This window comes from Salvelinus fontinalis, chromosome 10 (assembly GCF_029448725.1).
Source record: "Salvelinus fontinalis isolate EN_2023a chromosome 10, ASM2944872v1, whole genome shotgun sequence".
Taxonomy (NCBI): Eukaryota; Metazoa; Chordata; class Actinopteri; order Salmoniformes; family Salmonidae; genus Salvelinus; species Salvelinus fontinalis.
The window spans coordinates 1,801,868-1,873,956 of NC_074674.1; the positions used below are offsets into that span (position 1 = coordinate 1,801,868).

General features: G+C 42.6%; 2 protein-coding genes across 3 annotated transcripts; both read left to right on the forward strand.

Annotated features, from left to right (window-relative positions):
- Positions 1-1,404: 1,404 nt before the first annotated feature.
- LOC129863345 (zinc finger protein 382-like) lies at positions 1,405-12,135 on the forward strand. 2 transcript variants are annotated; one of them, XM_055935259.1, is made up of 3 exons: positions 1,405-1,557; positions 7,137-7,226; positions 9,675-12,135. In XM_055935259.1, the coding sequence occupies exons 2-3, from the start codon at positions 7,187-7,189 to the stop codon at positions 11,960-11,962; spliced, it is 2,328 nt and encodes a 775-aa protein (XP_055791234.1). In that variant the 5' UTR covers positions 1,405-1,557; positions 7,137-7,186; the 3' UTR covers positions 11,963-12,135. The 2 variants fall into 2 exon arrangements, with proteins under 2 accessions (XP_055791234.1, XP_055791235.1); XM_055935260.1 differs by lacking the exon at positions 7,137-7,226.
- A 14,153-nt stretch (positions 12,136-26,288) lies between these two features.
- LOC129863347 (zinc finger protein 697-like) lies at positions 26,289-33,054 on the forward strand. Its single transcript, XM_055935262.1, has 2 exons — positions 26,289-27,470; positions 28,773-33,054. The coding sequence occupies exons 1-2, from the start codon at positions 26,756-26,758 to the stop codon at positions 29,744-29,746; spliced, it is 1,689 nt and encodes a 562-aa protein (XP_055791237.1). The 5' UTR covers positions 26,289-26,755; the 3' UTR covers positions 29,747-33,054.
- Positions 33,055-72,089: the final 39,035 nt, after the last annotated feature.

The following is a 72,089-nucleotide window of genomic DNA, read 5'->3' on the forward strand; positions in this document are numbered from 1 at the left end:
TATTACTTTGTAGCGTGTATTACTTTGTAGTGTTTATTAACTGCACAGCGCAAACGGAGAGGAAATCTGAGACAATAGGCATCATTGTGAGTGCGGCTGAGCGTTTTGGGGTATTCATTTTTCTTTTTCTGCGGAGGTAAACAAGCAATCATGTCGATGAACGCCCCGTCCTCACAGGCTCCTGAGGGATGTGATTTGAATGTGACTGAAGGAGTGGGATGGTTGTTTGATTTATTTGTGTATTTACTTTAGCCCCCTCTTCCCATAATGGAATATATTTGTATTTTTGTTTTGTTTCAATACCCCGTACAGTAGGTAGCAGCAATACACCAATATGTGTAGTCTGACATAACGCTTTAAAGAAGAAAAATAATGGAGGAAGAGGGAGGGGTCAAACTATCCACTTTGAAAAGTGATTCTCAGAACATGGGAGTTTCTATAACTGGGGTAGCAGTAGATTTTAAAGTTGACCAGCTGAGGGCAAAGCTTCCCGCTGTATGTGATGCTCGTCGTTTGATGTGACGCAGACAGGGTGAGTGGGAAAACAGAAGAGTCATTGTCTGTTCTTTTGAGTTTTGAAGTTGAGTCTTTGCCTGACAAAGTGAAGTTAGGATATACAAGTTATCCTGTACGAGCGTATGTGCCGAATACATTAAGATGTTACAGGTGACAAGCTTATGAGCATGTTGCAGCAGTGTGTAGGAGGGAGGGTCCAAGGTGTGAGAAATGTGCAGAAGGGCATGAGACAAAGGAATGTGTAGTATTGGAGAGAGTAGTGGAATGTGTTAATTGTAGGGGTGCCCATGGAGCTGGGGATCAGAAATGCGAGAGGCAAGTTGAGGTTTCCAGGGTTAGAGTAGTGCAGAAGTTGTCATATGCTGAGGCAGTGAAGAATGTAGAAGAAGGTGGGTTAAGGGGGAGGAGTGGTGAGTGTAGGAGAGATATACCCATACAGAGGGATAGGCCAAAAAGTGATATAAGTTTCAGTAAAATGGGATTTTTAGCAATGGTTATTTATTGTACTGCAGGGATGGATCAGAAGTCTCAGAAAATTGAGGTTGTGGTGGCAGCTTCAGAGAGGTATTTGGGTGTGCGAGACTTGACAGCAGAAGAGTTACTGGGTGTGTTAAGTGGTGTTGTCCCATCCTATCCTTTCAGGATGATTGCATGAGGTAGGAATAAATACATGTAATTAGGGAAGTAAGGTGGTGTTCATTTTATTTTAGATCATTTTGAAATTAGTGAATGTAGTGTTAGATGGCAGGGTATGTATTTAGTACATGTTTATTTAATTGTTTTATATATATTATTATTTTAAAGCAAAGTATAAGGGAGTTGTACTCCAGTCTAGTAGGTGGCGGTAATGCAACAAATTGGATGCCAATCGCCGTTAAACCTCATAGAAGTAGAAGAATGGGAGTGTCTCGAGGGGCTGCTGTTGTCTAGGATATTGGGAGCGCAGTCCCATCGAAACTTTGAAGACAATATGTTGGGTGCTGTTTTGTAGTGCATGCTTCATCGAAGAGAAGTAGCAAATCGCGGTTTAACAATTGATCCGTAAGTAGAATTTGTCATACGTGTCGCTATATTTTTGTTGTTGTACGCATTCTGAGCCTCAAGGCAAATGAAATGACCCGTATGGATGCATATATTTAATTCCATATGGCGCGTGCCCATGGCTCCTGGTTGCCTAAAATCAGGAGTCGGTTTAAGGCTAGATTAATTTTAGCACCACTGAAATTAGCCTTAACGGAAAGGTTTTAATGTTTTTGTGCATCCATTCATTCCCTGTGTCATTTCACGTTTCATATTTTTGCGATATTCCTACCTCGAGAAATTTGTCTATCAGATGTGTTCCTATTTGTCTGCCTCTAGTCCAGGATGCATTGCATGGTGCAGTTCCCAGAGATAGTCTAGAAAGCACAGAATGTCGACCAATCGGGTCCACGTTGTCATTCTTCGTCATGCGGCTGCTAAAATAATCCAGTCTCATAATCTGTGTATATGTCGAGAAACGAGTTTATTTTCCTCGAAAGTACTCAATGGCCCGATTCTAAAGCTATACGATACTACAGAGAGCAAGTTAATTATCTCGGGGAAAATTGTAATGTTGACGAAATCCGTGCTAGTGTTGTTTTTTTTAGCTAGCGCCCAATAAACTCCCATTCACTCCTTGGAGAGCGCGCCATGTCCCAGAATTGCACAGCATGCGTTCCATAGACGAACCAAAGGCAACGTTTCCCATGTATAACAAAAGAATATCTGCCGTTGCGAATGTTAGACTCCACTCTGTACGGCTGGTTGAACATGGTGAGAGAGCTGTGAAATCGCCTATACAAACTGCACTAACTAGCTACGTTAATGCTTATATTGTCTTCGGAATTATTTCGTGTAGCTACACTAGCTAGCCAGCTCAGAGAGCATTGCATTGTGGTTTTTGTAGTCGACTTGAGCTGCAACAGATTTCCAAAAATATTTTCCATTTTACCTTGTAACGTCAGAATGAATTTTTTTTTTTACCAAAAAAATATTGTTCTCACATAGTTATTTAACACTACAGTTGAATATGGAAGTTTACATACACTTAGGTTGGAGTCATTAAACTTGTTTTCCAACCACTCCACAAATTTCTTGTTAACAAACTATAGTTTTGGCAAGTCGTTTAGGACATCTACTTTGTGCATGACACAATTCATTTTTCCAATAATTGTTTACAGATAGGTTATTTCACTTATAGTTCACTGTTTCACAATTCCAGTGGGTCAGAAGTTTACATACACTAAGTTGACTGTGCCTTTAAACAGCTTGGAAAAATCCAGAAAATGATGTCCGCTTCATATAGGCTAATTGACATAATTTGAGTCAATTGGAGGTGTACCTGTGGATGTATTTCAAGGCTTACCTTCAAACTCAGTGCCTCTTTGCTTGACATCATGGGAAAATTAAAAGAAATCAGCCAAGACCTCAGAAAAAATATTGTAGACATCTAAAAGTCTGGTACATCATTGGGAGAAATTTCCAAACGCCTGAAGGTACCACGTTCATCTGTACAAACAATAGTACACAAGTATAAACACCATGGGACCACGCAGCCGTCATACCGCTCAGGAAGGAGACGCATTCTGTCTCCTAGAGATGAATGTACTTTGGTGCGAAAAGTGAAAATCAATCCATCCCAGAACAACAGCAAAGGCCCTTGTGAAATGCTGGAGGAAACGGGTACAAAAGTATCTATATCCACAGTAAAACGAATCCTATATTGACATAACCTGAAAGGCAGCTCAGCAAGGAAGAAGCTACTGCTCCAAAACCTCCATAAAAAAGCAAGACTACGGTTTGCAACTGGACATGGGGACAAAGATCAAAAATATAACTGTTTGGCCATAATGCCCATTGTTATGTTTAGAGGGGGAAAAAGCAGATGCGTGCAAGCAGAAGAACACCATCCCAACCGTGAAGCACAGGGGTGGCAGCATCATGTTGTGGGAGTGCCTTGCTGCAGGAGGACTGGTGCACTTCACAAAATAGATGCCATCATGAGGGAGGAAAATTGTGGATATATTGAAGCAACATCTCAAGACATCAGTCAGGAATTTTAAGCTTGGTCGCAAATGGGTCTTCCAAATGGACAGTGACCCCAAGCATACTTCAAAAGTTGTGACAAAATGGCTTAAGGACAACAAAGTCAAGGTATTGGAGAGGCCATCACAAAGCCCTGACTGCAATCCCATAGAAAATGTGTGGGCAGAACTGAAAAAGTGTGTGCGAGCAAGGAAACCTACAAACCTGACTCAGTTATACCAGCTCTTGTCAGGAGGAATGGGCCAAAATTCACCCAACTTATTGTGGGAAGCTTGTGGAAGGCTACCCAAAACGTTTGACCCAAGTTAAACAATTTAAAGGCAATGCTACCAAATACTAATTGAGTGTATGTAAGCTTCTGACCCACAGGGAATGTGAGAAAAGCTGAAATAAATCATTCTGACATTTCACATTCTTAATAAAGTGGTGATCCTAACTGACCTAAAACAGGGATTTTTTTTACTAGGATTAAAAGTCAAGAATTGTGAAACCAGAGTTTAAATGTATTTGGCTAAGGTGTATGTAAACTTCTGACTTCAACTGTAAATTAAAGGAGTGAGTGGTTTTGGGTTGATTTTTCCATTTTAAGATGCTTTTGGGAGACTGGGTTGTTTACACAAGCAGCCCAATTCAGATATTTTGCTAGCTAACAGATTGTAACGGGCTAATCTAAAGTGATGCTCCAGACCAATAATGGACTAAAGGAGCCTAACTTTACTCCTTATAGTCCAAGGACCTTACATGTTCTGTTTAGAGGTGAATTGGCTCTAGAAACATAAAGCCCTGTTCTTTCATATCACATTAAAATAATTTCACAAATTAGAGGTTGACCGATTAATTAGGGCCGATTTCAAGTTTTCATAACAATCGGAAATCAGTGTTTTTGGACACTGATTTGGCCGTTTTTATTTAAAAAATGTACACCTTTATTTAACTATGCAAGTCAGTTAACCTCTCTAGGGTACGTGAGAAGGTAGCGTCCCACCTCTTCAACAGCCAGTGAAACTGCAGGGCGCCAAATTCAAAACAACAGAAATCCCATAATTTTAAATTCCTCAAACATACATGTATTTTACACCATTTTAAAGATACACTTGTAAATCCAGCCACAGTGTCCGATTTCAAAAAGGCTTTACGACGAAAGCAAACCAAACGATTATGTTAGGTGAGTGTCTATTCACAGAATAACACAGCCATTTTTCCAGCGAAAAAGAGGAGTCACAAAAAGCAGAAATAGAGAGAAAATTAATCACTAATCTTTGATCTTCATCAGATGACACTGATAGGACTTCATGTTACACAATACATGTATGTTTTGTTCGGTGAAGTTCATATTTATATCCAAAAATCTGAGTTTACATTGGCGCGTTATGTTCAGAAGTTCCAAAACATCCTTTGATTTTGCAGAGAGCCGCATCAATTTACAGGAATACTCATAATAAACATTGCTAAAAGATACAACTGTTATGCATGGAATTTTAGATGCACTTCTCCTTAATGCAACCGCTGTGTCAGATTTCAAAAAACCTTTACGGAAAAAGCAAACCATGCAAAATTGAGTAGGCGCTCAGAGCCCAATCAAGACACAAATATATCCGCCATATTGTGCAGTCAACATAAGTCAGAAATAACATTATAAACATTCACTTACCTTTGATCTTCATCAGAATGCACTCCCAGGAATCCCAGTTCCACAATAAATGTTTGTTTTGTTTGACAATGTCCATCATTTATGTCCAAATTCCTCCTTGTTGTTCTAGCGTTCAGGACACTTTCCAAACTCACGACGCGCGGGCAAGTCCAGCGGAAAGTACGAAAGAAAAGTCAAAGTTATATTACAGTCCGTTAACTTCTTGACGCACGGATCCCATTAGCGGACTCATTTTCGTAAACAACCGCTGAATTGCAGTGCGCCAAATTAAAAAATATATATTTATAATCATGAAATCACAAGTTGAAGTATACCAAAACCCAGCTTAGCTTGTTGTTAATCCACCTATTGTGTCAGATTTTGAAAATATGCTTTACAGCGAATGGTTGATATTACTAGTTTATCTAGCGTGTCCTGCGTTGCATATAATCGATGCGGTGCGTATCATTGCTCCAATGTGTACCTAACCATAAACATAAATGCCTTTCTTAAAATCAATACACAGAAGTGTATATATTTTTAAACCTGCATATTTAGCTAAAATAAATCCAGGTTAGCAGGCAATTTTAAACAGGTGAAATTGTGTCACTTTTCTTGCGTTCATTGCGCGCAGAGTCAGGGTATATGCAACAGTTTGGGCTGCCTAATTTGCCAGAATTATAACATAACATTGAAGGTTGTGCAATGTAACAGGAATATTTAGATTTATGGATGCCACCCGTTAGATAAAATACGGAACAGTTCCGTATTTCACTTAAAGATTAAACGTCTTGTTTTCGAGATGATAGTTTCCGGATTCGACCATATTAATGACCTAAGGCTCCTATTTCTGTGTGTTTTATTATGTTATAACTAAGTCTATGATTTGATAGAGCAGTCTGACTGAGTGGTGGTAGGCAGCAGCAGGCTCGTAAGCATTCATTCAAACAGCACTTTCGTGTGTTTGCTATCAACTCCCGAGATTAGGCTGGTGTAACCGATGTGAAATGGCTAGCTAGTTAGCGGGGTACGCGCTATTAGCGTTTCAAACGTCACTCGCTCTGAGACTTGGAGTAGTTATTCCCCTTGCTCTGCATGGGTAACGCTGCTTCGAGGGTAGCTGTTGTCGTTGTGTTCCTGGTTCGAGCCCAGGTAGGAGCGAGGAGAAGGATGGAAGCTATACTGTTACACTGGCAATACTAAAGTGCCTATAAGAACATCCAATAGTCAAATGTTAATGAAATACAAATGGTATAGAGAAAAATAGGCCTATAATAAATACAACCTAAAATGTCTTACCTGGGAATATTGAAGACTCATGTTAAAAGGAACCACCAGCTTTCATATGTTCTCATGTTCTGAGCAAGGAACTTAAACGTTAGCTTTTTTACATGGCACATATTGCACTTTTACTTTCTTCTCCAACATTTGCATTATTTAAACCAAATTGAACATGTTTCATTATTTATTTGAGGCTAAATTGATTTTATTGGTGTATTATATTAAGTTAAAATAAGTGTTCATTCAGTATTGTTGTACTTGTCATTATTACAAATGTTAAAAAATCGGCCGATTGATCGGTAGGGGCTTTTTTGGTCCTCCAATAATCGGTATCGGCGTTGAAAAATCGTAGTCGGTCGACCTCTATCACAAATGCAAAATATACACTTGAGGACAGCTCATAATTATGTCTGGACAGCTAAAGTAATGTCTAGAATGGAGCAAATGGAATGGCAAACACACAGAAACCATGTGTTTTATACCATTCTGCTCCAGCAATTACGATAAGCACATCCTCCCCAATTAAGTTGCCACCAACCTCCTACTCTGTACACTGACACTGTTTTAACTGATTAACACTGGCACCCTACAGTATTTTTCAGTAACAACGTGTTTGTGGCGTCCATCTTCCGTTTACCCACAGGTGTTTGGAGACGCAGATAGCTCATTAGCACAGATAGTCAACGCTGTAACATGGAAAGATGGCCATGTGGGAAGCCTAACCCTATAAAAGGTGTAGTAATTTAACCTTTTGTTTTTTGAAAATGATTTCTCGCTGATGTATGTTTACAAATCCATACAAAAAGTGATGTGTTTTAACGTATAGAGCACGCGTTGGTGGCTCTTTAAAAAACTCCCCCTGCCAGAAGATACCATGTCAATAGGCGGTAAAGGAAGTTTGCGTCTATGATTTTGACCAACCTTAACTTGTCGACACTTGCCAAATTCCAGACTTGAAAGACAACCAATGTCTTCTAAACATCCATGTTTAGTTGCAGAGGGTTTGTTTGAATTTAGAAAATGCTTTGTTATTAAATGTTTTGATCCATAAAGAAATCCAACAACACTCCATGTGTTTGGATGCTCAAATCATTTTTTTTTCTTAAATGACCTGCCATGACAACCACCTAAAACTTTAAAGGAAAAGTGACAGGAAATGAGCATTGCGTGTTACTTCAGAGGCTACATTTCACTTTCATTTTTCCTTTATTTAACTAGGCAAGTCAGTTAAGAATAAATTCTTATTTTCAATGACTGCCTAGGAACAGTGGGTTAACTGCCTTGTTCAGGGGCAGAATGACAGATTTTTACCTTGCCAGCTTGGGGATTCGATCTTGCAACCTTTCGGTTACAAGTCCAACGCTCTAACCACTAGGCTACCTGCCGCCTCATTCATACATCAGTATGAATGGGCAAATCTGATATGGTCACATGTAAGACTGATTTGAACAGAAAAAAAACATCTGAATTGGGTTCTTTGGGTGGTACCACTGTGATAAACTTTCTGGGTAAAAAGTCTGAATACAAAAAAAAAAATTGGGAGTGTGGATCAGAAAGCCAGTCAGTATCTGGAGTGACCACCATTCGCGTCATGCAGCGCGAAACATCTTGGCATAGAGTTGATCAGGCTGTTGATTGTGGCCTGTGGAATGTTGTCCCACTCCTCTTCAATAGCTGTTTGAAGTTGCTGGATATTGGCAAGAACTGGAACACGCTGTCATACTAGTCAATCAAGAGCATCCCAAACATGCTCAATGGATAACATGTCTGCTGAGTATGCAGGCCATAGATGAACAGGGGCATTTTCAGCTTCCAAGAATTGTGTACAGATCCTTTCCACATGGGACAGTAAATTTTCATGCTGAAACATGAGGTGATGGCGGCGGATGAATGGCACGACAATGGGCCTCAGGATCTCGTCACGGCATCTCTGCATGCAAATTGCCATCGATAAAATGAAATTGTGTAAGATGTCCGTAGCTTATGCCTGCCCCATACCATAACTCCACCGCCACTATGTTCACAACATTGACATCAGCAAACCGATTGCCCACATGATGCCATACACGCTATCTGCCATCTTCCCGGTACATTTTAAACCGGGATTCATCCTTGAAGAGCACACTTCTCCAGCGGCCATCAAAGGTGAGGATTTGCCCGCTGACGTCGGTTACAACGCCAAACTGCAGTCAGGTCAAGACCCTGGCGAGGACGACAAGCACGCAGATGAGCTTCCCTGAGACGGTTTCTGACAGTTTTTGTGCAGAAATTCTCCGGTTGCACAAACGCAGTTTCATCAGCTGTGCAGGTGGCTGGTCTCAGACGATTACGCAGGTGAAGAAGCCAGATGTGGAGGTCCTGGGCTGGCGTGGTTACACATGGTCTGCGGTTGTGAGGCCGGTTTGACATACTGCCAAATTATCTAAAATGACGGAGTTGGCTTATGGTAGAGAAATTAACATTCAATTATCTGAAAACAGCTCTGGTGAACATTAGAGGCCTTCTATTATCCCCAGCACAAGGTGCACCTGTGTAATGATCATGCTGTTTAATCGGCTTCTTGATATACCACACCTATCAGGTGGATGGATTATCTTGGCAAAGGAGAAATGCTCACTAACAGGGTTGTAAACAAATTTGTGCACAAAAAACAAACATTTTAGAGAATCTTTTTGTGCATACGCCACATTTCTGGGATCTTTTATTTCCGATCATGAAACATGGAACCAACACTTTGCATGTTGCGTTTTTATATTTTTGTTCAGTGTACTTCCGTCTTGTGCTCGTGCCTTAGGTGGTGAGCATTCAAATCGTCATAGTTATACACACAGAGCCAAGTCTAAATCAGGTTATTACTACGGACTGTTTAGTAACGATGTGTGAGAAAGGAAATTCCACACTCGGATTCTAAAGGAGCAAGGACCCTGGAAGCCTACTGTTGGTTATTTTTTATTATGCGTTTCATTAAAAAAGAGGCAGCACTCTTGCTCAGAATGAAAAGCTGGTTTTTCATGTTAACATGAAATGTAGGCTATGTTCTCCATAGATTTGCATACAATTGAATATGCAGCATTATTATAAAATGCCCACCATAACTTTAGTCAATAAAATATAGGGCTAATATAATGAATGTTTCTAGTGTATATTTTAACTCAATAACCCCCTGCATCTCATTTTGCAGGTGAGGACACTGCTGTAAATGTTGAGGAGCAGAGTAACATCTCTGGAGGAGGTGATTCCCATCAGGAACTACAGATGAACCACTTTGGACATCCTCTTTATCTTCCGAGCCCGTCTGAGCCTGTGCCGCAGACGCTGGGACATTCAGACGGTTTCAGACTAGACGCGCATCTGGGTGTGTCTCGGAATGTTGAGGAGATCCTGGACTATTGGAGACTGGATCCTGTTTGTAGTCCTGGAGGTTCAAAGGCGGGAGCTGGAGATCCAGAGACAATACCAGTCAGTAACAAGACACCAACAGCTATGATGGGGGATGTTCCTGTGTTTACTCTAGCCTCACTAGTGGATCTGTCCAATGGAGGAGTAACATGTGAGCCATGTGATGTTAAGAAAGTACCTACAGAGACCAAATGCAGTGCATTGACCTCCCTTCACATTAGATCCAAAGAGAAGCAGCAGTCAGAGTCTAGTAAAAAGAGTGAATTGAATTTATCTCAGTGTAAAAGTGAGATTATGTCTGAATGTCCTGAGATGAAAGTTGAGGATCCTATTTGGTCATATTATTATCAGATTGAATCCGGCATGACTCCAGTTAAAACAAAAGCCATCCCAGTTAAAAAAGAGTCCTTAGAAAATGCTACTGTGGCTGTCAAAACCAAAGATGAAGTTGATTCTGAAATGAAAGTTGAGGATCCTATTTGGGCGTGTTATTTTGCAGAACAGGAAAAAGGGGTGCCTATTGTTGAAAGGAAAACATATGCTGCAGATGTGAAAGAAGAACCTGTAGATATTGAGATTCCATTTAGCTTTGCTCTTGGTTCATCTTCACCGGAAAACGGTGTTGAGCTGACTCTGACTGACAGATGTGATCAAGATGGAAATGGAGGCCTATATGCAGTGAAACCTGCCGAAGAACAAAGTGTGAAAAACTCTACAGGAACTTACTATGTGAAACGGGAAATGGTGGACATCAAAAATGAAGATCCCATATGGGCTAATTTTCACTTGAATGAAGTAAGAAAGGATTTGAAGCCAAAATATGATAATTTAGTATCTCTTTCGTCAATGAAAGAAGACAACAATCAGCCACTAATCTTCAAGGAATTGCTATCATTGAAGACTGAGAGTACGCAACCCATCCATATGGTCAACGTATCAGTGCCTGCAATCACAGGAGGGCAGGAACGCACTATGACCTCTGACCCAAAAGGCTGTTCTCACCCCATTTCACACCAGCCCAGCAAAAGGCAAAGGTTGGAGTGCGAGCCTGGTGACAAATCACTGGCCTCTAACTCAAAACAGGCAAATACAAACCAGAGATCACATAAGCCACAGCAGCAAGACGGAACATCAGGCTTTTATACATCTACTCAGTCTCATCATACACACATTTCCCAGTCAGACCTGGGATCTCAGTCAAATACGACAGACCACTCATTACCAATGTCAGGTACAGGTATAAAACATCTGCCTCAAACATCAAACATCTACAACAAATATAAACCATATATTAATGCAAAAGAAATGATAAATACCTGCCAACTATGTGGTAAATCCATTGCTTCACATAAACTGTCAGCAGAGGCTGTAAAAGGACCGGGACAGACGGACACAACTAGACCCTGGACATGTTGTGTATGTAAAGCAACATATAAAGGCCAAGGAACATGGGGGTTTCACAGACAAAAACACATTAGTGGCTTAAAATGCCCTGAGTGTGGAAAGTGTTTTAAAACACAACATAGCTTGGAAGTTCATACGAAGACGCATTCTAAGGAAAGGCCTTTCTCTTGTGAGGAGTGCGGCAAGACCTTTCGCACTCTCAGCCTTCGCAACGCACACATTTACAGTTGTCACAAAACTCCCAACCATGCCTGTCAGGAGTGTGGCAAGAGTTTTAGGCAAAGAGCCCACCTATGCATTCACATGAACATACACACAGGAAATAGACCCTATCAGTGTGCAGACTGCGAAGCTGCCTTCAAGTCACCCTCAGCACTGTATACGCACAAGACTATTCACACAGGTGAGAAGCCCTTTGTATGCCCTCTGTGTGGCATGCGTTTCCGCCTCAATGCCTTCCTCACTGTCCACCTGAACACACACTCTACCACCAAAGGAAAACTGCACAATAAGTCAGGGAAAAGCCAATCGAAGAGGGAGCAGTCAGACTCTGAAGAGACCTCAGACTCCCTCTCTGACTCAGACTCCCTCTCTGACTCCACCCCTCAAACACCCACCTCTAGAGAGACCAGGAGTCAGAGGAAATCGAAGCAGGTGGAAAACTGAAGGTGAATGGAACTCTTTAAATGCTATGATCTGATGATCCAAGGATGAAGCATATTTTATTTGAATCTGTATATTTTACAATCTTTGTGCTTAGTAAAACCTGGTTTTAAGTTCAACCTAGTTAGTGTTTTGTTGATTGCTGCTTCACAATAAAATGTTTTGTTCAAATTAAACTAACTTTACAATGTCTTTGTTCATTTGTTTCTATTAGCTGTTGTCATAGCACACTGGGGTCCTCAATATTGATCAAATCAGTGAACTGGAGAGCAGGATGTTACCACTCACAGCAGCCCATGTGTACATGTATGTGTGCATTTGTGTTAATATTTGACTGTTATTTTGCAATACAAAGGAAACGGGTCAGAACAAGTGTAGTATTGTAAGGGTAATATTTCCCTGTGAATCCTTTTGAAGCACTTGATTGTGTGCTGGATGTTAACAGAATGGGCTGTGTGGCACAGGATGTAAGTGTGGTGTATTGTATCATTGAGCAGCCCAAACTGCTGAGGACTACCACAATGCAACACATCAGATCCACAATTGAAGCGCAGTAGACCCCATAGATTCGGATATATCAGTATTTGTTTTTACAAAAACACTGAAGACATGTATCAAGTAATGAATTAGATGCTAATTACACAATGTATTTCATTCATGGATAAATTACAATTGTGTAGGTAATTTATGTTTTGATTTGGTGATAGTAACAGAAAAAACCTTTGGTGTTATTACAGGGTCATATAGGCTATACCTAGGGCCCACTGAAGTTTCAGGTCCATTGTCAGTAAAAGACGAATGGTCAGGTCTCATGCCCATGAAGAAGGTACACCACATGTACCACTAAGGGGCAGCAGACTCCATAGATCCAGAGTTCTGATACTGTATGTCGGTAATGGGCAACTTTGATGGGGGTGGGGGCCACAAAAAAAATTAACTCGAGGGGCTGCAGTGGCTCGTGGGTCTATGTACCCACAACCCCCCCCCCCCCCCCCCAAGTTTAGATAGCTGGCAGCTAGTCTAATTTACCAATCTAAAAATATTGACATTGGCTAATTGAGTGACTGTCAAGATAATCCATCCACCTGACAGGTGTGGCATATCAAGAAACTGATTAGAACAGCATGATCATTACACAGGTGCCCCTTGTGCTGGGGACAATAAAAGGCCACTAAAATGTGCAGTATTGTCACACAACACAATGCCACAGATGTTTTGAGGGATCTTACAATTGGCATGTTGACTGCAGGAATGTTCACCAGAGTTTTTGCCAGAGAATGTAATGTTAATTTTTCTACCATAAGCCGCCTCCAACAGTTTTAGAGAATTTGGCAGTATGTCCAACCGGTCTCGCATCCACAGACCACGTGTTACCACGCCAGCCCAGGACCTCCATGTTCCGGCTTCTTCACCTACGGGATCGTCTGAGACCAGCCACTCGGACAGCTGATGAAACTGGGTTTGCACAACTCAAGAATTTCTGCACAAACTGTCAGAAACCGTCTCAGGGAAGCTTATCTGTGTGCTACCGACTTCAGTGGGCAAATGCTCACCTTCGATGACCACTGGCACACTGGAGAAGTGTGCTCATCACGGATGAATCCCAGTTTCAACTATACCGCGCAGATGGCAGACAGTGAAAAAGTATGGTGTGGTGCGGGCGACCGGTTTTCTGATGTCAACTTTGTGAATGGAGTGCCCCATGGTGGGGTTATGGTATGGGCATAAGCTACGGACAACAAACACAATTACATTTTATCAATGGAAATTTGAATGTACAGATACCGTGACGAGACCCTGAGGCCCATTGTCGTGCCATTCATCCGCCATCATCACTTCATGTTTCAGCATGATAATGCACTGCCCCATGTCGCAAGGATCTGTATACAATTCCTGGAAGCTGAAAATGTCCCAGTCCTTCCATGGCCTGCATACTCACCAGACGTCACCCGTTGAGCCAGTCATTGGAAGCCATGGGCTACAGGATTGACTGTATATGAATGGACAAAGCCATCAGTGATGTCACACCATTCATTAATAGGTGAAGACTCAATGGCGCATTTGAAGACTAGGAAACCGATTTTAGTGACTAAGATGGTATCTAATGGGGGACATTTTCTAGATAACATCAGAAAGACAGGCGAAGCAAGAGGGTCCACTACCGTCTAAATCTGTCCCCGCAGGAATACAGCGATAAGCTGACGTCCTGCCTTCCCGCCTTAGGGATAACGACTCTCATTGTTTGGGCAGGGATTGGAGACAAGACCATCTTGTCATTATATTATGCAGTCAATTTATCCTGGGCTATAGACGGGTTGATTGTTAAACAATAAAACCAACTTGTGCACAACTATGGGGCAAAACAGACGGTTGGCTTAGATTGGTGACATGTAAACTATATTTAGTCTCCAATGTTTATCAAAAACATAAATACATTTGCACAATAATCACTTGTCTCTCAAACGCATTTTGGTTAGCTAGCCAGGGAATTTTAGCCATATTAGCATTGACATGAAATCAGTTAAAACACCTCAAAACAAGATATGGTATCAACAACATGATTAAACTAGATGAAATGAGCCACACACATTACCACACACATTAAGGTTTTTGTCATTGTTTCTGGCTATACAGAACCACAACAACTCATGGGCTTCTGCCCTACTGATGTGTGCTCATCGTTTTCGTGACGTCAGCTAAGGAGGGGTCGACAGTGTTGCCAACTCCTCAGTAAGGAAAGTAGCTATTGGCTGTCCTAGAAGTCGCTAAATGACGTCATCGCCTCATTTGCATAATTGGCCATGTGCATGTAATTGTGATGGACGCTGTAGGAAAGAGGAATAATGCTGTGGGAGAGACAAAAAGTGAGTATGTTTAGAACTACATGTTGTAAATATGTTTAGAACTACAAATGAGCAACCTGCAGAGAGTGGCACACACAGCGAATAAGAACCAGATATTTGAGGCCATACTCCTCCTTCAGCGTTTTATGGACCCCATTGTTAAACCCTGTCATAATAGAGCCATTGTCAGTCCCTATTCCCAGGAGTTTCTCTTTTTTAAGACAACACTTCGAGGAAAGCCACAAACAACAGCACGGGCTATAGATTTGGCATCTCCTCCCTCCAACTCAAGAAGCCCCGGAAATGTTGATACAATTGTCTGCTTGGTGTCACTAAAGTACCTTATCACAACCCCCAGGTACTTAGAAACACTAACATCCGTGGACTCGTCGAGGAGGAGGCTGAAACGCTGGTCACCCACATCTGCGACCAACTTTTTCAGAAAGTATTGTGCTAGAACACCATTAATAATTTCTGTGCACTTTGTCCTGTGCATTTTGAAGTAGGTAGTCTGAGAAAGCAGCTCTACATGCTTCTCCAATGTGATCACATGCCAGTGTAGCGTGGTTCGTTCTGCGTTGTGTGTTTTCAATTAGGACGCTGCCACAACTGACGGTCTGCTCGTTGAACTCTTTTTATTTGCCCTGCACAAGAAGAGACAACACACACTTTACCCTTGGTGCAGTCACAGCTCTCCGGCACCTTGCTAGCCGAGGGTCAGGCAAAAGAGCGCGCCAAAAGGAATTAACAGGTGCTGCGTGCACACACTCGCTGCACAACAGCATATACAAGTAAAACTATACAGAACATAATTCTGACAAAATAAAAGACATACCTGCACACGAAGAGACAACACACACGTTACCCTTGGTGCAGTCACAGCTCTCCAGCACCTGCGCGAGCACATGGACACTCACTCAACCACTGTCACAAGTACTCAGAAGTTACAACAGATACCCCAGTCAGTGAGCTCTGTGAAACTTGTTAACATAAATTCCTACACTGTCCACACTATAACAAACGTATGGTTGCAAAACAGTACATTGTATAACCTTATGAAGGTTTTATATTAAACAGTTTCGGAGCCAAGGACAACATACCTTGCTAGCCGAGGGTCAGGCAAAAGAGAACGATAAAGTGGTATGGGAATACAGATAACCCGCGATGGGCCAAACCAAAATATACAAAACTTTTACAATCACTTGTATGTATAATATTGGTATGAAAAAGTGTTTGTACACCAAATAAAAACATTAGCTATGCAGCTGTAATTAAATAAAAAAATACACTGAATTATTATTATTATTATCAGATTATTAACATCCCCTCTTGACCTGGCCTATTTGAATTGGTCCTTATGTGCAATTTGGTGCGTAATCTAGGGGAACAACATCACACTTCTACACCAGCATGGAACAGTGTTCAGTGATAGCTAATGCCATGGTGACCTCAGCCTTTTTTGCAGAGTAATTTTTTTTTTACCATAAATGGCAGCTTGTTTTGGGTGGAACTGTTATAAGGCTTTGCCTTTTGAGTATGTTTTTGAGTTGTCATGTTTTTTTTTACATCACTAAGTTTGGTGTAGAAATCAGCCTTACAATCAATACAGGCAGTATGCCCGTGTATCATCTCCAATAAGCAGCTTCAACCAGCCTTTTCAATTCAGGGTTTGATTCCCACTCCTTTCTGTATTAATGAGTGTACAGTTTAGACTGAGACATGATGAGCTAGCCAGCTAGATGTTTAGCTTATGTCACAGAGAGGCACACACACAGTGGACAAGGTGAGTAAGTGACTGAGGCTGTGTGAGTCAAATGTAGTGATTTATTTTTGTGCAGTGATTTATTTTAGACAAAGAATATTTTACATTTACATCCCGCCCTGAATGTAAGCCAGGGCGGGATCAGCCAGTGGCGGCTTCCCGCATGCGCGATTCATTTGCAGTCTGGACTCGGAGGGGAGAACATATCCTGCTCTGACTGCAGCTGGGAGGGACTGCTGCGCGAGGACTGGGCCGCCTGTGAGTGCTTTGGGACTGGGGTGGGGCCCACGGCAGCACCCGCTGCTCGTTGAGAAGAGTAAGAACTATACGTGCTTTCACGTCAAAGTCTCCAATAACACCAGAAAAAGTCGCTAGATTTGTCGCTCATCGTTTTTTGAAAATGTGTCACTAGAGGGGTCTGAATACACGCTAAATATAGTGACAAAGTCACTAAGTTGGCAACACTGGGATCCTGCCCTCAGGCTGCTGCTTATTCTACTTCTATGATATCATGGTGGTCCGCAAACAATCGTTTAAGTGCATGCTGACACCTACTGAGCTGGAATGTATGATCAATCATGATCTTCCCAATTCTGTACTCCCATAAAAATAAAATTCAAAACCAAATATATTCTAAACTTCTACTACACCCTCCCCCAAAACTCCTCCCCAACCCCATTCAACTTTATCTATATCATGCTGAAACACTCCACCCTTAGGATTGTTCAGCATGTCAACAACCATTTCAAGAGTAACATCTGTCACCCCTAATATCTACTTTGCCATCTCCACAATAACCTTCAACCTGGCATTTCTGCTTTCCACAACCCAAGTCATATTGATAACCTTATCAATAAAAGCTATGAAGTCAACTTTATTCATTATCAAAGTGTCATTTGACACTGCACATTCATGAGCACAACATTTCTGAAAAGGCCTTGAAACCATGCCTGGACCATCAGAAGCACCAACCCTGACAGTAGGTGCACTTACTACAGGTACATCCATGTAAGCTCCATCAGTCTGCACTGTAGTTCTACCAATCTGTTTTACAGCCTCTGCATATGATACATCATGACTGATCCTATATTTCTGAGCCTCTCTAGCCTCTCTCTGTACCTGGCATCCACCAAATGCTGCACTGTGTTCTCCCCCACAATTACGGCGTTAACCTTGACATTGTTTCCACATGCACCGTAATCATGTTCCCCTCCACACTTGGCACATCTTTTCTGTTTGCATCTCAGCAAATCAACAGAGAAGCCAACGTGAGTAGGCCGAGTAACTTCTGACACTGTAATACGGACACAGTTCGTCCAAGCCGAAAACGATCTACGTAGGCCTGTATCTTTCCCAATCTTACCTAAGGGAGACGTGCTCTCATAAGAGTTGAGTCGATCAACATCCCCAGGACCACCATCTGTGAGGGAGTCAGGCTGCTCTTCTCCCTGTTTAGGGTGAGGCCCAGGTCTTGAATGTGCTTCAAGATTATCCTTGTGTCTGCTGTGGCTTGCTCTCTTGATTAAGCACACACCAGACAGTCGTCCAGGTAGTTCAGCACTAGAATGCCCTGGGACATGATAGGCGCTAGGACTGCGCTAGGACATGCACTTTGTGAATGTACGCGGCGCCAGTGAGAGGCCGAACTAGAGGACTTTGAATTCATAAGCCACTCCTTCGAAGGCGAACCGGAGGTACTTCCAGTGATCTCGATGAATTGGAACGTGGATATACACATCCTTCAGGTCGAGCGTGGTAAACCATTGGCCGTTTGAGATTGCCTGCAACACCCGCGCTGGCAAGAGCATCTTGAACTTGAGCTCCTTTAAACATTTGTTGAGGCCGCACAGATCCAGGATCGACCAAAACTATGAAATACGTGGAGTAGAACCCACTTAGCCGTTCTAGCGGCTCTAAATTTATGATTGCATCCTTGTTCAGGATATCCAGCCAGAGTGTCTCCTTCCTCCCCCCATCTGCCACCGAGGTGACCCAGATGCCCCTGTAGGGCGGAGGCCTGAATTGGAACTGGAGCTTGTGGTAGGGTGCGCAGTTGCCAAAAACTCCTGCAGTGTCTCTGTCTTTGCTCAGTTTTGTAGTCTGCTGTATGATGTTGTCGAACCCTGGCCCAAAGGTGGAACCTAGCATGAAGGCGAGCTCCAAGAATATTTGCTGAACTGGCGGTGGACGTTTAGACTGCCAGCCAAAGATGGCAGTGTAAAGTCACCACTGAAGCCAAAGCCTTGCCTTTAGCATGTGTAATGTCCATCTGGAGCATAGTGAGCAGCCTTGACACCTCTGTGGCCTCCTTAAGAAGCTCGACACCACCCCCTGGGAGGCGAGGGATCAGCAAGGCATGGTAGGATTGCAGCATTGTAGCCGCATTTACGAGGTGTGCCATGATGGTAAGGGTCTTGAAAGTGCTTTGCATCCATTCGTCGCTTACTCTTTCAGGTCCTGGTTTGAGGTGAGGCACCTTGCCAATGATCATGGCAGCCACCATGTCATCAATCACCGGATAGTGGTCTAGCCCCAAGGACTCTGCATTCCTTAGGAGAGTACACAGCCTAGTCTGGTTGTCGCAACAGAAGTGCCCTCTAGGACAGGACAGGTCATGCAGGCAGAGTGTGCATCCCCCGTGGGCAGGGGTACCCTGCATCTCTCACAATAAAACGTAAATGTAATTCCTCTGTGAAAGTGAAGCCAACAGTGTGATATTACTATGTGTCTATAGTATACACTGTGCAATACTGGAATAGGGAAAATACTACAGACCTATAGTACCAGCCTTAGTCTTATATTTATTTATTTATTTTTTATTTCACCAGGTAGGCCAGTTGAGAACAAGTTCTCATTTACAACTGCGACCTGGCCAAGATAAAGTAAAGCAGTGCGACAAAAACAACAACACAGAGTTACACATAAACAAACGTACAGTCAATAACACAATAGAAAAATCTATGTACAGTGTGTAAATGTAGAAGAATAGGGAGGCTACGCAATAAATAGGAAAAATATTTACACATTTAGCATTAACACTGGAGTGATAGATGTGCAGATGATGATGTGCAAGTAGAGATACTGGGGTGCAAAAGAGAAAGAGGATAAATAACAATATGGGGATGAGGTAGTTGGGTGTGCTATTTACAGATTGGTTGTGTACAGGTACAGTGATCGGAAAGCTGCTCTGACAGCTGATGCTTAAAGTTAGAGAGGGACATATAGGATTCCAGCTTCAGTGATTTTTGCAATTCGTTCCAGTCATTGGCAGCAGAGAACTGGAAGGAAAGGCGGCCAAAGGAAGTGTTGGCTTTGGGGATGACTAGTGAAATATACCTGCTGGAGCGCGTGCTACGGGTGGGTGTTGCTATGGTGAACAGTGACCTGAGATAAGGCGGGGCTTTACCTAGCAAAGACTTATAGATGACCTGGAGCCATACACTATCTGAAGGAGAGGAGATGTGAACGGGGTGTGAACTGCCTGATCCAGGGGGAGGGGAAGAGCACACGAACTCACACATGTTAGCCTGATCCTAGCGTGTGGGTCGGCTGTAACTCACGCCACGTTATAGTTTATTCTACCATACATGGGGGTGTTGGCAGGTTGTAAGGTGTGTGCTTAGTCCTGCAGTGGTCTGCTCTCGTTAAGCTAGCTACTGCATAGTTCGTTCACCGTGGAACAAACAAGAGTTTTGACAAGATGTAAACTGCCCTGTGAAATACCAGCGTGGCACGCCTAGCGACATGTGACTGACTCTCCAGGGAGAACTGCAATCCTGCCGGAGCGAAACATACACAGACTCCCGATCTTGCGGGGTTAGGCTAACCGGGAGGGTTTCCCGGTGGACAGACAAGACACAGACAACTAGGACAAACCCTCAGCGCCGTAATGGTAGTGATTAAAACGAGATGGCACACGCCAAACTGAGTGGGGGGACAGCAGAGCACCCTGATGGAGAAGCTAGCTGCTCCAAGCTATTGAATAGCTGCGGGTATACTTCTGAGCTTATACACCCAAACATAGAGCTCTTACCAAGTGAATCTTCTTGTGAATGAGCCAAGAAAAGGGAGAGGTGGGAGTAGTAAGGCGGGGGCTATTTTAGGGGGTCAGACGCTGCACTACCCAGTACACAGGATTAATCTAAAATTCTTACTCGGAATGCATCCTGCCGAGGGGAAGAATACCATATTGGAGCGATCCAATATAATGCTACATAACAAAGACAGTATTTGTATTCATCATGGGTCCCCAGCAGCTACTCTTGTCCAGCAAAATTAAGGCAGTTTATACAATTTTAAAAACATTACACTACATTCACAGATTTCACAACACACTGTGTGCCCTCAAGCCCCTACTCCACCAATACCACATATCTACTGCACAAAATCCATGTGTACGTGTTTGTATAGTGTGTATGTTATCGTGTGTCTGTATGCATGTGTCTGGGTTTGTGTTGCTTCACAGTCCCCACTGTTCCATAAGGTGTATTTTTATCTGTTTTTTAAATCTAATTTTACTGCTTGCATTAGTTGCTTCATGTGGAATAGAGTTCCATGTAGTCATGGCTCTATGTAGTACTGTGCGCCTCCCATAGTATGTTCCGGACATGGGGACTGTGAAGAGACCTCTTGTGGCATGTCTTGTGGGGTATGCATGGGTGTGTGTCCGAGCTGTGCGCCAGTAGTTCAAACAGACAGCTCGGAGAGATTGACATGCATATTATTAATGTTAGCTCTCTGTGTACATCCGTGCTTCCCTGTTCTGAGACAATTACAATTTTCCTAAGTCCCTTTTTGTGGTACCTGACCACATGACTGAACAATAGTCCAGGTGCGACAAAACTAGGGCCTGTAGGACCTGCCTTGTTGATAGTGTTGTTAAGAAGGTAGAGCAGCGCTTTATTATGGACAGATTTCTTCCCATCTTAGCTACTGTGGTATCAATATGTTTTGACCATGACAGTTTACAGGGTTACTCCAAGCAGTTTAGTCACCTCAACTTGCTTAATTTCCAACTTGCTCAATTTAGTTGAGATTTAGGGTTTAGTGAATGATTTGTCCTAAATACAATGCTTTTAGTTTTAGAAAAATGTAGGAGTAACTTATTCCTTGCCACCCACTATGAAACTAATTGCAGCTCTTTGTTAAGTGTTGCAATCATTGCAGTCGCCATAGTAGCTGACATATATAGTGTTGAATCATCCGCATACATAGACACATTGCCTTTACTCAAAGCCAGTGGCAAGTCGTTAGTAAAGATTGAAAATAGTAAGGGACCTAGACAGCTGCCCTGGGGAATTCCTGATTCTACCTGGATTACGTTGGAGAGGAATCCATTAAAGAAGACTGTTCTGTTAGACAGGTAACACTTTATCCACAATATAGCAGGGGGGTGTAAAGCCATAACACATACATTTTTCCAGCAACAGACTATGATCGATAACGTCAAAAGCCGCACTGAAGTCTAACAAAACAACCCACACAATCTTTTTTCATCAATTTCTCTTACCCATTCATCAGGGCTGTGCTTGTTGAATGTCCTTCCCTATAAGCGTGCTGAAAGTCTGTTGTCATTTTGTTTACTGTAAAATAGCATTGTATCTGGTCAAATGCAATTTTTTCCAAAAGTTTACTATGGGTTGGTAACAGGATGATTGGTCAGCTATTTGAACAAGTAAAGCGGGCTTTACTATTCTTAGGTAGCGGAATGACTTATGCTTCCCTCCGAGCCTGGGGGCACACACTTTCTAGTAGGCTTAAGTTGAAAATATGGCAAATAGGACTGGCAATATCGTCCGCTATTATCCTCAGTAATTCTCCATCCAAGTTGTCAGATCCTGGTGGCTTGTCATTTTTGATAGACAACAATAATTGTTTCACCCCTTCCCCACTCACTTTACGGAATTCAAAATTACAACGCTTGTCTTTCATAATTTGGTCAGCTATACTTGGATGTGTATTGTCAGCGTTTGATAATGCCTAAATTTGCTAATCTTGCCAATAAAGTAGTTGTCAATATCAGTGTGTTTTGTGATGAATGAGCCATCTGATCCAATGAATGATGGAGCTGAGTTTTCCTTTATTACCAACATTTAATTTATGGTGCTCCAAAGCTTTTGACTATTATTCTTTATCTCATTTATCTTTGTTTCATAGTGTAGTTTCTTCTTCTTTTTATTCAGTTTAGTCACATTATTTGTCAATTTGCAATACGTTTGGCAATTGCTTGTGCAGCCAGACTTATTTGCTATTCCTTTTGCCTCATCCCTCTCAACCATACAATTGTTCAATTCCTTATCAATCCATGGGGATTTAACCGTTTTTACAGTCATTTTCTTAATGGGTGCATGCTTATTATTAACTGGAATAAGCAATTTCATAAATGTGTCAAGTGCAGCCTCTGTTTTCTCCTCATTACACATCACGGACCAACAAATATTCTTTACATCAACAACATAGAAATCACTACAAAACTTATTTTAGGCCCAGCCTTTGTAACTTTGGTTTTCCTAGATATGGCTACTATATTGTGATCACTACATCCGATGGATCTGGATACTGCCTTTAAGCTAATTTCTGCAGCATTAGTAAAGATGTGATCAATACATGTTGTTGATTTTATTCCTGTGCTGTTTGTAACTACCCTGGTAGGTTGACTGATAACCTAAACCAGATTGCAGACACTGGTTACAGTTTGAAACTTTTTCTTGAGTGGGCAGCTTGATGAAAGACAGTCAATATTTAAATCACCCAGAAAATATACCTCTCTGTTGATATCACATACATTATCTAGCATTTAACACATGTTATCCAGATACTGACTGTTAGCACTTGGTGGTCTATAGAAGCTTCCCACAAGAATGGGATTTAGGTGAGGCAGGTAAACCTGTAGCCATATTACTGAGATACTCTCTAAACTTTACAGGAATGTGGTTCTGAATATTAACAGCAACACCTCCACTATTGGCATTTCTGTCTTTTCTGTAAATGTTATAACCTTGTATTGCTACCACTGTATCATCAAAGGTATTATCTAAGTGAGTTTCAGTGATAGTCAAAATATGAATGTCATCTATTACTAGTAAATTATTGATTTCATGAACCTTGTTTCTTCAGCAACATATGTTAACGTGGGTTATTTTGAGCACTTTTCTTCTGGGATTCTTACTTGTTTCCATTGCTTTACTGGGAAGCTTAGCAGAAGTAGATATGCTCATGCTATTTATGTTAGTGCAGGGTGAGCTGCACACAGTGGATTTCCTCCTAGGGCACACCGCCTCAGTGCTAACAGTATAAATCTGGTCCATAGGTACATGATTACTGCATACAATAGCCGTAGCATCAGCAGAGGCATTCAGGGCAGTTAGAGGGACATAAATTAGGTTACTTACATTGAGTCTACCAACGCCCCTGATATAATGTACATTTGGTAGGGATTACCTGAGCTGGGCTTGGGTCAGTGATAAGTCATTGTCTCATTGCAGCCGTATAATGATTTGGGTGTATCCCATCCTCCTTATAAAACGTGTTTTGTTTCCAAAAGTCTTGAAATGGTCAACAAAAGTTACACCCATTGAGCTGCAATAATCACGTAGCCAGTTGCGAAGAGAAATAATCCTCCTAAAGTGTTCAATGCCACGATTCAGAGGGCACAGGGACAGATATGATGGGTCTTTTGTTAGTGTCTTGCAGAGAGTCAATCAGCGCTTTAAAATCAAGTTTCAACTGTTCAGAGCTGCCCTTCGTAATGTCATTAAAACCCACATGGACTACAATAGAATCTATTTCTATGTCCTGACGTAGTACATTCGGGAACAGCTTAGTAATGTCATTTACTCAAGCTCCGGGATAGGACATTTTTTTTGCACCAGGAACTGTCATATTTCTTACCATGGAGCTGCCCAAAATCACAGCTGGCGAGAAGGACGAGGAAATCAGCCAACTCCCACGCTTCACAGGATTCGCAGAACCCTTTATGGACGGGCGAGAGGCAGGATAACTTGAGCCCGTTGCTCCCATTGCCTGGTGCAGGCCTCTGAGAGATGGAGAAGCCCCGCTCGATCCAGAGCAGGGATGTAAGGTTGACAACTTTGACTTCGACATCGTAGGAGTAGACACTGCAGCTGCAGACACAGGCACTTCCAGAAATGAAGGATCAGGAAGATCAGACTCCAGGACGGCAAAACTGTTTGTTGTTTGTATCCGCTCCGGGCCTCTCGTTAGGAGTGTAGACTGCTTTGCAGGAGTCCGCTGTCTTCTTCAATCGTCATTGATTGTCTTGCTCCTCTTGCTGTGCTCCTTCAACTCCGCTATCACATGGGGAAGCTCCGGGTAACACCGGCCAGTCGGATAACAACAAACGACAAGGCAGAGATGCATCCAACAAGCGCAAACTCCATCCAGGCACCTGGGTAGAAAAGATAAACATTCCACTCTGCGTTTTCCACAGTTTCTTACGTAGGCTGTCGACCTGCGTGATCAAGGAAGCCACCTCAATCCTCAGCAAGGAAACAATTGCAGCATTGAATCTCTGACTGATCCGGTTTGTCTCGAAACAAAGTGTAGTAGATACAGCTCCTACAGCGCTGGAACCGTTCATTTATTTCTCCAGACAAAGAGGGCTCCATTGCAAAACTCATCTGGTACCAACTTCTTTAGCTTGAAGGCTAGCAGCTAAGCATCTCTATCAAGCAGGCTTCAACTTGTCTGTTAAGCGGGATTCTGGGACGAAAAATAGCATTCCTGGCTGTTAAAAGCTAACCGCGTCATGGAATCCACGCAAAAACAAGTTCGGTATACATATTTCATGAATATTCCTTATATTTTAGTCAAAAATAACAAACTGAGTGTTTCCAGCATACAGTGTTCAACCGCGAACTCTGAATATTGGAGAAGCAACTTTAGCCAATCGAAATCCCGATCACACTAGCTAGGCTCAATCTAACAGTCGTCTCGCACCAAACTGCGCATGTGCAGGCCGTCAAATCAAAGGCACGCTTTCGTTATAAAGTTGTTTTTGACTAAATTGAAAACGTTTCAGTTTGTCACTTTCATGAGGTTGGAGTAATAACATATTCAACTACTTTAGACATTGGCTCAAATCTAGGTTGTGCCTTTAGATTTCAAGAAAATGAACAACAAAATAGGAACTGTTCACGTCTCTCATTGACTTCTCAAACCCCAGGCCTGGTCTGTTTGATCTGTTTCGCAAGGGTTCCCGGAAGCCTCGCAATGTTGGGCTTCTAGAAACTTTGTGAAAAGAACATGTAGCCAACCATTGATCGTGTTTCCATGCTCAGATGTTGCATGCATCAAGCAATTTTCGCGTGCTATCTCATCGACTGTATCATCAAGTTAGATATTCACTTTTGTTTATTATCTATTTCACTTGCTTTGGCAATGTAAGCATATCTTTCCCATCCAATAAAGCCCCTTAAATTGAAATGGATTACTTTAACTATTTGCACATCGTTACAACACGGTATAGACATAATATGGAAATGTCTTTATTCTTTTGGAACTTGTGTTAGTAATAATTTCTGTTCACTTTTTATTGGAGGAGCAGGAGAACGTAAACATATGTTTCCCATGCCATGAAAGCCCCTTGAATTGAATTGATTGCTATAACATATGATATGGTTAGCTGATATTGAAAATGCATTTCCATGTGTTGTAAGATCTGGCATCCGTCAGCAACACCAGAGGAACGCTTCCGTTGCATGTACCAGAGTATACGTCATTCATGTGCGACGGTGAAACGCCCCTACCTAGAAGTAGAAGATGGACGTCGAACGGCTGTTGGCATTGCGACTAGTTTAGCTCTCAATTAGAATACAGTGCAGGTTTATTCCAGACACGTTGTTATTATAAAGCAAAAACAAACTTCTGTTGCTGAATTTTGACAGACCAATTTCATTCATCACCGTCAGTGTCTGGTCAACTAGCTAGCTGATGTTAGCTTGCTTGGCAGCTAACAGTAACGTTATCTTATTTTTTCGGGTTTAGCTAGTGAGCTAGCTAACTTGTCAAGAAATTACATTATTTATTGGCATGGTGAATGGTACCTTGTTGGATTTGCTTATAGCGAAATAGTTATTTTTCACGTTTGAACTATTAACTAGTCTCAGGCGGCCTTCGCAGTCGGCGCAAGCTGGCCAGCGCAGTAACGTTAGCTACTGTAGTTAGCTAACTATGGCTTCCAGGCGAGGAAATTGTAACAGTGGCATGGATTCTCCGTTGAATAGCAATAGCACAGCCGGTGGTGCTAATCGTAAACAAAGTATAATCAACGCCCCAAACCGAGCTGGGACTGAGTCTTGTTGTGATCGTAAAGTAGAGAAAGCTGAATATGCGCACCAAGCATGCCAGGGCAACATGACTGTATCCTCACTCAAGACACGGTTAGCACCGACCATTCGAACCACGTTATCCGCTGCTGTGGATACCCTCTTGGGCGAGGTAGTACTTGTGCTCAACGAGACCCAACAAGAGCTGGTTAACAAGGAGCAGGAGAACGAAAGACTCAAAGTGGAATTGAGGACATTGCAGGAATGCCTTAGCAGCGCCCAAAAGTTAATTGACCAGTTGCAAATTCCTTTCCCTGGTGCACAGACCATGGGTCAGTCAGTTTTCGCCCCCTCTCTCACATCTATTGGCTCTATGAACACAAGTATGGACAGGGACCGCCAGAGCCACCGTAATGTCAATGGTGCGGACGGACGGTGTGTTTCCGGGGTCGACCTAGAGATGAGTGGCTCTCTCAGTGAGTCTCTGCATGGGTACGACTCCAGGGATGACTATAAAATGTGTCAGCTCTCTATCCAACCAGACGGCTCTGTGACCAACCATTCTATGGACTCTTATGCTGCCAACACACCTAACATCTGCTCTGACCACAGCCGGCCAGGTAAATTATTCCTATTTGTTATAAGGAAATCCTATGTATATATGTAGATATAACAATTTAGAATATCACTTCCTACACTATATATACAAAAAAAAGTGGACACCCATTCAAATCAGTCTATAAAGCTATTTCAGCCACACCCGTTGCTGACAGGTGTATAAAATCGAGCACACAGCCATGCAGTCTCCATAGACAAACAGGCAGTAGAATGGCCTTACTGAAGAGCTCAGTGACTTGCAACATGGCACCGTCATAGGATTCCACCTTTCCATCAAGACAGTTAATCAAATGTCTGCCCTGCTAGAGCTGCTCCGGTCAACTGTAAGTGCTGTTATTGTGAAGTGGAAACGTCTAGGAGCAACAATGGCTCAACCGCGAAGTGGTAGGCCACACAAGCTCACAGAATGGGACCGCTGAAGCGCATATCTCGTAAAAATCATCAGGCCTCGGTTGCAACACTCTATCGCGTTCAAAACTGCCTCTGGAAGCAACGTCAGCACAAGAACTGTTCGTCTGGAGCTTCATGAAATGGATTTCTATGGCTGAGCAGCTGCACACAAGCCTAAGATGGAGCAGTGGAAACGCGTTCTCTGGAGTGATGAATCACACTTCGTATTCTGGCAGTCCAACGGACCAATCTGGGTTTGGAGGATGCCAGGAGAATGATACCTGCCCCAATGCCTAGTGCCAACTGTAATGTTTGGTGGAGGAGGAATAATGGCCTGGGGCTGGTTTCAATGGTTTGGGCTAGGCCCCTTAGATCCAGTGAAGGTAATTCTTAACCCTATGACATTCTAGATGATTCCGTGCTTCCAAATTTAAGGCAACAGTTTGGGAAGGCCTTTTTCTGTTTCAGCACAACGATGCCCTCGTGCACAAAGGGAGATCCATACAGAAATGTTTTGTCGATCGGTGTGGAAGAACTTGACTGGCCTGCACAGAGCCCTGACCTCAACCCAATCGAACACCTTTAAGGGGAATTGCAATGCTGACTGCGAGCCAGGCCTAATCGTCCAACATCAGTGCCCAACCTGACTAGTGCGCTTATGGCTGAATGGAAGCAAGTCCCCACAGCAATGTTCTAACATCTTTTGGAAAGCCTTCCCAGAGGAGGGTAGGCTGTTATCGCAGCAAAAGGGGGACAAACTCCATATTAATGCACAGGATTTTTGATGAGCTGCTGTCCACATGAATTAAGTCATGTATTGTATGTGTTGTAGTTAATGCCATTCATTTGGAATGAATTGAAACATTTGATTATCTGTGTGCTTACAGCCCTTTCTGTTATTTTGTACTAAACAGATGAGAGGAGGCAGCAGCAGGGGACACGAGCAGGAGGAACAAGATTTGAGATCAAAGAAGAGCAGGGGCCTGGTTCAAGTTCAGGTCCAGGGCAGGCTTGCAGGAGAGGGCCAGGGCCGAGGAGCACCGGGGGTGCTGGCGGCAGTGAGCAGACGGCCCAGAATGTGGGTGATCTGGGATATATCCATGTGGTGGAGCAGGAGGGGTCATCGCGCTCCGGCAGCTACTCTCTTCGTCACCCGAAACCCATGAGGCCACGTACTGCCACTGGTGGTCCGGCTCAGGGTGGACTGGCAGGACAGAAAGCAGTGTTGAGGTCTCCTGGAACAGTGGGAATTGACAGCATATCCCCAGGGAGGGCGGGAGAGACAGCAGGACCATCCACCTCTCCAGGAGACCCAGATGCAGATCGCCCCCACCACTGTCTAGAGTGTGGGAAGACCTTCCGCCTCATCTCCAGCCTGAAGAAGCACATCCGCATCCACACGGGAGAGAAGCCCTACCCATGTGGGGTCTGTGGCCGCCGCTTCCGTGAGTCAGGGGCCCTGAAAACCCATCTTCGCATTCACACAGGCGAGAAGCCCTACTCCTGCTCTGAATGTCCTAAAATCTTCCGCCATTTAGACGGCCTGCGCAAGCACCAGCGCACCCACACTGGTGACAAGCCCTACGTGTGTGCCATCTGTGGCAAGCGTCTGAGCCGACTGCAGCACCTGAAGCACCACCAGCGCATCCATACTGGAGAGAAGCCCTGCATCTGCCCCTTCTGCAACCGCACCTTCAAGGAGCCTGCGGCGCTGCGCAAGCATGTCCGCACTCACCGTGAGGAGTCTGGCAACATGGAGGCAGGCCTGGGAGAGGAGCCAGACCCAGACGCCCTGGACAACATCAACAGCCTCCATCCTGCTGCCCCCTCCCCTCAGATGAGGTTTGATGAGTGGGGAGCTGAAGGGGATGATGTGGACTGTGTGTAGTATGGCAACATCCTTCTGCCTAGATCATTAAGAACATGACAGTAAAGAGTCTTCCTATTCCATTACTCTACTGTGTGAGGAAGTCTAAAATTCCATCCCTGAGAAACAGGCTATCTACATCCTTAGTATTGTCACTTGACCAGGGTAGCCTATTCATTTCAGAAACACTTCATGTGCCTGTCTGACCCCCTGACATATACTTTAGTGCATTATAATCTTAGAAATGTGAAAGTAGTTTATAGAATATGAAATGTACCCATGTCTCATGTCCCCCTTCTCCCATACAACTCCACAACCTACCTGGTGTGTATCATCATTGTCTGCTGGAGATACTCATCCTTTAAGGTGCTCGTCATGTGTATTTTGATATGGAATGGAGTTATATGCAACCATGTCCAAAGACTATTTTATAGAATTGTAACAATAGTTAGTTTGCTACTATTAATGCCACCGCCATGGTGACATTAAATGGAGACTCAGCGATGTGACGTTACCATGAACAGCAAGGCCTTGTTAGCAGTGGTGGGGGAAAAGTACCCAATTGTAAAAGTAAACATACCTAAACAGACAATGACTCAAGTGAATGTCACCCAGTAAAATACTGGAGTAAAAGTCTAAAAGTATTCAGTTTTAAATATACTTAAGTATCAACAGTAAATGTATTGCTAAAATATACCTAAGTATCAATTGTAAAAGTATAAATTGACATTCCTTATATTAAGCAAACCACGTGGCACCATTTTCATGTTCTATTAATTTATGGATTGCCAGAGGCACACTCCAACATTCAGACATAATTTACAAATGAATAATGTGTATTTAGTGAGTCCGCCCCTGGTCCATTTTCCTGTCCATTTTCCTGTCCTGCTAAGCATTCAAAACGTATCGAGTACTTTTGGGTGTCAGGGAAAATGTATGGAGTAAAAAAGTACATTATTTTCTTTAGGAATGTAGTGAAGTAAAAGTTGTCCAGAATTTAAATAGTGAAGTACAGCTAACCAAAAAAACCTACTTAAGTTTTACTTTCAAGTATTTTTACCTAAGTACTTTACACCACTGCTTGTTAGAACCCACCCACACAGATATACTGATAAACAGCTGCATATATTTGTACCAGCCAGGAGTTCCTTACTGTCTCATGCAGTGTGATAGCTGTGTGGTAATGCTGCCCAGATTAGCTTCTTCCTACTCTCTTCGTCAGAAGTCAATATTTATAGTCACGTCATATTGCTGAATGTACTTTTAACGATTAATGCCACCATGAAATGTAAATATGTAATCACTTGCAATTGTTCTAATTCTTCCTGTTATTGATCGGCCCATTCAGAGTGAAAATGGACACCATCTCTATCTGAAGGAGTGTTTGTCTGATTAGAACAGAGCACATTTAGTTTCAGCCTTTTAGCTGTCAATCTCTGTCCCAGTGTATTATCCTTGTAAACTGGTCCATCTGCAATTATGGAAATTTCCAGTACTAATTTAAATCCCCTCTAAATAGGTTGACAATACTGAGAATATACAGTAGCAGTCAAAAGTTTGGACACCTACGCATTCAAGGGTTTTTCTTTATTTTTTACTATTTTCTACATGGAGGAATAATAGTGAAGACATCAAAACTATGAAATCACACACATGGAATCATGTAGTAACCAAAAAAGTGTTAAACAAATCAAAATATATTTTATTTGAGATTTTTTGAAGTAGCCACCCTTTGTCTTGACAGCATTGCACACTCTTGGCATTCTCTCAACCATGAGATAAGAGCGTCTGCTAAATGACTTAAATGTAAATGTATGAGGTAGTGACCTGGAATGCATTTCAATTAACAGGTGTGCCTTGTTAAAAGTTCATTTGTGGAATTTCTATCCTTCTGAATGCATTTGAGCCACTCAGTTTTGTTGTGACAAGTTATGGGTGGTTGACAAAAGATAGCCCTATTTTGTAAAAGACCAAGTCCATATTATGGCAAGAACAGCTCATATAAGCAAAGAGAAACGACAGTCCATCATTACTTTGACTGACCTTCGTCTTAATCTGGAAAATTTCAAGAACTTTGAAAGTTTCTTCAAGTGCAGTTGCAAAAACCATCAAGCACTATAATAAAACTGGCTCTCATGGGGACCGCCACAGGAAAGGAAGACCCAGAGTTACCTCTGCTGCAGAGGATAAATTCATTAGAGTTACCAGCCTCAGGAATTGCAGCCGAAATCCTTCAGAGTTCAAGTAACAGACACATCTCAACATCAACTGTTCAGAGGAGACATTCATGGTTGATTTGCTGCACAGAAACCACTACTAAAGGACACCAATAATAGGAAGAGACTTGCTTGGGCCAAGAAACACAAGCAATGGACATTTGAGTCCAAATTTGAGATTTTTGGTTCCAACCGCCATGTCTTTTGTGAGACGCAGAGTAGGTGAACGGATGATCTCCGCATGCGTGGTTCCCACCGTGAAGTATGGAGGAGGTGTGGGGGTGCTTTGCTGGTGACACTGTCTGTGATTTATTTAGAATTCAAGGCACACTTAACCAGCATATCTACCACAGCATACTGCAGCAGTCCCACTAAGCGCATACCAAATGGGATAATCGTTTGTTTTTCAACAGGACAATGATCCAACACACCTCCAGGCTGTGTAGGTGCTATTTGACCAAGAAGGAGAGTGATGGAGTGCTGCATCAGATGACCTGGCCTACACAATCACCTGACCTCAACCCAATTGAGATTTGGCATGAGTTGGACCGCAGCGTGAAGGAAAGCAGCCAATAAGTGCTCAGCGTATGTGGGAACTCTTTCAAGACTTTTGGAAAAGCATTCCAGGATAAGCTGGTTGAGAGAATGCCAAGAGTGTGCAAAGCTGTCGTCAAGGCAAAGGGTGGCTACTTTGAAGAATATAAAATATATTTTGTTTTGTATAACACTTTTTTGGTTACTTCGTGATTCCATATGTGTTATTTCATAGTTTTGATGTCTTCACTATTATTCTACAATGTAGAAAATAGTAAAACAAAAGAAAAACCCTTGAATGAGTAGGTGTGTCCACACTTTTGACTGGTACTATACTTTAAAATGCACCGCTGGAGTTACATCCATCATATGTAGTGGGTTCTCTGGACCCAAGGCAACAGGGTCATGTACTGCATTCAGTGGTTATTTTTGCACGTACATTTTTAACAAAATGTCAAATTTTGAAGAACAGGATTTTGCTATGACCTGTCCTCCTGTGTTTAAAATGTATTTTTGACCCATGATGCATCGTTACTTTGTCTTAATGTTATAATATACTTATTAAAGGGCCTTTGTTCATATTGTGTTCTCTTAGTTATGCTTATTATTGTACAGTGTATTCAGTCCCCTTGACTTCGTCCATATTTTGTTATGTTAAAGCCTTATTCTAAAATGGTTTAAAATGGGGGGGTTTTCACAATCTACACACAATACCCCATAATGAGCTATTTTCAAGGTCGCTCCAGAGATGTTCGATCGGAAAGACTCAAGGACATTCAGAGCCTTGTCCCAAAGCAGCACCTGCGTTGTCTTGGCTGTGTAGGGATGTTGTCCTGTTGGAAGGTGAACCTTCACCGCAGTCTGAAGTCTTGAGTGCTCTGGAGCAGGTTTTCATCAAGGATCTCTCTGAATTTTGCTCCGTTCATCTTTCCCTCTCCTGATTAATCTCCCTGCCCCTGAAAAACATCCCCACAGCATGATGCTGCCACCACCATGCTTCACCGTAGTGAGGGTGCCATGTTTCTTCCAGACGTGATGCTTGGCATTCAGGTCAAAGAGTGCAATCTTAGTTTCCTCAGACCAGAGAATCTTGTTTCTCATGGTCTGAGAGTCCTTTAGGTGCCTTTTGGCCAACTCCAAGAGGGCTGTCGTGCCTTTTACTGAGGAGTGGCTTCCATCTGGCCACTCTATTGTAAAGGCCTGATTGGTGGAGTGCTGCAGAGATGGTTGTCCTTCTGGAAGGTTCTCTCCTCTCCACAGAGGAACTCTGGAGCTCTGTCAGCGTGACCATCGGGTTTTTGGTGACCTCCCTGGCTGAGGCCCTTCTTCCCTGATTGCTCACTTTTGCCGGGCAGACAGCTCTAGAAAGAGTCTTGGTGGTTCCAAACTTATATTTAAGAATGATGGAGGCCACTGTGGACCTACAATTCTTCGGGACCTACAATGCTGCAGAAATGTTTTGGTACCCTTCCCCAGATCTGTGCCTCGACACAATCCTGTCTCGGAGCTCTACGGACAATTCCTTCGACATCAGGGCTAGGTTTTTGCTCTGACATGCACTGTCAACTGCATTTTATGTAATCAATAGTGCTATATTTCTTGATCTTGCTATGAGGGCTTGAGCTTGCACTATTTTTCACAAGGTTTATGAGGCTTAGTGGCAGTACAATTTCAAGTCAACAGTGGAGTGCAGCCATATTAAATGTAAGATGTTCTTGGTTGAGGCGGAGTTGAAAACACTGTCCTCTGTGGTCTCTCTGGTGTGGTCAGACTGGTGCTCCCTGTGCTTTTGATTCACACTCATTTTCCAGCCATGCAACCAGAGTAGTGACCCTGCTTCCTTCCGTGACGGATATGGCCCTGCGGATACCCTCACCCAAAGACCACTCACAAACAATGACACACGGCCACCCTGGATTGATTAAAATGACAGCCTTGTGTAAATGTGAACAGAAAAACAGACACTCATTCCCAATTCTTTCCACAGGGCCCTCGTCATAAATGTTGATGACATGCTAGTAGACCAAGTCACAGGATATGACTGGAGAAGCACCATATTTAACAATCAGGCTAATGGAAAACCAGTAGCATACAAAGGTTAGAAAAATAGAACAACCCTGCCAAAAACAGCCAAACACTTCCATCCCTTGTCAAACTTGCGCACAGCAGTCACTCCTTGTTTTCCCAGTCCCACTGAAATGTGAGGGCTGATCTCTGTGATGTCTAGGCCCACAGCCCCCACCCTTCCCTGGCCCTGTGGTCTCACCGTCTGTCCAAGGGAACCACTGACCCAGTCTGGTGCTGTTCTGGCTTTCACAGTTATCCCACGTGATGATTGTCTTGATATGGAAGATGAATATGTGTTGTAATGAGTCACAGTAGCTTTACTACTTGGTTTGTAAGTAATAACTATTGAGTTTACAAAGGGGGTAATTTCACACAATTGCCCCAGTGTGTATCGTGTCTGTTTCGCAACAGAAGTAACTGGAATCCCTTTGTCCCCTCTGCGACTATAGAAATTAGGCAGTGATGTAGCCCCCCCCCCTTTTCTATAGCTGTGACTTCCTGACATTCCTGTCATGTGTATGAGTGGCAGTCAGTGATCAGACCTTTGATAGCTCTGTGTGCAGGTGGTGGTGTCCCGAGTGTATATTTCCAACTCACCATTTCTCATCTGTTTAGTCTGAGTACCTCTATCCCGTTCTAATGTTAAAAGCTGGACTGGGCTCTTGACTCAGTTATTTGTTTTGTTGGGGTGTGAGTGAAGGTGCTTGAGTAGGTGTTTGTATGTGTTACAGCTCCACTGGGTTCTATTTTTGTGAGCTCCTGTGAGTTTTTAAAATTATTCGATTGTGAGTTTGCATGTGAATGTTTTGTGCAAGTGTGTCTTGGCAAGGCATGTCGCTGTGAGGGGGAGAAGCGGAGGCAGAGAAATGTGAGAGCAGCCTGTGAACTCTCTCCAGGCCCATGCAGTCATTCCTTAGCGACTGAAAGCAAACATTCTTACTTTTCGGGGAGGAAGTGACTCAACCCCTCTCCCCAACTCTCACTTTCTCCTCCTGGCCAATCACATGACCCAACCGGATGATATTCCTGACCCCAACTGTACATCATTAACTGATTGTGAAGGTCAACTAATCATCATGGTGTGTGGTCTGTAAAAGGCACTTAATGGTCAATCCGAGGTCTGCATTGGCCGTGCAGCATTTACGGTGACATGGCTTCTTGAGAAGTCAGGGCATTCATATTTCTTGTGCTTCGCGAGCAGTGCAGAGCTGTTGTGAAGGAAGTTGTCAAGGAAGTGAATTTGTGTTTATATAGGACCTCTCGCCCCACCTACCGTCAACCAATCATGTCAATGTGGAGCTATACAGAGCCCTCTCCATTGTTACAAAATTTGAGAGGCGCACTGCGATGCGGTACAGAGCTCAATTTGCCCTCTGCATGCCTATGAAGTCTCCGCAATTGTGTCACACCATCCATACAGCGCCTCCGACCACATTTTCAGATCAAGCATAAATTGTCTCAGCCTACTCCCCTTTCCGTATGTGGTAATGCTCTGTTGTTACTTCATATTTTCTTTATATTTAATTTCACTACTAAATAAAAATCCAGTATACTTTGATCGGATAGCAAGATTTGGCACTATTACTGTCTCATCCAGTCGTTGTGCTGTCTCATACACTACCATTCAAAAGTTTGGGGTCACTTAGAAATATCCTTGTTTTTGAAAGAAAAGCACATTTTTTGTCCATTAAAATAACATAAAATTGATCAGAAATACAGTGTAGACATTGTTAACTACATAGGCGTACAGAAGAAGCCCATTATCAGCAACCATCACTCCTGTGTTCCAATGGCACGTTGTGTTAGCTAATCCAAGTTTATCATTTTAAAAGGCTAATTGATCATTAGAAAACCCTTTTGCAATTATGTTAGCACAGCTGAAAACTGTTGTCCTGCTTAAAGAAGCAATAAAACTGGCCTTCTTTAGACACGTTGAGTATTTGGAGCATCAGCATTTGTGGGTTCTCTTACAGGCTCAAACTGGCCAGAAACAATTAACTTTCTTCTGAAACTAGTCAGTATATTTTTGTTCTGAGAAATGAAGGCTATTCCATGTGAGAAATTGCCAAGAAACTGAAGTTCTCATACAACGATGTGTACTACTCCCTTCACAGAACAGCGCAAACTGGCTCTAGCCAGAATAGAAAGAGGAGTGGGAGGCCCCAGGCCACAACAGAGCAAGAGGACAAGTACATTAGAGTGTCTAGATTTTAGGAACAGACGCCTCACAAGTCTTCGACTGGCAGCTTCATTAAATAGTCCCCCCAAAACATCAGTCTCAACGTCAACAGTGAAGAGGCGACTCCGGGATGCTGGCCTTCAAGGCAGAGTTCCTCTGTCCAGTGTCTGTGTTCTTTTTCCCATCTTAATATTTTATTTTTATTGACCAGTCTGAGATATGGCTTTTTCTTTGCAACTCTGCCTAGAAGGCCAGCATCCCGGAGTCGCCTCTTCACTGTTGATGTTGAGACGGGTGTTTTGTGGGTTTCAGCTACAATAGTCGTTTACAACATTAACAATGTCTACACTGTATTTCTGATCAATTTGATGTTATTTTAATGGACAGAAAATGTGCTTTTCTTTCAAAAACAAGGACATTTCTAAGTGAATCCAAACTTTTGAACGGTAGTGTATGTACCAATATTGGTCATTAATTTTTCATTTGTCCAGATATGAGATAGGCCTAAATTATGAGGGCTAATTATTCATGTTTTTTGGGGGAAACAGTTTTCTCAACAGGCACCTCTTTTCCTCCCACAACTGTAACTGTAACTGTAAGCTAGATTCTTCTGAATGAGGAGCTGCTACGCACTGTTGGCAGTTCACACTATTTGATTAGGAGGTGTTTTCCAGAGCGACACGCACAGCTGTGCGGTTATCTTTCGCTGGATGGGAGGATAGGGGGCGTTAGAGAAATGACCAACATGCCTGGTCTGCTACCAGCCCTCTCTGTAGAGGATTGGCTCCCTCTCCCTCTCTCCTCCCCTTCTTTCCCTAACCCAGATACGCACACGCCAACCATCCAAGCAACATCAGGGAGAAAAGAGAGCGAGAAAGCGGGTAGGAAAAGGGGAAAGTTATCTCGGTAACTTTTGGGTTGTTAACGGTGTCCTGTATTTTAGCAACAAAAAATGCATATATTTTACTGTTCTGAATGAATAATTGTTATATGCAGGGTGACTGAAATGAGCTGTTTTGAAAGGAAAGGAAGGAAGAAGTACACCACTGGAGTTTTCTCCATACTTTTGTCGTTGTATGAGGAACCTTTATAATCAACATTTTGGAATATCTACGGAAGTTAGTCGGCTGTTTTCAGGGTTCGATTGAAAGGAATTCCGACTCCATTGGTGGTTTGGTCCGTGCTAAACAGACTTTAGGAGCATTCAATTTTGCCACCGTGAATGCCGCCATCTCTTCGTGCACGGCAGTGAAGGATGCCAGGATGCCTTCTCTGATCATTTCCCATCTGCTCGTCATCTGGCTGGGTGTCCAGAGGCTGGCCTGGTGCGCAGAGCGCGCATCCACCCGGGAGCGCTTCAAAGTGGTCATCGCCCCTCTCATCTGCAAGAGGATTTGTTTGAAAGGCCAGTGCCAGGACACCTGTGAGCAGGGCAACAATACCACACTGATAGGCGAGAACGGACAGTCAGCGGATACTCTCACAGGTCCTGGATTCAGAGTGGGTGAGTGGTTGGTTTGATGCCCTTTTTGGCGACATATTTCTGAACAATATCAGTCCTACTAGGGAAGAAATTGCACATAGGCCCCTAGGCCTAAAAAATCTAAATCAAAAGAAACAATTACATCTCAGTGGAAACTTTACTATTACCTTGCATTTCTCAGACATGGCTCATTGGCATATTTCAGCTTTGCCCCTCCTCTAACCACATCTCCACATTGTCTGGCTGGCATGTGTTGAGTCTATCTGCACAGTATCAGATAAACTGTGGTAAGGCATGGAGCCTTATACTAGTTTACACTCTTGAGCCTACACTGGAGTTGACTTTCCTCTCCCACTGCCCTGTAAAGGAGGTGGCCAGTAACAGGTCATTCACTCACAACACACTCACAATCAGGGGCGTAGGAGCTACTCTGACATTGGCGGGGACACATTTTGCTACTGGGTTCCAGGGGCATGCCCCCTGATTTAATAAATAAATAAAAACAGGTTTTAAATGCTAATTTATAGTGACTTTTGAGAAGATTATACAGACAAATCTTAACTTACAAATAGGCACATTTACAAGTCTAAGAGGGACCTTGCATAGGGGCACTTACTCTGGTACAGCCCAATTAGTCTTGGGGCCATGGCCATTCTTACTGCGCATTCATAATACCAGTGTGACTGTTAATGGGGACATATTCAATTAAACAAACATTTTGTACTCTTTTTCTGCTAATGTATGATTTTCCTAGTATGTCAGGTTGTTACTACTGCTGCTCTACATACTGTATGGTTTGAAACTTAACATAATATTTTTAATGCATAATACAGTTATTAAACTGTAATAATAACCAGCAACATACACAGTTGACTGTTCTAATTTTTTTAAAGGTACACATGACATGTCAAACTGAAATTAATCAATATCTCCACTCAATTATCAAAAATTAAATATCATGGTTGCCGCTCTCCTGCATAAAGTTAAAGGGATACATTGGGATTTTGGCAATGAGGCCATTTATCTACTTCCCCAGAGTCAGATGAACTCGTGGATACCATTTTTTTGTCTCTGTGTGCCAGTGGGGGCTCATCGGGGGAGGAAGTGGAGGACCATCTGCCTCAGTGAATTTCATAAAAAATGTAAATAGTGAAACATAAAAAATGTTATCCTTTTTAGATAAAACTAAATATATTCACGTCAACAAATAATTTATTAAAACACACTGTTTTACAACGAAGGTCTCAACAGCACTCTCTGGGGTAGCAACATGATTTAGCCATAAGACAGCTAGTTTCTGTCCTTCAATACAAAACCTAGGAGGCTCATGGTTCTCAATAGTGGAACAGTTTTGAACAAATTAATTTCTTGAAAAATAAAGGAAAAGCAAGAAAGAGTGAGCCAGCTATATTTCATTGTATTTTTTTCACTTTCACATACTTAGCTAGCAAATGCAGCTAGCTAGTTTAGCCTACTCAAACACACGGCTCAAACAGAGAGGGATGCTATGTTTGCTAGCTGGCTATGGCTATCCAACACTGGACCTCTTCCAAGTCAAGGTAAGCTTTGGGTTTTATTAATTTATTGCCACCGTTGTAACTGCTGAAGTACTTGCTGTACTCTGCACTGCATGATTTTAGCGGATTTACTAATGCATTAGTTCTAGTAGCTATGTTGACTATGAAATTAGCTAATATGGTGACAACAATGTAGGCTGTGTGTAGCAGTTAGCGATTATGGTATGAAGGTTTGACTTGGAATGTTTTTTTCGCCTGGTCTCAGACAGCTATTGTGTTGTGCAATGAAGTTCACAAGCGAAGGGAAAAGGTGAGAGGAGGAGAGCTCGTAAATGTGAGAAGGAATTATACAATGAGCAAGGTGATCATGCTGTTCGTATGTGGCTGCTATGAAATTTAACTGTGTTTGCGGCCAGGTGATCAGGGGGTCTATTCATGACGCCGATTCTGTTTAAAAACATTTCTTAAATGAATGCAAACGAAACAGGAGTAAACATACCTGAATTTTTCCAATAGAAACTCTCCTTCGCAACTGTTTGGAGTGGACTAATGATTGCACCCTAGATCAGCTAGATGCAGGCAAGAGTGTGCAAGGCGGTATTGAATCTGTCACTTTCTGTCACTGTGTTTACTATTATTTTTCTCTCGCTCTGTGCACCTACGTTGTAAACTTTCATTCATAGGCTAGGTTGTAGCAACCACATGATGGGTATAGGGAAAATTTGAGTATCATGTAGTAGCCTAAACCTAATGATGTTACATTGAGCTGAGTGAATGGAATATGAATCATCCAATATGCTGTAATAGAAATAAGTCCATGCTCATTTAAAAAAAATCGCCCTTCCTCATTTTAAATGTCAGTTTGAAGGAAGTTTCTAACTAGCGTCCTTTGGGTGGTGGACCATTCTTGATACACACGGGAAACTGTTGACTGTGTGAAACCCAGCAACGTTGCAGTTCTTGACACAAACTTGTTCGCCTGGCACCTACTATCATACCCTGTTCAAAGGCACTTACAATTTTTGTCTTGTTCATTCACCCTCTGAATTGTACACATACACAAGTAATGTCTCAATTGTCTCAAGGCTTAACAATTCTTCTTTAACCTGATTCCTGCCCTTTATCAACGCTGTTTGAAGTTGATTTAACAAGTGACATCAATAAGGGACCATAGCTTTTACCTGGATTCACCTGGTCAGTCTATGTCATGGAAAGAGCATTATGTTTTGTATACTCAGTGTATATGATCATTCAGATTGATTCACAGTTCACAGTATGACAGATCATCAATGAACTTTATGGCCTTGGAGTGGCACTTCTAACTATCTTACCTGTTGGTTTGAGAGAGCACTGTTATTATTTGCTCAGCTTTTCATTAGTCGTGATTAGGGGGTATCCCTTTCTGTGATTAGGGGGTATCCCTTTCTGTGTTGATCCGTGTGGGGCCCAAGGTTATTTTAGGTTGACTTACCCCCCAACCCCACAATTAAGGCAGACTACGATTTGTTTTAGAATGCGAACAGGTCCCAAAAATAAACTGCAGTGGTAAAAATAAACGAGAACACTGATTCAGTCACTGTGAAAGCTACATTTATGCAAATACAGCGGAGGTCGTCCTTGAAGTGTTGGCTGTGGGGCATCGTGGTCAAGAGGGTTAGAGCAATATTCACATTCACTTAGGCCCACACATTTCCTATACATTTACACAAATCTTTCCCATGTTTTTATTTAAAAAAATACAACTAATGACTGTAATTTCAGTTGACCCTGTCATGGTGTTTTCGAAGAGATTTTGTTTTGGAAAATATTGTAGTGAAATATGAAGTTGCTAAGCTTTTTCTTCCACCAGCCCTTCATTACAGAACTACAGCATATTTGTAAATTACAAAAAGGGGTTTTGTCATAATGAACTATATTTTTCTGCAATGTAAATGAATTGTTCACACTTTGTAAAAAAAACAACATCAGAATGTCCCTGCATGTATTCTCCAGTTGTAATTACAGTACAATATGGGATTATTCATTTTGTGTAATCTGAATATTTGGTCTAGAGAATCAAACTAGTGTACAATCGGGCCTGTGTCTGTATTGTACAGGTACTGTAAGCTGCATTAACCCAGGCTTTTGTCCAGTTGTGTGAGTTTGTCTGGCTGGGGCTACAGAGTGCAACCTAAGGCAGCGTAACTTTTGGCAGACCAAAGGTGTGTGTGGACTGTTCACTCAATGGACATGCAGAATTTTCTCTTTAGCATGTTTCAATGGCCGCTGGTCAATGACAACAACAACGCTTTTCCATATCTGAGTGGCTGTGACATTCAGCACCACAGCGAAACTGAGGCCTAGACTGAGCAAACCTGCCAGAACCTTGCCGTGGTGCAGTTTGCTTCCAAATGCAGTCATTTTCTGCCTAATGATTCAAGATTGTCTTTCTTAAAAGAACAATGTTGTTAAAGCTGTTGTAGAACATTATGAAAAAAAGGATAAATAAGGCTTTGTGAGTTTCAGGTAATTCTGTTAAGCCTCAGTCTACCAGGCTGGTTTTGTGTAGCTATTACTATATTTTACAGTAATTACATTCCCATCCTAGGTTCTGAGAGTTCATTTAAAGTAAATGTCCAGTGAAAATCTCACTTTTAAAAGTTCATATTCTGTTAACTTACCCATACCCAAATAATGTTGTTGACTTGTCCTATACTCACATTTGTGTCCAAAGCATAAATTGGAGGGGAAAAAAACACTTAAAAATCCCACCTCAAACTTGCATCTCCAACCATCCGTTTAAAAAATGCTTGCTATTTCCTCTTAAATCATGGCTGAACTGGCCAATCAGTGGTCTACTTGCTTGAATATTTTCAATGACTGGTATATGCCCAAACCATTCTGTTGTTGGGGTACGCCGAAACCATTCCAACACAGAAAAGCTGCTTTTTAACATACTAAAATGGACATTGCAGTCAAAAACGTGATTTTCCTGTTTTTGTTATATTTCGACACTATGAGGATGAAATAATACTCTGAAATTGTGAAAATCATGATAATGCCCTTTTTGGGTGAGAAGTGTTTGAAAAGAATTCCTGGCATTTCAGCCTGTTTAAGTGGGATGGAGTTTTTGGCCCAGATAATAACAATCTGATCTACTTTGAAGGGGTAAGCGGGGTAGGCTCTAGACTCGAGTCTAGATGATTCTATCCGCCAATCAGGGTAGTGTATGTAAATATATACAAGTTTTTATTTACACGCCCACTTGATCAGACTGAGCATTTCAATGGCAAAAGGAGGCTCTGGAAATAAATGCTAAAATATATATTTGATATTATTTTCATGAAATAAACACACACAGTGATTTATTAGACATAGAGTGATGATTTAAAAAGACAATTAAAAAGACGGCATGGGGGCTTTAATAAAAAAAGATGGAAGGAAAACTATTTAATTTATATTGTAATGAATTATAGGTAACATTTCATAGAAATATGGAAACACTGTATAGTTACTTTAAAGATTTGTAATAGATTCTGACATGGTTAATGCAAAAGAAACTGGTAAATGACAATTGACACAAATCATTCAACCTCAACTCCAACAGTGAAATTATATAAGTGACCCTTTTCCATTCTCATTCTGTGCTCATTCTCTTCATATTTATCTTATGCTACTGTCAGAAGGTTATGGCACAGGTCTCCTAATATATCATGTTAAGGAATTCCAGTGGTGTGGGGAATCCAGCAGGGTCAGAGAAGGATTAGTTACTGCTTACTCAAAATTAATAATGTAATCTGATTATTTCTGGATTACTTTAACTTGCAACCTAAACCAGTCATTGTCATGAATTTGAAGTTCGACAACTATGCAATTGTTGTTATTATTTTAATATAAAAATAGGGTTCCAGAATTTTCAGATTTTTTTGTTCAATAGAGATGCATTTGTCTACATCTTTTTTGGCGCTAATATCACATATCACATAATTCATTTGGGGCTAATTCACCACCTGAGTAAGTGGTTAACTAGATCGCTAACTCTTAAGTATAGCCTAATATTACTGATAGTTGATATCTAACAGTACATTTAACGTATAGGCCTATGCACCCACCTTGAATGGTCTATGTGAGTGTCCTTTGTTCATTAATAAACATACTTCAGATCAGAAAACTGGGACCCATTTATCTTCAACAGTAACAACACTGGTTGCTTTCAATACAGTTTTTTACCGCAATTACATTTTGAATTATTGTGCAATCAAAAAGCATTTTACAAAGGAGAGAGAGAGCATGAAACTGCACTGCTTCAAAGCAGAAAGCAGGGACTCTGTAGTCCAGAACAGGGTTTCACAAACTCAGAATGGCAGTATTGCCAGAGAATAGGTAATGAAGTAGCTAAATAAACAATAAACATAGTTATATTTTTCTGCATTTTCTCTTATCATACTCAGATAACATATCAGAGATTAATCCCATAATAATATCAGATATGGCATGTACTGTGTATGTTGACATACTTTTACACGTTTCATTTCCAGCAGGTTCTATAGATTAAAAGAGTCAGTCGGCGGTTGATCTTTGAATCAGGCTCGTATTGTTCTGTGTTATGTCTCCTCCACACAGTCATAGAGGTTGAGCTGGGTTGTGCAGGTCAGAGTGAAGCAGCACTGTATGACCAAAGAGGCTGAGAATGGGAATCCAGTGAGGTTACTGATAGACGCTCCTCCCACTGCCCCCTCCCACCCTCCCTGCAGTATTTACCTACAGTAGCTCTGAATCTGGGTTTTCCTGCTCACAGCTCTGTTTGGGCGAGGGACGCTGCCTTTCTTCTCCTCAAAGGTTGCTACCACACAGGCATTCCATCCATCAATCTCAGTTGCCAGGTAGCTGTTGCTCCCCATCTCAACTAGACCTGTTTCTGCTCTCCCCACCCAGTCACTCTCCCTCTGTATCCTTAACCAGACCTGCCCAGCTCAGCCCAGTCACTCTCCCTTTGTATCCTTAACCAGACCTGCCCAGCTCAGCCCAGTCACCCTCCCTCTGTATCCGTAACCAGACCTGCCCAGCTCAGCCCAGTCACTCTCCCGCTGTATCCTTAACCAGACCTGCCAAGCTCAGCCCAGTCACTCTCCTTCTGTATCCTTAACCAGACCTGCCCAGCTCAGCCCAGTCACCCTCCCTCTGTATCCTTAACCAGACCTGCCAAGCTCAGCCCAGTCACTCTCCCTCTGTATCCTTAACCAGACCTGCCCATCTCAGCCCAGTCACCCTCCCTCTGTATCCTTAACCAGACCTGCCAAGCTCAGCCCAGTCACTCTCCCTCTGTATCCTTAACCAGACCTGCCCAGCTCAGCCCAGTCACCCTCCCTCTGTATCCTTAACCAGACCTGCCAAGCTCAGCCCAGTCACTCTCCCTCTGTATCCTTAACCAGACCTGCCCAGCTCAGCCCAGTCACCCTCCCTCTGTATCCTTAACCAGACCTGCTGTGCTCAGCCCAGTCACTCTCCCTCATTATCCTTAACCAGACCTGCTGTGCTCAGCCCAGTCACTCTGTAACCATCTGTATCATAAACCAGACTTCCTGCTTCATTTAGCCCAGTCCACAGGAGGTTGGTGGCACCTTAATGGAGGAGGAAGGACTGGTGGTAATGGCTGGAGCGGAATAGATGGAATGATTTCCATGTCTTTGATGCCATTCCATTTACGCTGTTCCGGCCGTTATTATGAGCCGTCCTCCCCTCAGCAGCACCCTCACTCTGGCTCTGTTTCTTTGTAGATCTATCCATTTCGTAAACGCAGGTTTCCTCCAGAACTTTGATATGCTGGGTAGTGCTAGACCAAAACAATATTCACGTCCTTACTATTAAGGCTGAGCTGACCTTTGTCTCTATAGAATGTCCTATATCACTCCCCCTGTATTGCGTGCCTAATGGTTCATCTCTCTGCATCCGTGACATAGGACGGAGGTCATGTGAGGATGTGAAATGGCCAATGTGGTCACGCACAAAATATGACTTTTAATGGGTCATTCAATACCAATCATGCATTTAATTCTGAAGGCTCAGCTTCTGTCCCACATGTTATTGCAGTGATTTATTTAGGTTTTCCCTGGGTATGGGTCAGAGGTAAAGGTCAGAGGTCCATGGGAGAACGAAAGGTCAAAGAGAAATCAGCAGAACAAGCAGAATTGGACCAGCCCAAGGCTAGCTATCCGTGTTTAGGGACACACTTTATTTTCCCTCTGAGAGCCCTCTACTCTTCCCCACACTCACTCACTTCCTCCTCTGAATGCCAAGTTATGGGTGCTGTGGTAAACATGGGAAACCCAGAAATCTGCACCACACCACAGTGTGCCACAGGCCTGGCTGTGCACTGAGATGAGGCTAAGCATGGCTTCACTCACACACTCTGTCAGTCTCTCCCTGGGGCATAGAGAGGGGGATTCATTCAGCCATTTTAGAACTGTGTGTGTGATGACTGCCTGATGACTGCCCGATGACTGCGTGAGGACTGCCTGTCATCTGAATCATTGCTCCTCATGAGCCTCACCCCTCTGTGAACTTTACATTAAGGGTGTGTGTGTGTATGTGTGTGTGTGTTTGTGTGTGTGTGTTTGGTGCCATGTCACAGCCTTCCCTCAAGGTTGTGTTTTAATGTTTATGGGCTGTCTCTCTCTCTAATTTAGGCTACTCTCATATGGAGGGAAAATATCTCAGGTTATTTGAGGTCAGGAGCGATGGCGATCTACAGTCCAGTCCCAGTGTTTGTTGATATCTGTTCAGCCTTTACTGCACCAGGGTAACCCTTCAGGTCACATGGTTATTTGGTGATCTTAACAGGGATTTCTCATGGAATTAGATTCCTCCTCTCAGGGCTATTCCTGTCCTGTCACTGGCTCTATTCAAGTCAACACAAGTCAACAGCTCCAAAAACAAAACACTAATTAGAGGTAATTGTTTTAAGTGATGAGGGAACACAGTGTGTGTGTCATGGAGGAGGCTATTTCGCATTTGAGGGAAATATAGGAGCTAGCTCAAAACAACATCCCCATCTTTAACCCGCTTTCCTACCATTTGCTTAGTGAGGGGGAGAAAAGGAGCAGTTATTTAGCGCCGGCCAGTGGAATGTGAGACTGTGTGACTGCACCCCGCCAAACCTCTAAAGCTGCACAGCCATTAGCCAGGGTAAATACAGAATAACAATGCTGCTGCCAGGCCAGGCCAGGCCGGGGGGAGAGGGCCCTAAGACACCCCAGCCACTACAGCTCCCATGCTTTTATAACATTTCAGCCAGCTGTTTTAAAAGTGATGCTCACGAGCCAAAAGTGGTTCCCGTTTTCTGTGTACTATGTCATCAAATTGTGTACCACGTCATCCATTTCGTATGATATGTTACGTCCTGCGAATATACAATACCAGTCAAAAGTTTGGACACACCTACCCATTCCAGGATTTGTCTTTCTTTTGACTATTTTCTACATTGTAGAATAATAGTGAAGACATCAAAACTATGAAATAACACAGATGGAATCATGATGTAACCAAATTTTTTTTAAACAAATCAAAATATATTTTATATTTGAGATTCTTCAAAGTAACTACCCTTTGCCTTGATGACAGCTTTGCACACTCTTGGCATTCTCTTAACCAGCTTCATGAGGTAGTTACCTGGAATGCATTTCAGTTAACAGGTGTGCCTTGTTAAAAGTTAATTTGTGGAATTTCTTTCCTTCTTAATGCGTTTGAGCCAATCATTTGTGTTGTGACAAGGTAGGGGTGGTATACAGAAGATAGCCCTATTTGGTAAAAGACCAAGTCCATATTATGTCAAGAACAACTCAAAAAAGATAAGAGAAACGACAGTATATCAAGGCACAGCTGTTCATTCTTATGTGTCCTTTAGAAAACCCTGGAATGAGTAAGTGTGTCCAAACTTTTGACTGCTACTGTCACGTTCTGACCTTAGATCCTTTTTTATGTCTTTGTTTTGGTTTGGTCAGGGCGTGAGTTGGGGTGGGCATTCTATGTTGTTTTTCTATGTTTGTATTTCTGTGTTTGGCCTGGTATGGTTTTCAATCAGAGGCAGCTGTCGATCGTTGTCTCTGATTGAGAATCATACTTAGGTAGCCTGTTTTCCCACTATGGGTTGTGGGTAGTTGTTTTCTGTGTCTGTGTTTTACCATACAGAACTGTTTCAGTCTCGGACATTCTCTTTTTGTTTTGTCATTCAGTGTTCAGTTGGTTTTCATTAAAATGGACACTTACCACGCTGCACATTGGTCCGATCTTTCATACTCGTCATCAGACGAGGACGAGTACCGTTACAGAACTACCCACCTAAAAAGGACCAAGCAGCGTGGTAACCAGGAGCAGAGGGTTCTGGACTCCTGGACTTGGGAGGAGATACTAGACGGGAAGGAACCCTGGGCACAGGCTGGGGAATTATCGCCGCCCCAAGGAAGAACTGGAGGCAGCGAAAGCTTTGCAAACATTTTTAAAAACATGTTTTCACTTTGTCAATATGGGCTACTGTGTGGAGATGGGTGAGAGAAAAAAAGATTTAATAGATTTTGAAGTCAATACTTTCTGAAGGCAATGTATGTGTGTTTAGCGTTGAAGCAGGCACTGTTTGGAAAGCTTAGGGCTGCAGCTTTCCTTGCCAAGCAATGTGGGGCAGATGCGCAGGGTTGAGAGGCTGCAGGAGTGCAGTATAGGTAGGCCTATCTAGTTCCCAGTTAGTCAACAGAGTCCCTTACTCCCAGGCAGCCTGCTAGCCGGCAGGAGGAAGTGGAGGAGACTTTCTCAGGCCTGTGTTTTAAAAACCCAGTGATTATGTCATTTACTCTGGGCTATGGGCACAGCTACAGAAGTCCAGAGTCCACTCTGTGTATGTGGTATGTGGTCTCACAGTGTCAGTTAAAAGCAGGCATATTTGTGGATGTGGTTTCTTGCTATTCTACTGACGGTAAAAACAAGAGCGTCATAAGACCTTGTGCCTCCCATTGTTGTCATCATGCCCTTTTAATAGTGGTAGTAGTGGTAGTGGTGGAGATCGTTATTGTGGTGTAATGTTGTTTTTGTCATTGTCCTTTTGATGGTATTTCTGCAGGGGGTGTGAAGAAATTAAAATGGAGTGATTTGACATGGGTTGTGGAGCTTATTGGCATTATTGAATCATACATTGACTGCTAGTGACCCATAATGTGTCATTCTCTTATTATTATATATTATTATTATATTATTATCATGTATTTTGTCTGTTACCGCTAGTACAATATGTGTAATGCTGAGTTGTGCTAACAATGAGAACTTTCCTGTGGTTACAGATAGAGGGTTTCACTTAATAATAGTATTTTCTGATGGTTTGGCAAATACTCTCTCCTCATTTAACACCATACTTTTTAAAGGCATATAATCATACTCTCATAATCACTTTAACTCAGGGATTCTTTGATGCGGGTGGGCGCAATTTGAGATCATCGTGAGGGGCAGCAGTGGCTCGTGGGTCTGCTAACCCACATCCACATCCATACCCACACGTGCAGTCAAAGCCTGCCCTAGCCTAAGTAAAATTTACAAAAAAAATGTTTAGAGTTAATTTCCTGAAATGTACACATTTTGCCATGGGGCATACATAAAATGTTGCTGTTTGGAATGAAGTTTGCTGCAATGCTACACTTTTTGCCATGGGGCGGAGAAAATAAGTTGCAATTGTATGACTAATTTCATGCAATTCTACTCATGTTTTCATGGAACAGACAGAAAAATGTGAGTTTTACAGGAAATTTCCTGCAATTTTACTCATTTTGCCATGGGGTGCAAGATGTTTGCAGTTTTGAATATATCTGAGTGAGAGTGACTAACCATGACTACTACAAGTTTAGATAACTGGCTAGACAAACTTGCCTAACTTAAACATGTTAGCTGACATGGGGTAATTAAGTGACTGCCAGTGAATGACATACTGTAACGAGAAAAATTCAAAATTTGGAAATTGAACCTTGTGTATTCTACTATTCTACCTCTCAACATTAAGTTGAGACCCCGACTGAGTTTAGTTTTTGGAAATTGATCCGCGGGCCTACAAAAGGGGGGCTGCCAGTTGCCCATCCCTGCTTTAAAGGATGATCAATATTTGTTAAGCCATGAGAAGCTGGCCAGCCTTACTGACCCACTGACATATTTCAGATTGTCTTCTAAGAAACATAAGCATTCAGATGTACACCGGGATTCATTCCTTTTGCAGCTCACTGTACGTAGACTAGCTGTTGAACTGGAGCGTTAAACTACACTGCTCAAAAAAATAAAGGGAACACTTAAACAACACAATGTAACTCCAAGTCAATCACACTTCTGTGAAATCAAACTGTCCAATTAGGAAGCAACACTGATTGACAATACATTTCAAATGCTGTTGTGCAAATGGAATAGACAAAAGGTGGAAATTATAGGCAATTAGCAAGACACCCCCAAAAAAGGAGTGATTCTGCAGGTGGTGACCACAGACCACTTCTCAGTTCCTATGCTTCCTGGCTGATGTTTTGGTCACTTTTGAATGCTGGCGGTGCTCTCACTCTAGTGGTAGCATGAGACGGAGTCTACAACCCACACAAGTGGCTCAGGTAGTGCAGTTCATCCAGGATAGCACATCAATGCGAGCTGTGGCAAGAAGGTTTGCTGTGTCTGTCAGCGTAGTGTCCAGAGCATGGAGGCGCTACCAGGAGACAGGCCAGTACATCAGGAGACGTGGAGGAGGCCGTAGGAGGGCAACAACCCAGCAGCAGGACCGCTACCTCCGCCTTTGTGCCAGGAGGTGCACTGCCAGAGCCCTGCAAAATGACCTCCAGCAGGCCACAAATGTGCATGTGTCTGCTCAAACGGTCAGAAACAGACTCCATGACGGTGGTATGAGGGCCCGACGTCCACAGGTGGGGGTTGTGCTTACAGCCCAGCACTGTGCAGGACGTTTGGCATTTGCCAGAGAACACCAAGATTGGCAAATTCGCCACTGGCGCCCTGTGCTCTTCACAGATGAAAGCAGGTTCACACTGAGCACATGAGCACATGTGACAGACGTGACAGAGTCTGGAGACGCCGTGGAGAACGTTCTGCTGCCTGCAACATCCTCCAGCATGACCGGTTTGGCGGTGGGTCAGTCATGGTGTGGGGTGGCATTTCTTTGTGGGGCTGCACAGCCCTCCATGTGCTCGCCAGAGGTAGCCTGACTGCCATTAGGTACCGAGATGAGATCCTCAGACCCCTTGTGAGACCATATGCTGACACATGCACATTTGTGGCCTGTTGGAGGTCATTTTGCAGGGCTCTGGCAGTGCACCTCCTTGCACAAAGGTGGAGGTAGCGGTCCTGCTGCTGGGTTGTTGCCCTCCTACGGCCTCCTCCACGTCTCCTGATGTACTGGCCTGTCTCCTGGTAGCGCCTCCATGCTCTGGACACTACGCTGACAGACACAGCAAACCTTTTTGCCACAGCTCACATTGATGTGCCATCCTGGATGAACTGCACTACCTGAGCCACTTGTGTGGGTTGTAGACTCCGTCTCATGCTACCACTAGAGTGAGAGCACCGCCAGCATTCAAAAGTGACCAAAACATCAGCCAGGAAGCATAGGAACTGAGAAGTGGTCTGTGGTCACCACCTGCAGAATCACTCCTTTTTTGGGGGTGTCTTGCTAATTGCCTATAATTTCCACCTTTTGTCTATTCCATTTGCACAACAGCATGTGAAATTTATTGTCAATCAGTGTTGCTTCCTAAGTGGACAGTTTGATTTCATAGAAGTGTGATTGACTTGGAGTTACATTGTGTTGTTTAAGTGTTCCCTTTATTTTTTTGAGCAGTGTATAATTTGTTCATTTTGAGCAGGGAATATTTGAGTTGGGAGAGAGAGGCTGTGGTTAGATGTGAGGCTGAAGTGGGAGGCGGTCACGCTGCTGCGTCATCTCCAGACAGACAGAAGTGCGTGGGTGGGAGGCCACACTCCGAGCAAAACCCCAAACACACAAACAGAGTACAGACAGGCAGGAGATCCCCTCTACTAAAGCTCATGCTGAGGTCTGGGGGAAGTATGAGTTTTTCTGGTTTTACATGCACTGTATGAACTGTGATGCAGTGACATGAGAGAGCTCTGAGCTTTCATCTCTTCAGCTAGGTTTCATTTGAATAGGGATTTAGTTGAACCTATTGTTGCTCCTGGGGCTATTTTCACTGAAAAGTAAATAGAATGGTCCTTGCTCAATCTGGAGTGTAGAAACGTCCAAGTCTTGAGTTAGTAAAGTAAGACCTATTGTTGAAAAATTTTCCTTGGCTAAAACTCTTTCCCCCTATTTTCCTCAAACCTTGTTGATTGGAATGAAAACCTAGCAACCAGTAATTGGTTTGAAATAACATAATTAAACATTCCAAAATGTGTCAGTATTTCTGTGTATGTACAGTATGGTACATATCGGTCTACGTTAGTGCAACCTGGACTCAGGGGTAGACGTAACATAGAAATGTAAATCCAGGACACTCCAATTGGTATATGTTACGTTTTGTATGGTATGTATTTGTTACGCTCGTTGTTGGAATGAGACCAAGGTGCAACGTGGTAGGCGAACATCTTACTTTATTTTTTCAATGAACAACAAAAACCACCAAATACAAAAAAAATGTAAAGTTCTGCAGGCTATACAGCTACTAACAAAATCAAGATCCCACAAACTAAGGTGGGAAAAAAGGCTGCCTAAGTATGATCCCCAATCAGAGACAACGATAGACAGCTGCCTCTGATTGGGAACCATACCAGGCCAAACAAAGAAATAGGAAAACTAGATTGCCCACCCAAATCACACCCTGACCTAACCAAATAGAGAAATAAAAAGGCTCTCTGAGGTCAAGGCGGTTCGGGGCGTAGACCCCACTCCGCTCGCTGATCGTTCCGCCTCCATGGAACCGGACCGTGGATCGTCGCCGGAGGAACCGGACCGTAGATAGTCGCCGGGGGGAACCGGACCGGAGATCGTTGCCGGGGTCTCCGGACCGTGGATCGTCGCCGGGGACTCCGGACCGTGGATCGTCGCCGGGGACTCCGGACCGTGGAGCCATCGCAGAAGGCTCCGGACCGTGGAGCCGTCGCAGAAGGCTCCGGACTGGGAGCCGTCGCTGGAGGCTCCGGACTGGGAGCCCTCGCTGGAGACTCCGGACTGGGAACCCTCGCTGGAGGCTCTGAAGCGCAGACCGTCGCTGGAGGCTCTGGACCGCCGACCGTCGCTGGAGGCTCTGGACTGCCAACAGTCTCTGGAGGCTCTGGACTGCCTCCAGCGATGGCCTCCAATTCAATTCAATTACTCAGTCTGCTATATCAGGATTTGTAGGATAGAAATGAAAACATACAGAGGCTCTGGACTGCCGACCGTCGCTGGAGAATCCGGACTATGGGCCGCCGTTGGAGGTTCCGGACTGTGGACCGTCGTTGGACGTTCCGGACTGTGAAATGTCGCCGGAAGCTCTGGACTGGGAACTGTCGCCGGAAGCTCTGGACTGGGAACTGTCGCCGGAAGCTCTGGACTGGGAACTGTCGCCGGAAGCTCTGGACTGGGAACTGTCGCCGGAAGCTCTGGACTGGGGACTGTCGCCGGAAGCTCTGGACTGGGGACTGTCGCCGGAAGCTCTGGACTGGGAACTGTCGCCGGAAGCTCTGGACTGGGAACTGTCGCCGGAAGCTCTGGACTGGGGACTGTCGCCGGAAGCTCTGGACTGGGGAGGCGCACTAGAGGCCTGATGCGTGGGGCCGGTACAGGTGGTACCGGGCTGGTGACACGCACCTCAGGGCGAGTGCGGGGAGGAGACCAGCCCGTGTGGCCCCTCCCCCCCAAAAACAATTTGGGCTGCCTCTCGGTCTTCCGTCGTGGTCGTGAACTTCAGAGTCGCCGTTGGTCCTTCTTCGCTGTCTCCGCCTGCTTCCATAACCTCCTCCCATGTCCATGATGTCCTCCACTCACTTTTCTCCCAGGCCCAGGATCCCTGCTCCTCCCTGCCACGCTGCTTGGTCCTTTGGTGGTGGGATCTTCTGCTACGCTCGTTGTTGGAACGAGACCAAGGTGCAGCGTGGTAGGTGAACAGCTTACTTTATTTTTTCAATGAACACCAAAAACCAACAATATACAAAACGAACGTAAAGTTCTGCAGGCTATACAACAACTAACAAAATCAAGACCCCACAAACTAAGGTGGGAAAAAAGGCTGCCTAAGTATGATCCCCAATCAGAGACAACGATAGACAGCTGCCTCTGATTGGGAACCATACCAGGCTAAACAAAGAAATAGGAAAACTAGATTGCCCACCCAAATCACACCCTGACCTAACCAAATAGAGAAATAAAAAGGCTCTCTGAGGTCAGGGCGTGACAGTATTAATTTGTGGATGACCATCATCCATTTCGTATGAAATGTTATGAATTACAATTTGTATGATATGTTACGAATTGCAATTCATACTATATGTTACGAATTCTAATTTGTTGTGGCTAACGTTAGCTAGGTGTTAGGAGAATTATGTTCTCATGTTCGTTAACCAATTCAATTCAATTACTCAGTCTGCTATATCAGGATTTGTAGGATAGAAATGAAAACAGACAGAGGCCCAGTCTACAATAGTGCACAGTACGAAGACCTTCATTTTATAGGGACACACATACTTCCACCCAAAACATTAGGTATCTACCCAGCCGGCAGAGATTAGGGAAGTCCGTGAGAATAGCTCCTTCCCGCCCTCCCCCAAGATAGGGAGAGACCTGGGAAGTTCTCAGTGCCCCAGCCAAGGTCGGCACCGAATCTGGCTCAGACAGTCTGTTATCAAGATACTAGAATTATTGTCACCAAAACGTTAATTCTGACTAAGAACTACACTCCAGGATATATTATTATTCTACTGACTAAAACCACACACAGCATTAAAATAATCAAATGATTCTAATCACTTTCATACATGCATTAACATAATCTAATGATTATAATCAATTTCATACAATCATATGGTTTCAGATTTATGGTTTCAGAGTGTAATATTCTAATCATTTATTAAAACATAATTAAAACATATCCCCTTATCAATCCACCCTTAATGACTAAATAATACACACTGATACCTAATATACTATATGGAAACATAAATAGTATCCAAGATTAATCCAAAACGATACATGTATGTACATTCGATATTCATCAATGACTATTATATGCCTATATCCAATTGTAACGCTTCCTGTTTGGATTTTTATTACAATCTTCATAAAAATACAGTCTTAACCCTCAAAAACTGTTTCATCCAACATGGGCTCTTCGTAGTTAAAAGAAACAGAGCCATCTCCTAGGCCTGGAGGCCTGTATTCGTCATCGCACAGGCCAGAGCTCGAAATCGGTCCGTACCTCACTATCTGTTGCGTCATTGACCTCTCCAGAGTCCTGATAAGCAAAACTTTCACACAGGGGACCAAACAACATCCAAACAGAACCAAAACACTCATACAGGTGGAGGTTGCCCACAACACAGTGATTATGACATTTTTCCATTTCCCAAACATACTATCAAACCAATTTGTTAGATCATTATCTACCCCAGAGTTCTCTGCCAATTCGTGAGCTAATGTGGTTAAACCAGCCAGGGCCTTGGTCACTGATCCGTCTGGAGCTGTGTTATCGGGTATGAAAGTACAACATTCCGCTCCAAATATGACGCACACCCCACCCTTTTCAGCCAGTAACATATCCATTGCAAACCTATTCTGCCACACCATTAAACTCGTAGCCGCGGTTTGTTCTGCTAAACCTTTTATCGCGTCTCTAGTATAGTTGATGAAACGCTGTTGGTTATAGTAGATATAATTAATCCAATCTACATTTTTATTGAGTGTTGACCACCAGAAGATACTTGATTCCAAGCCAGTCCATATCTGATTCCTAGCTTTGAACTCATCAGGCACCTCCCTTGGAACTCCAATGCTATCCATGTAAACTCTATTGTCAAAAGATCCTGACGGAGCACTCCTTCTTACTCTTCTACCTGGCACTAGGTCTTTGTGTCGAATAAGGGTGAAGGGCATGCCTAACTGCACCAGTGTACAAATACCGGTCCAATTTGTTTGCCTTTTTATCTTACTCAAGTCCTCGGAACTCAACCACCCAGTCAGGTCCCTCATTGTCTTGTCAGCTGTAACATTCTCTGTCCTATTGCATGTTCTTACTTCCCCTACGTCCCGTCCCATCCGTGTGTGATGTATCGAGCCATACAATAATAATGTCCTCCTGTAACTGTGAAAGGGGGAAGTCTGGATGTAATGGGCACATGGGGATACAGATAATGCAGATCAATGCAACTGTCAGTGTCTGGCTTCCCTGCCTTCATGAACAGCTTTACCATACAGGCCATTCTCCTGGGTGTATCAATTCCATCAAATGGAAAGGGAATGGTGGTCAGCTGAGGTTTTGCTGTGGTGCAGGGATAACATTCACATGATCTGGCTGTATACTGAATCCATTCTAACCATAGGTTAGAATCCCCATAACCAGTTTCCACCTCAATCACTTCCTTCAGATCTTTCGTATGCACTATCCGCACCGGCCCTTGGCTCTGGACTACTCTGCTGTCAGTATCTGTTTTGTCAGGGGCTCTGCTTGTATTCTGGCTGATGATAGAGCTATCACCTGCCCTAACCTCCTCTACCCGGAACAGTACTAGGGTATCAACCGAAACCTGGTCAAATCCAACATACCATAACCCTAGATCCTCTTTCATTACATTTTTAATGGTAATACATACCTTTATGCAATACTTCTCTCGCTCTGGATTGCAGTCAAAACCCTCACCTTCACTATACTCCACCTCCTTCCATACTGGGTATGTGGATTCATATAGCCCCCTCTCTCTGTGTGAGCTATGACCTGTGTCCATGAACTACACGGGGACCTGCACAGATATATTCCATAATGGCTCATAGTCCTAGACTGCCAAGGAGTCAGAGACCCCATTTGGTCTACATAAAACTCCATTGAGACATCCTTCCCAATCTACACTCTAACTTCCTGTTTATCCAGATCAAGTGATCTCTTATGCTTGGTTATTACAAAATCCTCATCGTCTAAACTATGGGTCAAGTTACCACCTTCTGCATTCTCGGATGGGTCATGGTGTATTAGGAATATGGCTCCCACGATAAGACAGCTCAGACCAATCAGCACTCCTGTAAAGCCCCACCCTTTCCCGGAGAACATATCAGCAGCTAGAGGCCAGACCATACTTCAACTTCTATGAACGCACACAGAGAGGACAGGGCGGGGTCAGGGAATCTTCGTTAGAGAGGTAACCCCCGAACCTTATTTGTTTTCGGTTCTCCTCCTAACTCTGTGATTGTTCGACAGTGTCAGTGTGTCTTACCCTCTTACAATGTGTGATATGAACCCAGGTTGCTCTTTCAGCTATTATCACCGTGAAGGCTGTCACCAGGAGTAATTGGTATGACCCCTCCCACCGTGGCTGCTTCCAGTCCTTTTTCTTTAGTGATTGGACCCAGACCCAGTCCCCTGGCCCAATCTTGTGGGTAATCTCCTTCTGCAGTTCTCCTGTAGAGCATAAAACCTTTGACATACGGGTTTGGTTAACAAACAGTCTTCTCATATGTTCTGCTAGTATATCTTCAACTTTTATGTCTACTTGTTCTGGTCCTAGTAAACCAACTCTAGGGATAATATCTTGACCTAATATTTCAGTTACTATAATCGTGTCGGCCAAGTAAGTTGGGAACGCTATAAAAAATAAAAATAAATGTATTATCCAATAGGCCACAAAGTGTCCTATCCTATCCCCCCTTTGATACATGGCTCCTCCCATGTATCAATATTGCCGCATATCTAAACAATGACTTAGGTAAGATTAGTAAATTATCCTTATGTCTGACATCTGTGCTGCTTTCACAGGCACTAGTCGATGCTACTATTTCGGCCTGTTGTGCCGAATTGTCTCCACTCAGGAACAGCCCCCCCCCCCTTTCTCCTCTCTGCTCCCAAACCATCAAGGTCTCAGCAGTGCGGGGAGAGCTTCTCCGTCTGCCCTTCCTCCTATCTGTCTGTCGCTCTCTCTCATAACAGTTAGTATCAAATTTGGGATGTTTCCAAGTATTTACTAAATGTCTAACTGTCTGAACTCATAGATTTTAGAAAAATTACCTGTCTATGGTGGCCATCTCTAAAGTAATTACATAGGTTGATTAAGGTTATCTCGATGTTCTCAATAATTCTGAATCACCACAGATGTCATATATCCCTGTCCTGTTGGCCTGGATTAGGTTCTAAATACTTAACATAAATCTACCATTAATCCAAGGCTATGCCATTTCTTTCTTCTCATTGGTTCAAATTACGACTATGTCACAAAGAACTATAAACTCGTGCATAATTATCAATTACTCAATTTACCTTAAAATCAGTATCACAAATTACCTTAAATTCATTATCCAAATGGCCCTTCCATGAGGCTGATCAGACCACAAAGGAAAAAGCCATGATAGAGGTCAAGAGTCATACCACCCTTTTACAGTCGTGTTACTCAATTTATATTATACAAATTGAAGAAAACCCCTCAAACATTTTCTACATGTTGTATCCCAGATTCCCAGAACATTCCCTTATCAAAAGAATTCACATGTTTAATTAAAACTCAGAAAATAAAACTTCTAATATTCCACATATGTGAACCCCTTTAAGATATCGTGTGTCTAGGAATATGGAAGTCTCCTCAAACCCAAAGGCTAGAAACAAACACAACATATCCAGGCCTTTCAATGTTGGTAGAAACATGCCTCTATCTCACTTGCTCCCTTCAAGATAACAGCCCCAGAAAACATTTCCAAAGAAAGACAATGAAGCATTCCTTTGCCCAGAAAAAACACTTTGTCAGACTACCCCGATTCAGGAACCCAAACTTTGACTCCAAAAAACCTAATAATAATGATAATTCCATTGTACACCCTCCAATCATTAGTTTTAAATTTCCTCAATGGTTCATTATACTTAATTGAACGTGCGCTCCAAGCTTGCTTTGCAAAATAAAATTACCCCAAACTGCAATCCCCTTTACCGACCTAACATGGTTCCACGTAATGGAAACAGATTATAATGTTAGAACACCAGAACTTTCTGTTCCAATTCCCTGGTGTTACCTAAACAGACAATCAAACCAAAAATCAATAACCAGAAACTAAACTTTTACGATTCAACTATTCAGACCTGAATCGCTTACAGCCAAATATAGCCCAGTGAGCCACAACCAACCAGTGATGCCCACCTAGCAATTTTGTTGCTAGATTTAGCATCTTTTCAGACTACCCTGACAAATTTAGCTACTTTAAAAAAATGTATTTGGAACTTTTAGCAACTTTTGAAAAGTGACTCAAAGCTATAATGCACGCATTTCCCCTCTAAATTACACAAACAATTTTCTCTGTCCCACCCTCAGTCACAACATCATTGCCTGGCTGCAAAAGTGCATTGTGAGAGACGTCAGCAGCAGGCGCTCAGTCCGTGCCCAGGCAGCAGCAATTTCAGCGAATTGTAAATCATTGTTGGCTGACTGCAGCAGCAGTAGTACGGGTTCGACAAGGCAAACCCGATGAATATAGTTGGTCACGAATGTTTGATCTTGAACAGAACTTACAACATCAATCAACATCTCTCAATCAAAATTGTACTGCCAGAAGTACAGAAAAGAGTGGGAGTATGTACCCGAACAACTGTCAAATAATTTTGAGTAACGTTATTGTATATTCTACGTAATGACGCAGTTTTAAATCACGCAATGATATCACAATGTCATTTAGCCGCAAATCAACCTGGCTCCAGCAACTTACCCTGAAAATTAGTTGGCAACACTGCAACCAACTCTCCTATTCCTGCCTCCAGGCAAAAATATACACCCTACTCAAACTGAGATCTGCTTTAATTCTATCGTAAGAGTAAAACCAAACTTTCCAACTTTCTCTACTCCAAAATGTAAAAGTACCACGTACTTCGCTATATTTATAACGTATGTCAGTCAATCCATAAGAATAAAAACATTCCGATGGGCACAACTTTATCGTATCTCTCCGTTATTATTTAGAATTCATTAGATTTAGGTAACTGTCTCTTCTATGATTCAGCATTTTAAATACGACTCCATTCTTAATACGTTATTCCAGCGGACCATTTAGGCAAGACAACGTATTCCATCGAAATCGACTCGCTATTGTTTAGAATGAATTAGTCTTTCAATTTAACCTAAACAAGCTATTAAAACATTCAGTTTATATCCTTAACAAACACTAACAACCGTATCTTTCCAGGCAAAACCTATCAATATTTTAATTACAATCATAATGAATTTTAATCTAGTGGTGCTTAGGCTGAGATACAAACCCGAGTCTCCCGCGTTGTAGGCAGGAGTTTTACCTCTGGACCACCAGCACTATTGAAAAGATGAGACGCGAATGACCCTATTAATATAATTGTCTGTAGTCGTAAACTCTGGCACCGAGACAATTCCCAGAAAATAGCCCTAATCTACAGGTCCAAGCGTTCCCCCAGCGAGGATTCTCATTAATCTCGCTCTCGTTGTCCCTGCCTCTCTCTTTCTCTCCCGATTGTCGCGCCTGACCTTCCCCTGAGTTGAGCATTACACTCCCGGCGAAATGTCCTGTCTCATTGCAATTGAAACATTTTCTATTATCTGATCCTGTCCATTTTTTCCCCTTCTCTCTTCGGTCCCTTCCCCTTAAGGCCTCCTTTGTGTTTGTTTACAATTACCCCGATAGTTACTGTCAGATGCTTCGACTCCACCTGTTTGCTCTTTTTACAGTCTCGGTGGTTATGGCCTACTTTAGTGCAGTGTTTACACGGTGCCTCACAATCTCTAGCAAAATGACCCAGTTTGTGACAGTTAAAGCATCTATCTCCCCCTTTCTTCTGACTGTCTCTAGCCACTTTTCTTGAATTTCTCCCTTTCTCTACCTCTATCCACTTTCTCAATAAGTTTGCTAAATCCTGTCCTAGTTCGGTTAAATCTTTCCTGACTTTCCCTAGGGCAGCTAGCCCTCTCCTTTCCTCCTCCTGCTCTACCCCTCCCTCGGCTCCCGGAGGTTCCCCATATGGGGGTGGTGGGGGTGTGACGGGAAGACCTGGCTGCCGTCGTCTCACCACCACCGTTTCATCATCGGGATTCTCTCTCCATGCCTGATCTATCAGGGTTGGGTACAATTCAGGCTTATGAGAGACCTCCAGAGGAGCCGTGGGAGTTATTGTTCCTAGTTGCTGGCTACTCTCATCTTCCTTCTTTTTTACTTCCTTTTTCTTTTCTCCCTCTGCTCTCTTCCTCGCCTCGGCTAACCATACCCTCGCTGTGTCTAGCCCCTGCCTGCTGTTTCTCTGCCTTGTCTCCACATGCCTTACGTATTCGTCGTATCATTAGTTCCAACTTTTCCACGTCCAGACTTCCATCACATTAGGCAAGACAACGTATTCCATTGAAATTGACTCGCTATTGTTTAGAATGAATTAGTCTTTCAATTTAACCTAAACAAGCTATTAAAACGTTCAGTTTATATCCTTAACAAACACTAACAACCGTATCTTGCCAGGCAAAACCTATCAATATTTTAATTACAATCATAATGAATTTTAATCTAGTGGTGCTCAGGCTGAGATACAAACCCGAGTCTCCCGCGTTGTAGGCAGGAGTTTTACCTCTTTCCCTAGGGCAGCTAGCCCTCTCCTTTCCTCCTCCTGCTCTACCCCTCCCTCGGCTCCCGGAGGTTCCCCATATGGGGGTGGTGGGGGTGTGACGGGAAGCCCTGGCTGTTATTGTTCCTAGTTGCTGGCTACTCTCATCTTCCTTCTTTTTTACTTCCTTTTTCTTTTCTCCCTCTGCTCTCTTCCTCGCCTCGGCTAACCATACCCTCGCTGTGTCTAGCCCCTCTGCCTGCTGTTTATCTGCCTTGTCTGCACATGCCTTACGTATTCGTCGTATCATTAGATCCAACTTTTCCACGTCCAGACTTCCATCAAATTCATACTTCTTCCTCCACTTTACACTGAAATAGACATTTCTTTTATCTTTTAACTGCATATCCCGCTCATCTCCGGTTAATTCCGGAACCTCCATTGAGGATTTACTACTCATGTTTAGTAAAACCTTGTGGTTTCTATACTTATTCTCAAACTCACTCTAGGTGTATCTATTTCTATGGTCTATCTATGTGCTTTTTCATTAGTCCAATTACTATAGCTGTTATCCTGCACAATCTATGTATGTGTCTCTTTTCGTAGAATGGTCAAACCTATTTTGCGCGCCTCCGGTAGTTCTTGCCTCCCTTCCTACTAATATACTTTAGATCAATTACTTCAACCAGTTTTACTTTTAGGTCTTACTGTTAGATAGTTTCCATTGGTAGTGCATGCAGATACCTTCGTGCCATTCCGGAAAATCTATGTGTATGTATTTCTAATTCTGATTAAATTACTCCTATGTGTAGGCTCACAGTTATTATGCTTATTTTGCTATCTCTTAACCTATGTGTTTTTCCTTTCTTGAAACTTTATCTTTAGAGGTGTCTTTCGATCGGACACTAGGTCTCACCCATATACAACTATAAGCTATTTTCCAGGGGTCGTAAATCCCTAGTCAGCAGCCTATTTTTCTGTTGTTGCTTGTTCTTTTGACGTTAATATCTCGTATCTCACTCCGCTATATTAGGTTTCCCTTCTTCCTTCTTTAGTTTATATAGGTAGTGGCCACTGATAGTCTTGGTGGTAGCCACTGATTCCTCGCGTCATTTACGGACCCTCTACTATATTCTTGATCAAGATATTCTTTAGTTTAGTTTGGTTTTGCAGATACCCGGTGTCATCACGGACCCGCTTCTACCGCTGCCTAGGTGGCTCTACACCAAATTCCTATCTTCCATTTGCATAGAATACTTTGTTGCCTTTAAAACTTTTCTCTGCACACAATTCTAAAGATAGGTCACCAGGTAAGAATGCCCTATGGGAATTTAAAATCAACACCTAAACTACACAAAAACAATAAAATACATTTCTGAATGTAGCCCAAGCGTCAATTCCCCAAATTCGTGAATAAAGATTTACTGACCTTCTCGTAGACTGGGAAAAGCAATGTAGGTTGGATCTCGTCACCACCTCTGTCGTGTACCAGTTCACCACTGGCCTGAAATAAACCCTCAATTCAGAGGTCAGGTCTTTGTCTTACGGATCCTGGATCTGCCCGTGCATGGTTTTCCGCAGTTCCTTGGGACGACAGAGGCAGGTATTGAGATCCGGCTCGAAAGACCAATTGTTAGGAGAGTTATGTTCTCATGTTCGTTAACCAATTCAATTAAATTACTCAGTCTGCTATATCAGGATTTGTAGGATACTGATAGAAATGAAAACAGACAGAGGCCCAGTCTACAATAGTCAAATGTTTATTCACGGAACGTTCTGGCGTGCACAGTACGAAGATCTTCATTTTATAGGGACACACATACTTCCACACAAAACATTAGGTATCTACCCAGCCGACAGAAATTAGGGGAGTCCGTGAGAATAGCTTCTTCCCGCCCTCCCCAAGATAGGGAGAGACCTGGGAAGTTCTCAGTGACCCAGCCAAGGTCGGCATCGAATCTGGCTCAGACAGTCTGTTATCAAGATACTAGACATATTGTCACCAAAACGTTAATTCTGACTAAGAACTACACTCCAGGATATATTATTATTCTACTGACTAAAACCACACACAGCAATAAAATAATCTAATGATTCTAATCACTTTCATACATGCATTAAAATAATCTAATGATTCTAATCAATTTCATACAATCATATGGTTTCAGAGTTATGGTTTCAGAGTGTAATATTCTAATCATTTATTAAAACATAATTAAAACATATCCCCTTATCACTAGGTGACTAGGTGGCGGGTTAAGGATAAGATTTAAGGTTAGGTTTAACGTTAAGAGTTAGGATAAAGGGTTAAGGTTAGGAGAAGGGTTAGCTAGCATGCTAAGTAGTTGCAAAGTAGCTAGTAAGTACACTGAACAAAAATATAAACGCACTTGCAACAATTTCAAAGATTTTACTAAGTTACAGTTCAAAGAAGTAAATCAGCCTCCCAAGTGGCACAGCAGTCTAAGGCACTGCATCGCAGTGCTTGAGGTGTCACTACAGACCCATGTTCGATCCCAGGCTATGTCACAACTGGCTGTGACCAGGAGTCCCATATGGCGGTGCACAATTGGCCCAGCTTCATCCGGGTTAGGGGAGTGTTTGGCCGGGGATGGCTTTACTTGGCTCATCACTCTCTAGCAACTCCTTGTGGCAGGCCAGGCGCCTGCAGGCTGACTTCGGTTGTCAGTTTAACGGTGTTTCCTCCGGCACATTGGTGAATCTGGGTTAAGCGAGCATGTGTTAAGAAGTGCGGTTAGGTGGGTAATTTTTGGAGGACAGGTGACTCGACCTTCGCCTCTCCCGAGCCCGTTGGGGAGTTGCAGCGATGAGACAAGATCGCAATTGGATATCACGAAATTTGGGAGATATCAGTAAATCAATAAATTGGCCCTAATCTATGGATTTCACATCTGGGAAAACAGAAATACATATTTTGATCACAGATACCCTAAAAAAAGGTAGGGGCGTGGATCAGAAAGCCAGTCAGTATGTGGTGTGACCACAATTTGCCCCATGCAGCGCGACACATCTCCTTCGCATATTGTTGATCAGGCTGTTGATTGTGGCCTGTGGAATGTTGTCCCACTCTTCTTCAATGGCTGTGCGAAGTTGCTGGATATTGGCGGGAACTGGAACACGCTGCCGTTTCACGTCGATCCAGAGCATCCCAGAAAGCTCAGTGGGTGACATGTCCGATGTATGCAGGCCATGGAAGAACTGGAACATTTTCAGTTTACAGGAACTGTGTACAGATCCTTGTGACATGGGGCTGTGCATCATCATGCTGAAACGGGGATGGCGGCATATGAATGCCACGACAATGGGCCTCAGGATCTCATCACGTTATCTCTGTGCATTCAAATTGCTATCGATAAAATGCAATTGTGTTCGTTGTCCGTAGCTTATGCCTGCCCATACCATAACCCCACCGCCACCATGTGGCACTCTGTTCACAATGTTGGCATCAGCAAACCACTCGCCCACACGACGCCATACAAGCTCTCTGTCATCTGCCCGGTACAGTTGAAACTGGGATTCATCCGTGAAAAGCACATTTCTCCAGCGTGCCAGTGGCCATCCAAGGTAAGCATTTGGCCACTGAAGTCGGTTATGACGCCAAACTGCAGTCAGGTCAAGACCCTGGTGAGGATGATAAGCACGGAGAGGAGCTTCACTGAGAAGCTTTCTGACAGTTTGTGCAGAAATGTTTCGGTTGTGTAAACCCACAGTTATATCAGCTGTCTGGGTGGCTCGTCTCAGACCATCCTGCAGGTAAAGAAGCCGGATGTGGAGGTCCTGGGCTGGCATGGTTACACATGGTCTGTGGTTGTGGAACATTTTTGGGATCTTTTATTTCAGCTCATGAAACATGGGACCAAGACTTGATATGTTGCATTTATATTTTTGTTCAGTATAGTTGCAAAGTTGCTAAAATAATAAGGTTGTCCGTGATGACATTCAAACACCAACCTTTGGATTGCTAGACGTTTCGTTTTATTTCCCACCCATCCACTCCGACCAACCACTGTACTTTAGTTTTTGCCTTAAGTAACCTTCTGTCTTATGTAACCATACCAAACGTAACATATCATACTAATTTGAGTGTCCCGGATTTACGTTTACCATGTTACGTCTAGTATATGAAACCAGGCTGGTTAGTGTGCCAAATCTGTGGTAATGCATCAGTGGACACACTTTGTGTATGTGTGTGTGTGTGTGTGTGTGTGTGTGTGTGTGTGTGTGTGTGTGTGTGTGTGTGTGTGTGTGTGTGTGTGTGTGTGTGTGTGTGTGTGTGTGTGTGTGTGTGTGTGTGTGTGTGTGTGTGTGTGTGTACATTCATATCTATGTGTGTATCGTTGTCTCAGCTTGCTCACACTACAGTTTAAGAATGACAGGTATGTATTTATGAAAAAGTCTCTCTGCATCTGGAGAAGCGATAACAGCAGATTAATTTGGATCCCTCTGATGGTTCTTTCATTGCACTTTTTCTATTTTACTTCTCTTTCTTTCTCTTTTTCTCTCTTTTTTCTCTCTTTCTCGCACACTCTCCCCCCTTCTTCCCCTCTCTCCACAGTACTGTGTGCCTCCCATAGTCTCTCTCTCTCTCTCGCTCTCTCTCTCTCTTTCTCTTCCTATCCCTCTTTCTTTCTCTCCCTCTATTTCCTGCAGTTTCCTGCAGTTCCTCCCCTACACACTGTCTGTCTCAGTCTAAATCATTATGAGAAAGGAGCTCTCACTCCTCTGTCACATAGAACACTATGTTGAGAAGAGCTTTGAAACACAAAAAAAAGTCAGTTCTCTTTCCTCCTCTCCCCCGTCTTTTCTCTCTTTCGCTTCCAGCATGCTGGATAGGAAAAAGATTTTCCCTTTATATGCGGTTTGGAACATACCTGTGAGCCAATTTTGAGTATGAAATCTATTTCCAAAGACATGGCATTAAAATTGTATAATGTGAAAGTGACATGTGAGGATAATTTAAAACACATCCCCTGAGGATTTGGGCCTCGTTATTAATGGTGGGGGCCGAGAATTGATATCCATATTGGGATCATGGGTTTCATAGAAGTGCTTTATAATATATAGTGCTGTATAATATAGCCTAGATAGCACCACCCACTGGGCACAGACGTGAGTTCAACATATAGTTTTGTATTACATTTGGTTGAGTTGTAAACTAACGTGAATTCAATGTGAAATCAACAACAAATGTCACCATGTCATTGGATTTATGTTCGTTTTTTAAATTTTATTCCCTTACGTTGATGACTTTTTGCAAGTACAATCAGTTTTCCATGGAGATTCAGCGTCATCGAATAGACATTTTGTGTTAAAATGACGTGGAAACAACTTTGATTCCATCAGTCTTTGCCCATTTGTTGGCATGGTAATAGAGCTTAAAGCTGGGTGGCTTTAGTGTTTCAGATGATCTACGCTAGGTCATTCTGACACTGTCTGCTACCCACTAAACAGAGTGGGACATTTTCACCTCTGCAGACATTCTGTGCCCAGTTGGGTTTCATAATTCAGGGATGCAGTGGAACACAAGTTATCATGACTGGATCATAACAGTGTCACGACTTCCGCCGAAGTCGGTCCCTCTCCTTGTTCGGGCGGCGTTCGGCGGTCGACGTCACCGGCCTTCTAACCATCGCCGATCCACTTTTCATTTTCCATTTGTTTTGTCTTTGTTTTACACACCTGGTTTCAATTCCTTATGTAACCATCCATGTTGTCATGACTGTCTATGGAGTAACTGTCCATGTTGTCATGATTGTCTATGGAGTAACCATCCATGTTGTCATGACTGTCTATGGAGTAACCATCCATGTTGTCATGACTGTCTATGGAGTAACCATCCATGTTGTCATGACTGTCTATGAAGTAACTATCTATGTTGTCATGATCGTCTATGGAGTAACTGTCCATGTTGTCATGATTGTCTATGTTGTCATGACTGTCTATGGAGTAACTATCTATGTTGTCATGATTGTCTATGGAGTAACTATCTATGTTGTCATGATCGTCTATGGAGTAACTGTCCATGTTGTCATGATTGTCTATGTTGTCATGACTGTCTATGGAGTAACTATCTATGTTGACATGACTGTCTATGGAGTAACTATCTATGTTGACATGACTGTCTATGGAGTAACTATCTATGTTGTCATGACTGTCTATGGAGTAACTATCTATGTTGTCATGATTGTCTATGGAGTAACTATCTATGTTGTCATGATTGTCTATGGAGTAACTATCTATGTTGTTATGATTGTCTATGGAGTAACTATCTATGTTGTCATGATTGTCTATGGAGTAACTGTCCATGTTGTCAAGATTGTCTATGGAGTAACTATCTATGTTGTCATGATTGTCTATGGAGTAACTGTCCATGTTGTCATGATTGTCTATGGAGTAACTATCTATGTTGTCATGATTGTCTATGGAGTAACTGTCCATGTTGTCATGATTGTCTATGGAGTAACTATCTATGTTGTCATGACTGTCTATGGAGTAACTATCTATGTTGTCATGATTGTCTATGGAGTAAATGTACATGTTGTCATGATTGTCTATGGAGTAACTGTCTATGTTGTCATGATTGTCTATGGAGTAACTATCCATGTTGTCATGATTGTCTATGGAGTAACTATCCATGTTGTCATGATTGTCTATGGAGTAACTGTCTATGTTGTCATGATCGTCTATGGAGTAACTGTCTATGTTGTCATGATCGTCTCTGGAGTAACTGTCTATGTTGTCATGATTGTCTATGGAGTAACTATCTATGTTGTCATGACTGTCTATGGAGTAACTATCTATGTTGTCATGACTGTCTATGGAGTAACCATCCATGTTGTCATGACTGTCTATGGAGTAACTGTCTATGTTGTCATGATTGTCTATGGAGTAACTGTCTATGTTGTCATGATTGTCTATGGAGTAACTGTCTATGTTGTCATGATTGTCTATGGAGTAACCGTCTATGTTGTCATGATTGTCTATGAGTAACTGTCCATATTGTCATGATTGTCTATGGAGTAACTGTCCATGTTGTCATGATTGTCTATGGAGTAACTGTCTATGTTGTCATGATTGTCTATGGAGTAACTGTCTATGTTGTCATGATCGTCTATGGAGTAACTATCTATGTTGTCATGATTGTCTATGTTGTCATGACTGTCTATGGAGTAACTATCTATGTTGTCATGATCGTCTATGGAGTAACTATCTATGTTGTCATGATTGTCTATGTTGTCATGACTGTCTATGGAGTAACTATCTATGTTGTCATGATTGTCTATGGAGTAACTGTCTATGTTGTCATGATCGTCTATGGAGTAACTATCTATGTTGTCATGATTGTCTATGGAGTAACTGTCTATGTTGTCATGACTGTCTATGAAGTAACTATCTATGTTGTCATGACTGTCTATGGAGTAACCATCCATGTTGTCATGATTGTCTATGGAGTAACTGTCCATGTTGTAATGATTGTCTATGGAGTAACTGTCTATGTTGTCATGATCGTCTATGGAGTAACTGTCCATGTTGTCATGACTGTCTATGAAGTAACCATCCATGTTGTCATGATTGTCTATGGAGTAACTATCTATGTTGTCATGATCGTCTATGGAGTAACTATCCATGTTGTCATGATTGTCTATGGAGTAACCATCCATGTTGTCATGATTGTCTATGGAGTAACTGTCCATGTTGTCATGATTGTCTATGAAGTAACTATCCATGTTGTCATGATTGTCTATGGAGTAACCATCCATGTTGTCATGATCGTCTATGGAGTAACCATCCATGTTGTCATGACTGTCTATGAAGTAACTATCCATGTTGTCATGATTGTCTATGGAGTAACCATCCATGTTGTCATGATTGTCTATGGAGTAACTGTCCATGTTGTCATGATTGTCTATGAAGTAACTATCCATGTTGTCATGATTGTCTATGGAGTAACCATCCATGTTGTCATGATTGTCTATGGAGTAACCATCCATGTTGTCATGACTGTCTATGGAGTAACTGTCCATGTTGTCATGATTGTCTATGGAGTAACCATCCATGTTGTCATGACTGTCTATGGAGTAACCATCCATGTTGTCATGACTGTCTATGGAGTAGCCATCCATGTTGTCATGACTGTCTATGAAGTAACTATCTATGTTGTCATGATTGTCTATGGAGTAACTATCTATGTTGTCATGATTGTCTATGGAGTAACCATCCATGTTGTCATGATCGTCTATGGAGTAACCATCCATGTTGTCATGACTGTCTATGAAGTAACTATCTATGTTGTCATGATTGTCTATGGAGTAACTGTCCATGTTGTCATGATTGTCTATGTTGTCATGACTGTCTATGGAGTAACTATCTATGTTGACATGACTGTCTATGGAGTAACTATCTATGTTGTCATGATTGTCTATGGAGTAACTATCTATGTTGTCATGATCGTCTATGGAGTAACTGTCCATGTTGTCATGATTGTCTATGTTGTCATGACTGTCTATGGAGTAACTATCTATGTTGACATGACTGTCTATGGAGTAACTATCTATGTTGTCATGACTGTCTATGGAGTAACTATCTATGTTGTCATGACTGTCTATGGAGTAACTATCTATGTTGTCATGATTGTCTATGGAGTAACTATCTATGTTGTCATGATTGTCTATGGAGTAACTATCTATGTTGTTATGATTGTCTATGGAGTAACTATCTATGTTGTCATGATTGTCTATGGAGTAACTGTCCATGTTGTCAAGATTGTCTATGGAGTAACTATCTATGTTGTCATGATTGTCTATGGAGTAACTGTCCATGTTGTCAAGATTGTCTATGGAGTAACTATCTATGTTGTCATGATTGTCTATGAAGTAACTATCTATGTTGTCATGATTGTCTATGGAGTAACTGTCCATGTTGTCATGATTGTCTATGGAGTAACTATCTATGTTGTCATGATTGTCTATGGAGTAACTGTCCATGTTGTCAAGATTGTCTATGGAGTAACTATCTATGTTGTCATGATTGTCTATGGAGTAACTGTCCATGTTGTCATGATTGTCTATGGAGTAACTATCTATGTTGTCATGATTGTCTATGGAGTAAATGTACATGTTGTCATGATTGTCTATGGAGTAACTGTCTATGTTGTCATGATTGTCTATGGAGTACTATCCATGTTGTCATGATTGTCTATGGAGTAACTATCCATGTTGTCATGATTGTCTATGGAGTAACTGTCTATGTTGTCATGATCGTCTATGGAGTAACTGTCTATGTTGTCATGATCGTCTCTGGAGTAACTGTCTATGTTGTCATGATTGTCTATGGAGTAACTATCTATGTTGTCATGACTGTCTATGGAGTAACTATCTATGTTGTCATGACTGTCTATGGAGTAACCATCCATGTTGTCATGACTGTCTATGGAGTAACTGTCTATGTTGTCATGATTGTCTATGGAGTAACTGTCTATGTTGTCATGATTGTCTATGGAGTAACTGTCCATGTTGTCATGACTGTCTATGGAGTAACCATCCATGTCATGACTGTCTATGGAGTAACTGTCTATGTTGTCATGATTGTCTATGGAGTAACTGTCTATGTTGTCATGATTGTCTATGGAGTAACCGTCTATGTTGTCATGACTGTCTATGAGTAACTGTCCATATTGTCATGATTGTCTATGGAGTAACTGTCCATGTTGTCATGATTGTCTATGGAGTAACTGTCTATGTTGTCATGATTGTCTATGGAGTAACTGTCTATGTTGTCATGATCGTCTATGGAGTAACTATCTATGTTGTCATGATCGTCTATGGAGTAACTGTCTATGTTGTCATGATTGTCTATGGAGTAACTGTCCATGTTGTCATGATTGTCTATGGAGTAACTGTCTATGTTGTCATGATTGTCTATGGAGTAACTATCCATGTCATGACTGTCTATGGAGTAACTGTCTATGTTGTCATGATTGTCTATGGAGTAACTGTCCATGTTGTCATGATTGTCTATGGAGTAACTATCCATGTCATGACTGTCTATGGAGTAACTGTCTATGTTGTCATGATTGTCTATGGAGTAACTATCCATGTCATGACTGTCTATGGAGTAACTGTCTATGTTGTCATGATTGTCTATGGAGTAACTGTCCATGTTGTCATGATTGTCTATGGAGTAACTGTCTATGTTGTCATGACTGTCTATGGAGTAACCATCCATGTTGTCATGACTGTCTATGGAGTAACTGTCTATGTTGTCATGATTGTCTATGGAGTAACTGTCCATGTTGTCATGATTGTCTATGGAGTAACTGACTATGTTGTCATGATTGTCTATGGAGTAACTATCTATGTTGTCATGATCGTCTATGGAGTAACTGTCCATGTTGTCATGATTGTCTATGGAGTAACTGTCTATGTTGTCATGATTGTCTATGGAGTAACTGTCCATGTTGTCATGATTGTCTATGGAGTAACTATCCATGTCATGACTGTCTATGGAGTAACTGTCTATGTTGTCATGATTGTCTATGGAGTAACTATCCATGTCATGACTGTCTATGGAGTAACTGTCTATGTTGTCATGATTGTCTATGGAGTAACTGTCCATGTTGTCATGAT

Coding starts and splice junctions, on each gene's coding strand:
- LOC129863347 (XM_055935262.1), top strand. CDS start 26,756: ATGGCTTCCAGGCGAGGAAATTGTAACAGTGGCATGGATTCTCCGTTG. Junction 27,471..28,772: donor CTCTGACCACAGCCGGCCAG/GTAAATTATTCC, acceptor TGTACTAAACAG/ATGAGAGGAGGCAGCAGCAG.
- LOC129863345 (XM_055935259.1), top strand. CDS start 7,187: ATGGAAAGATGGCCATGTGGGAAGCCTAACCCTATAAAAG. Junction 7,227..9,674: donor GAAGCCTAACCCTATAAAAG/GTGTAGTAATTT, acceptor CTCATTTTGCAG/GTGAGGACACTGCTGTAAAT.